The sequence below is a fragment of the Phalacrocorax carbo genome, chromosome 6 (assembly GCF_963921805.1).
Source record: "Phalacrocorax carbo chromosome 6, bPhaCar2.1, whole genome shotgun sequence".
Lineage (NCBI taxonomy): Eukaryota > Metazoa > Chordata > Aves > Suliformes > Phalacrocoracidae > Phalacrocorax > Phalacrocorax carbo.
The window spans coordinates 47,187,166-47,259,254 of record NC_087518.1 but is presented as its reverse complement, the minus strand read 5'-3'; the positions used below and the strand labels follow the sequence as shown (position 1 = coordinate 47,259,254).

General features: G+C 39.5%; 1 long non-coding RNA gene across 1 annotated transcript; it reads right to left on the bottom strand.

Moving 5' to 3' along the window:
• Nucleotides 1–37,602: 37,602 nt before the first annotated feature.
• On the bottom strand, nt 37,603–64,915 carry LOC135314096 (uncharacterized). The gene is made up of 3 exons (XR_010373573.1): nt 64,677–64,915; nt 63,695–63,787; nt 37,603–37,739 (listed from the first exon to the last, which is right to left on the bottom strand). It is a non-coding gene; the product is annotated as an uncharacterized LOC135314096 (long non-coding RNA).
• Nucleotides 64,916–72,089: the final 7,174 nt, after the last annotated feature.

Below are 72,089 nucleotides of genomic sequence, written 5' to 3'. Positions count from 1 at the left end.
TTAGAACCAATTCATTCTTCACAGTGTCCTGCACCTTGGCCCTTTACTTAAGCTAGAGCAAAGGAGAGCAGATTTTTTTTTGCAGCAGGCTTATGCCCACTGGTACACTGCCCTTGCTGATGCATCAGCCTTTACATAGATGCATGTTGTTATCTAAGGATTCAGTTCAGCATCCAAATACACTAAGTGGCAAAACTCTTGCTATATGAGGTGCTAGTCATTCAGATCCTGGTCTCTTCACACAGTGGTTACAAAACAAGCACAGACGAGAACATCCTACTGCTTTGTCCTCCAAATCACCCAGCTTCCAACCATTTCTTCTGGTGTCCAAGGCTAGTATTGACACATCAGAAATGTTAAGATATATTTGTCCTTCAGTATAAAGACTATGCGATTTCCTGACAGACTTCAGTACTGAACTGTCAACAAAAATATCAGTACAATAAAGCTGCAAAGTTAACAACCCATTCTGTGATTTCTGGAGATGTCAGTAGTTATTATAAATGACTTTCCAGTTAATTACCTGTTTTGAAAATTAAGGAGATTGGGGGTTCACAGCTGCTCCAATAAGTAGCTTCAGTGCCCGCTTCATCCCATTGAGTATGATAAATAATATATTCTCTACCACCCAGACTGCCAGACAGTGGCTGTGTCAAACTCCTCAGAGAGCACACTTTGTCTGCCATGTGTTATAGGCAACATTTATGACAAAAGTAGAAATTAGATGGTGGTTAATCTTGCTTCTCTGTGTCCCATGTGGGGCTCAAGCACAGTTGTAGTGTGGCTTGCTGGATGACAGTCAGAAAAAATGATCTCAGCAAATTGTGTGTACATGAGGATACAGCACAATGAATGGGCTTAGGAAATTATTTTTGGTGAATTGGGCAATGAGGTAGTCTCTTAAAGAGAAAGAAGGTGACGGAAGAGCAAATTTTATTTCCCCTTGAAAAAAAAGCAAGCTTTACATCGCAGTTAGATCACAGTAAAGAAGAATGAAATCATACTGCTCTGGGGTTTTTAATTTGCTTCTTACTGCTGCTTAGACTATTTAGCTTGCAGATCATAATAAACTCTGTTATAATGACAGCACCAAAAGATGGATCCAGCTTATAAAAATACTACTAAAGTGAAGCAGTAAGTTCATTGTAGTAAGCATTGTAGTTCCTGTGAAATGTAAAAGGAATGTTTCTCATTTCACTTACATAGGTATAAACAAGCTAAATTTGATAGTCACAGAAGACTGACAAACTAAGGCAAGTGAGATCAGAACTGGACTTGCAGGTAGGCTGTCATCACACCGTAACAGCGCAGGACACAAATCAAAGTTTTGCCTGAAGAGAAACTCTGAGGTAGTCCCAGTAAGTCTTATCTGCTTCTAAATGAGATTTGATTCAGCTCACAAAGTAACTTAAAGTCAACCCCCAGCTGTGATTTTCCTCTGAACACTTTTTTAAATATATCATTATAGCATGAAGATCATAAGAGGTAGCATGAGTTAAGAGAATCATAATTTTCTAAAAAACTTGCTGGCTAGAGTTACAGATTCCTTATATCAAAGCAGGAGAGGTAATACTGGTATCGCTTCATTCCTCAACATCTCCTGTCTAATATACCTCATGCCAAAAAGCAGTACCATTCATGACTAGTGATGTCATTTATCGTTTAGACTCCTGCTTCCAACAAAGCCCAGTGTTTATATCAAGGAATTGGGAACTGTGGCTACACTTCATACTGGAACTGTCCCAACTTCTTTGTTTCTGCCCATGGTTGTTGCATTTTACTCAAGCAAATAAACACATTGATAGATCTGAACACCATGAGGAGCATTCTATGCATAACATATTCTGTATAAGTCTGAATTAGGTGTACAATAATGCATGAGCTGAGAGGTGCTAGATCCTCTGGGGAGTTTCTGAAAAATCCTGGGAATTCTTTCAGGAGCAGGAGAATTTTCACTTTACTTTGATGAATCTTTTATTTCCTCCCCAATTTTTAAAAATGCGAGACCTTTAACTCCTAAAAGTTTATAACAGCTGGCGTTCTTTTGCTTTCACGCTTCACATCGTTTCATTCTTAAGAGCCTTGCCAATCTTGGTTTGACCCTTCAACTCCATACTTCCCTCTGTCTATTGATGCGGTGAATGCCTTACCACCACGTAAGAATAGTCATATAAGAGATCACTTGCAATATAATAAACTTTAAAACTTAACATTTCTTTCTGGTTCTGTACAGAATACAGTTATTCCCCAAACATACAACTTCATATTGGCTAGGCTGGAATAAACAAACCAGCCTCCTGCATTCTCCTCTGAAGATTTTCAAAGGCTCTCCAACACTCGAATCAAGAATCACATTGATTTTCAGTAAATCCTTTCTCCTAATTCCTCTAAAGCATTTCAGCAAACCTCCTGCCACAAGCCTCAGAGAACATATGTAGTGCAGTATTAGGGACATGAAATTGGAGGTGATGTTAAAAAACTAATATTTGCTATACCAACAGCATGCTGACATAAATACCCGACATAAATTTCTCTGTAGAAAGTTACAGGGTTACAGGGCTATAGCTTTACTAAAATGCCCTGCTCGTTATCATGAAATCTATTGATACATTTTCAGTAGGTAGAGCTATCTTTGCCTTCACTGGAAAGATCCAGAAATCATAAAATTCTTTCTTTAATTTCACAATACAAGGCCTTTAGCTAGGATGACAATTTTGGTCTGTAAGACCGTAAATATTTGTCTATTCAAAGGCAGCATTTATCTTACAAAGGCACACATACCAGTTTTGCCTCTGACAAGTTCCTTGTTTATTTATTACTCTAATAACAAATAGACTGTCATCCCTGCTGGGCCTCAAAGATGAACTAAATCTGCTGACACAACTGATTGGGAGCGGTTGCAAATTATTTTATTAAAAACTGTGCAATAGCAGATTCATGGTGGGGAGAACATTTAAATCATAATTCTGTTAGTGGCCTATATATTCCATAGTAACAACATTCAAAGAAACTAGAAACGCTTTTGTAACCCTCATGTTTATACTGCAGCATTTGATTTTCATTTTGTCCACACAGCAGAGAAGCAGTGAAGGGGAGACAGATTTCTTTTGTGTTGAGTGCTCTGTGTACACACACCCCAAGAGCAAAGCACAGCATCTTAATTAGATGGGTCCAGAGGCTCCAGCAGTCAAGGGAGAGTGACAGTCACTGGACATGCTTGATAGCTCTCTCTAAAGCACTGCAGAGGCTTTCTGGGAAAAGCAAGACAGATCCATACATCTCCAATTTTGGAGAGCTGAGCCAACCAGAATGCAATAGGAAAGGACTAGAAGCAGGTGAGTAAAAGATCCTCTGCACAGTGGGAGACAACAGTCCTAAGACACATTATACCTTACCAGCTCACCAGCAGTGCTGGCCTTAAGGCTCTTCAGCCTCTTGGACAGAGTCGACACTGGGGAGGAATCATGCGCCTGACAGTGTTACCTGGCTCCAGAGACACGGGTCTGAGGTAGGGCAACCCAGCAGAGACCCACCCCACTACTTACTGAGTACCAAGGACCTGGCGATTACATACCAGCAACCATAAGAAGAAAATTGCCAAAGAATTACTACATACTCGTTCTGCTTAGCAGTATCATTCACAGACACTTCAAATGCTGGACGCAGATGTTTACATATATGAACAGTCAGGTCTTAAGAAACAGTATGTGGCACACATTGCCTCGACTCCCCCCAAGGCTTAATGCCTTCTGGGCTGTTACAAAGGTCTCACCCAGAATAAGCTTCTGGAGCAACAGAGATTTAGGAGTGGTGCAAGAGAAAGGGAACACATTAGGAACACATAAAATTAACTCAGCCCTTTCGTAAAGCACTTCCTTGTCCTGCAGCTGTCACTGCAGTTCGCAAAGCTGTGTGCTAGAATGAAACTCCTTTTTTTCCACTTTAGTGCCATAGAAACTACACAATGTTCAATCTCCTGGTCCATACAAAGAGGCGTATGCTTAGCTGGGCAGCACACCTCTTCTAATGGGCTTAGCTCACAGGCCCTCCACACCAACCCCCACCAGATCTATCTTACTGCCTTCTGTAGTTGTCAGCTTGGCTACAGTCAGTACTGTTAAAGCCCAAAAAAGCCAGACTAGCAAAGATGTACTATTTACCCCGTTTAAGTCAAGCTGGGCTATGTGGTAAAGAGAAACTTTTTAGACTGGCATACCTTCAATAAGAAGAGCACATGTAAAGACAGTGAGATTTTTTTACACCTGGATGGGCAATCCAGAAGCTGGACTGGAGGAACAAAATGCCATACAAAGGCTGCTCTGCTGCTTAGCTCCAGCTGGGCTAGGGCAGAGAGAGACTTGGAGCGCCACGCAGAGCCAAGGGTGGCTGCCTGATACAAAACTGGCAACATTACCAGCAAATATCTGTGCAGAACAAGAGTGAAGCAAGGAGAGGATTGTGCATCAAAAGGGTACCTCTGACCACGTAGGTTTCCTGGAATAAACCATTCACAGTCAAGGAGGTGTGTAAAGGCACAAATAATCATTAACTTCAGTGAAAATGCTTTGATAGTTATGCCATTTATGTACTTGCAGAGAACTCAGCTGGAAATCTCTGCATCACTTAGTCTTTCTTAAATTTATAGTGATACCAGTGGTACCCAAACCCCGTGGTCGCCTATGCACAGAGGGCAGTTATGTGACACTGACCTACTGGTCACCTTCGCTGTTCCTGTATTTATTGGCTCCTATGCTGGACAGATTCTTATCCTGCACTCTTTACTGTAAAAGCTGTTATAGTCACTTGGTCATGTGGTTTGAGGCATTTCCAAGGAAACCTCTCAGCAATTATTTCTAGAGATGGAAAGCAGTCTTTTAGCATGTCTTAGTATCTCTTCCACATACTTTATATTATAACAATTTATTCTGCAATGTGATTACATGTTGGCATAGGCTCTGATTAGGGCTTTAAACAGGAACTAACAGCAGTTATGTTGAATATGTTTTTCATCTGATGATGCACAATACCATTGATTGGATGTAGATTATATTCAGCATTAACTCCAGCTATATAAAAATATCACAAAGGAAAGTCTATCTCACAAAGCAGAATACTCTTTAATTGCATGGATGATCAGTACATGTTGTGACTTCTGCTTTTTTAAAAAATCCTGTACACAAGGAAAGTCATGCCTGTAAGAGAAACATTAATCCAAGTCATTACCAAGCATTGTTTACTTTTCCTCATAAACTCTGCAATTTCTTGATTTTCACCCAGGCTGTATCATAAAGCCATAGTGATAGGGGAAAAAAAGAGCTGCATATGTTATTGTCCAAAGACAAAAGTTTAAAGTTCTCCATGTCAGGATTCAGGAAACGTATTAACTGTTTCTTGCTGACTGCAGATGCATTGCAAAGCTCTGATACTTTTTTTTTCCATAATACCTCTTGAACCTCATGTCTTCACTGCACCTTATACTTTTGCTATCCTACAGTCTCAGAGCTTCTTTAACAGATCTGTACCCCTTGGAGGTGAGAAATGTCACTAAGTGTCCAATTTATTTGGCCATGATCATGGAACTTGCAGCAGAACAGAACTGAATGAGGACAGGTCTCTAAGTTACTTACTTAATCCCCGGGAACATAACTGCTGTTGGCTTTTAGAGCTGAGAAAGGAAGCTGGGAAGATAGATATTTCAAACTCTCAGTCCAGATTTGATAGGATGTACATAACAAAAAAAAGTGAAGAAACTAACAGTGGTATCATTACAAATTTGAGAAAAACTAAGAGGTGCAGAGAATTCCAGCTGAGTTCTCTACATAGCCAAAAAGGAAGAAAGAAGAAAATGCTGAAACAGTAAGTATTAAAAAGTAGGGTGAAAATCAGTCTTTCCTCAGCATCATCAAAGACAATGAGGATTTGCAGCTGTGGAATGAGGTTAAGGAGCACATCAACAAAATACAGGTTGAGGACCACATCTTCGGTAGATGGAAAATAGTGATTATCAGTTGTCTTAGAGAATACTCCATCAGATCAGATCCTCTGAGTCATGTTACCATCTGCAGGTAGAATTAGTTTCAGACAGTGGTAGGAATGAAAACTAAAATAATTTTAAACACATTTAAACAGGCACCATCCCACCTAAAATAAACATGTCCGTGAATAACTACAATGGTAAACAATATGGTCATCATTCACATAGCAATCATTTCACTGTGTATTTCACACAGTTAAATAAAATACACAATACCCGTGTATTTTATCAACAAGGCTCACTGCCCTCTGTGGAGAAGATGCCTACTACTTTGCTAATTGTAGCTTCCTTTGCTAAAAACCATTACTCCATCTCACACTTAATTTTTCAGGGTCTGCTTGAAATAGCAGAAATATCTGCTTCACCTCCACTTATTTTGATCCCCTTTTTCATCCTGTTCATGTAATTTTAGTTATCAATTACATAAACATTCCCCTAAGAACCTGCATACCAACAAAAAGCAACTCAAGTGGACTAGCAAGAAGACAGGCATGATGCAGCATGTCTGTTGTATTTATCATTTCAGAACAAAACGGAGTCTTACAGGTAACTGAGATGATGATTGGTTCTTTAGCTTTGTTTTTGGCTGGATGCTAAGATCATTAGCTTCATTTTACATAAAACCAAACTGCCAGAGTATTTTGACAATAATATAGATGTTACACTGATGAAGTACTATAACAAAATGCATACATTAAAAGCATAGGTTAGCTTAAAATAGATAATCCTTAACTGAAATGTCTTCCTTTGGTTTGGATTTACGTGGCTGCAAGCAAGGAAGGGTTTGGCATCATACCCCTGTGTTTTACCGAATGTTACTGCTTATAGATTTACTTCATCTCAGGCTGTAAAATTTCAGAACAAGACAGGTAATAAAAAAAATGAAAAAAATAAGTTTATGTCTTATGAGCAAGTTTCTCTTCATCCTAATCTCCCATAAAAAAAATACTGGTGGTTTCATTTTTGCACTTACGAGTAAAAGTCCTCTCCTGAAAATCACACACAGTGGAAAGACAGCAAAATCAAACAAATAAATGGGCAGGGAAAAGGAAGGAGGAGAAGAGACAGTTACGGTATTGGAAAAGAATTCTACTTGTATACAGGAGGTTACAAGTAAGCCAGGTTTTAAGTGAATCCATTTAGGTCACGATATCTGCAGTGAAAATTACCAAACAAATATGCAGCAACAGAGCAAGAGAAGGAGGGAGTCCAAGCCTTCCCAAAACTATGCCTAATGTGTTAGAATAACTAATGGTTAGTGAACAGTTAGCTGAAAGGAAGACAGCACCTTTTCAGACAGAGAAAGTTTAATGCTGAAGCATCAGAGATAAAGGTTTCAATTTTCATTGGTGGCATTGTGTCCATTCATAGTAACGTGGTCAATGGACCAGAAGGGAATTATTTCACTGAATTTTAACACAAGGCAAAGAAACACCTTTGAAATTTTTATATGCAACTCATTCAAGGTAATAAAAAAGCAAAAATGCAGTAGAAGAACAGAAGACCTTGATGCACCTATCAAGAATAGCTCAAGTGGGTTATTATGAATAGGGTTCTGCAAGGATTTTAACCATCAGAAATGCAGTAAGCATGGATAGGCAATAGCAGAAAAGTACAGACACTACCAGGATGCTATTAGTAAGAGTAAGAGGAAAGAGACTGATATAATACGCTCCACAAAAGAAAAAGTACCACCAAAATAACATGAGAATGTGCACTTACTCCGTTGATACAAGCCCTTGTTTAGATGCTGAAAGCTGCCAATTCCCTGACAGCAGAATGCGCTCCTAATCACAGAGCAGGCTACACTGGTGGTTTTTCAAGCGACAACTGACAGTGTTCATCTGCAGAAGTAAGCATGTCAAAAGTCAGTGAATTCTTTGCATACTTTAGTTCTTTGGATATTTGTATGTTTTATTTTTCCTATTTGAACTGTAAGGAGTTCCAAACTACACAGAAGACCACCTTTAAGAATGATCCTCAATATTACACTGACACACAATTTTTTATAAAATGATTTCTTTATATTGACAATATTCAGAGCGGAAAAGATCACCAAAGACCACATGATCTCTCTATTTTTTACAGTCACATCACTTAAAGGAAATAATTTTTTTCCTTATAAAAACTTATCTAATAACTCTGGCTACAATATATCATCTTATTATTTATATATCATACCTAATACCATAGTGCTTTGGGCCCTGTGCATTATGGCCCTAATCAGCCTCTGTGACAAGCAGACTTCTGTTTGGACTTGGATTTATTGCTGTAGTTTGTTCGTTACCTAGAGATTAAATTGCCCTCTTGTTTAAATAAGGGGCCTCAAATAGATGCTCTATATTGTAGCAGAGAGCTAACTGTTGGATCCATTGTTCTTTAACACCTTCTTTTCATTTATCAGCCACAGACTTTCTGAATCTAATCATGTCAATTTTCTACTTGTTCTTTCCTGATCCTCAGTAGAGGTTTCTTCAACTGACTGCATGATCGAAACTTTATTGAAGACTCTAGATAATTTATATGCAAAATTTTAATAGCTATCACACATCCTGAGGTTCATCTGTTGAAACACGTATACCACAAAGGAGAATCAGTCCATGGACTATGAAGTTAGATGCCCGTGGCTAAAATACGTACTGTATAGTGCATACAGTCTGGAAAATAATCTGTATGACAGGATACAAGAATTCAGACATAATGAATACCATTTCACAAATGTACAGATTACACTGAGTTAGACAGACATACCAAACTCAGAAGAATTTTAGAAAGCTGCAAGAGAAGACAGTCTGATGTGTGAGTTAATTATCTGACCTCTGCTTCGAATATGTCATATCCCAGTCATTTCATTTTTATTAAAAGACTGTATAATCATGAACATAATCACAAATACAATGTTTAAGAAAAATCTGATTTGAACCTTTGTACTTGGGTCACATGTAATTCAGTTTTACTCTCTGTTTAATGTTATTCATATACAAAACTGTTATACAAAAAAATAAAACACGGAGGAAAAAACTCTGTTCCAAAGGGACAGTAACTTTTCAACCAAAGCATTTAAACCAGAATGGGTAGGGTCAGTAATCATCATACAATGCCACATCACCTAACTGGACATAGAAGTGTTGAGATTTTATAGGACTAGATTATAACATGCATGATGAAATTATATCACTCTAGTGGCAACGCTGGGGGCAGTAAGACTTTTTAAAAACATTTAATTGCTTGTACTGAGATATCTTTGAAAGCATATACATGGCCGATGCCAGTAGGTGCATAAAAATCCTTGGAAGTAGTACTAACTGATTTTGTTGCTGACTTTTGCCTTACTTTGTCCATGAGCTAAACAACTTTGCCATATGTGTACTCATATGATCATTCATGCTCATTTGTGATCAGTTAAAGTATCTTCACCATTTTAATGCCATAAATGTCAGACTACCTTGTACAAGACAGCAGGCATTGCTAGCAATATATTACACTGGATGAATAGGACCAACATTAATAATGAGCTTTAGTGCTAATCATTCTCCTCTCCTTACTTGCATGACCACTTCTCTAAATATTTTGCTTAGAGACATTGTTTATATAAAGTTTGTTTGTGCCTGTCTTTCAAAGGTTTGCACCGCATTCTGAAAGTAGTTATTCTCTTTACTCAGCATTTTATATTTATAACCACACTTCACAAAGCTTTTGTTAAAGATTGCCTGCACCTATTACAAGTCTATAGGAGCACGATGTTTATGAACTTGAAATAACAGAGACACACCAGGGTGGTTTCCATTTAGACAGCATATGGTAGCTACCTGGATATACTGCAGTGCTATGGATCATTTGCTACAATTAATAGAGCTAGCCAAAATAAAGAAAGTGCAACTGGCAAAACCATGCCTTTTAAGGTTTTGCTCCAAATTGTATTGAAATGAAGATTTGAGACATTCAAAAAAATTGCATTTTGAAAGGACTGAAAGATTACATTTCCCAGATTAACTGGGAAACATCCCTAGGAACCAGCAATGTGAAAGGGACAAGAATGGTCCTTGGTCCTGTCCAGTGTCATTCTGTTAAGTGCTATCATAGTCTTCTGCTTTGGGACAGGCTGTCTGGGCTTCTAGAGAGCCCTGAGCCATCTCTGTCTTTGCTTGGCCCCAATGTAAAATTCAAGGTGAAGTGATCTATATGAAAAAGCTGCCCCGCAACTGCAGACTGCGAGCACCTCAGAAGGACTCCAGGCCCCAAGCTGCAGGTCATACCTCTGGTAGGTTGCCTTCCTACATAGTTTTCATACTCTCTGCTGTGGGGCTAGGCTGGGAGTTAAGCAGAGGTCCCCATGACTTTCACATACCTGGCAATGCAGCAGGGCACCTGTAAGCCCTGCAAGACTGCACTAGAGCTCCAAGCCCTTGAAACACTGATATCTCTAACCTTGCAACAGCCCCACAGTGGGGGGACGGCTTAGATCAACCACAATGTGGACTGCTCAGGTCAACCCCAAAGCTGTAACCATAATATTTCCAGAGTACCTGGCTCTAGGACAAGTCAAGAATTCAAGTACAGATTTGTAGGCTTTGAATGCCTGCTCTGCACAAAGGAATCCATAAACCTTAAGAGACCTGGTCTGAGCTGCCGCTGCCATGGCTTTCACAGCTTCAGAGCAGCAAGCCTGGAGCTACAGATCCTGAAAGCACCTTTGGACCTGGGCAGCCCACTCTTCCTACATCAAATACAAAGCACTTTCATTAGGCATGGCTGCTGGGACACTTCACCTGAGAGTTGCACCAAGAATGGTGGGGAATTTCTCCCCCTCACTTTTTGGACCTCATGAAAGAAAGCTAGCTTGTTCAAGCAGCAAACATGAATCCCCAGTCCTCTGTGGGTAAACATTTTGAAAATAGGGAACTAAATGCCTACTTTAAGACTTTAATGCTTCAAACATCATGATGAAAAATAGAAGCAATGTTACCTCCTGCAGAGGAGAGACAGAAATAAATCAGGGGAGTAATTTACTTCAAAGGTCTCTATGTTTACCTCTCCCTGTCTCCTAACTGGGACACCAATCTTACTGACTGAAACCAAGAATGTAGTCAAGGGAAAAATCTCCACAGATTGCTTGAAATAGTCCAAATGAATGTAGAGTCTGACGGGTTTAGAATTGGTTCTGACAGTTTTGTATTACATGACAGTTTTAGGTGTTAATTTTCATTTTTTGTTTGCATTTCTTGCCACAGTTAGGACGAAATTCTCCCTAAGACAGAGCCTTATTGGCAGCTTGCCCCTGATCTGTTGGAAACCAACAACAATTGGTGCTGGACACGGTATTTCCCTCTTTCATGAAAAGGCACAACTTAGAGCACAGCACTTGCCACAGACCCAGGTGGCACACTTCGTGCCAAAATGTCTTGATAATCTCTGCCAGGGAAGAGAGCAATCATGATATAGTGTGTGGATCCGTGAGCTGCCTCTGGGTAGCAGGCTGCACTTGTTTGGTCACTTCCCCTTCTGGAGTCCTGTAGTCAAACTGCTATGTCTTGCATTACCCAAAAAGCAACAGGCTATTTTAACTTGTTATATTTATTTCAGATTAAGAAAGCAATAAATCAAGAGAGTGTCAAAGGTTTCGTAAGTAAGCACTCAGTTGCCATGTAAGAGGAAAAGCCAGAAAGCTCTGAATACAATAAAGAGGACTTACAGAGGAGGCTGCCCGTTGCTTGTTAAGCACAGCAAATGGTAAGAGTTTGCTTTTATCAAAATACATGATTTTTGAACAATGAAGTCCGACAGAACCATCCTAAAACATCCAGAAGTGTTCTGCCTGCATTCCCTGCCTAAGTTCACTCTACACAATTGTTGTCTCACTCTGCAAGACAGAATGTTCAAAGATTGAAAATCGCATTGCATTTCAGAAAAATGAGACTTAAGAATGACATCATCAAACACACCACAAAACGAGCCAGAATTACTAAAGGGTTCCCTGGAGCAACCACAAGTCCTGCTGAGAACGTTCCTGCTGGGGCTCCCTAATTAATGTACCCATTTTCCACCTGTCACACAGCAGAATTAAACTCACTGCATCTCTGCTTTAATTCTCCACTCAATCAATAATTCGGATAACAGATCCAAAGTCCTGTAGATTCTGTGTATTGATCTTCTCCCACCCTCAATTTGCCAGTTGTCTCCACTAACTTTGAGCAGTGCGTCACTGAAAGTCCATTTCATTTAAAATGTAATCACTTTGCCGATGCTGAACTGCTTGCCACTTTCATTAGTCGTCAGAAAACTTACCCAAAATATGGAGCTGTGTGTAAACGCATTGAGTATTACTTAGAAACAGAAGTCAATGTTCGGTCTGTGACTTCTTCTCTGGCAATAAAAATTGGTCTATGCAGATACATGGACAGAAATTTCATATTTAAACCACTAGTCCTTTCCAAGTTCACCAGAATTAGGCTAAAACTTCAATTATATTTCTCTTTTTTTTTTCTCAATTGCAACTTAAAATAATTTTTGCTGATTAGAAAAAAAAGTTTTACTTATTTATAACATTTTAATAGAAAAGGTTTGTAACCAAAAGGCAAATAAAAAAAGAAAAATTCTACCCTTATTCTGCTGAGACCGTCTCTATCTTTTCTAACCCTGTAAAGAGACATCTCCAAGTCTCATGAGGTTTCACAGTAATTAATGCAAACCATTTAAATCTGATTCTGAAAGCTGAATGGACTAAACAATGGAAGGTAAATTACTTTTTGCTGTTTTACATCTTTTCAATTCCTCAGCAAGGGTCAGAGCTGACACAGGGAAGATTAAATAGCATACAACACAAAACGACCCTTATCACTGCCTTTCTGGGAAATTTGTTTTCTATGTATGTAAAAGGTATATAATGCTCTTGACTAAGAAGATACATGGGCATCATTACTATGTTTATACCAAGTGAATAGAAATAGATCAGGAGATGCTCAGTTATTGGCAGAGAGATAGCAGAAGAAAGTTATTAAAATACAGAGAAAGTCCTGTTGGTAGTATCCAATGCAAGACAGATCCCTGCATTGTTTTTCTGAAGATAAAATTAACTGAAAAAAGTCAGAAGAGAAAAGTAAGTTTCTGATAGCAGTAAACTCAGTCATGAGTTAGGATACCAAACCAGCTGTATTCGGTTCCTAAAGCTCAAAGTCTGACTCCAGCAGTGCCATAGGGATGCATTTTCCAGAAAAAACAGCACCCAACACGGTGCCCTTTCTGTACGTCTGTGGTAGGGAAAAGGCTAATAGGGGAAGGCTGAAAAATCTACTATTGGGTCAACTGCTTTCATAGAATCATAGAATCGTTAAGGTGGAAAAGAACCTTAAGATCATCGAGTCCAACCACTAACCTTTCACTGCCAAGTCCACCACTGAACCATATCCTCAAGCACCACGTCTACCTTTCTTTTAAATACGTCCTGGGATGGACACTCAGTCACTTCCCTGGGCAGCCTGTTCCAATGCCTGACAACCCTTTCAGTGAAGAATTTGTTTCTAATGTCCAACCTAAACTTCCCCTGGCACAGCTTGAGGCCATTTCCTCTCATCCTATCACTTGTTACTAGGGAGAAGAGACCGACCCCTGCCTTGCTACAACCTCCTTTCAGGTAGCTGTAGAGAGCAATAAGGTCTCCCCTCAGCCTCCTCTTCTTCATACTAAACAACCCCAGCTCCCTCAGCCGCTCCTCATAAGACTTGTGCTCTAGACCTTTTTCAATCCCCCAGAAAAGGCAAAGAGATTTTTCAGCTGTGTACTAGCTTTGATGTATTACTAGATAATAGCTTTTGCCTTGGTCTACCAAGTTAGTACACCACCAGCAGCCCACTGTTAGAAGAAACATGGGAATAACTTCCAGTGCTTCAATAAAAAAGGGAGTGGAAGAGTGGAAGAAAGTCTTCTTAGCCTGGTCAAAGCTCATCCAGTCAGCCTGACTGCCAACTGCACCCAAGACTTCATTAATAATTAAAGGAAAAAAAAAACCAAAACACAGTGGATAGCCATACAGGAATCATATCAACCACTGATTTGGTTTCTGTTTTGGAATGCTTAGATAAGTTAAGAGTTTTCAGATTCAGGTCTGATATCCTTGGCTGCTTAAAAATGTATTAGATGCGACCTCAGAGCCATTAATGGTTAGCTTTGGAAAGTAATGATAGACTTGCAATAGAAGAAAGGACTAGATTTTTATTATATTTTCTATTCTTTGAAAAGTAGTTGGAAAATTATTAATTAGCTTCATTTCCTGGAAAAAATTTTGGAATTAAATAATCAAACATATTATAAGTGCCTGCAAGATAATAAGGAAATGGGTTACACCCAACAAAACATTTTGTCAGGAAGTAGTCTTGCCAAGAAAACATCATTTATTTGTTAATGAGGTAATAGGCTTTGTGGATAAGGGAGGAACAGTTAACATTATACCTTGAATCCAATAACATTTGCCATATTATCTTATATGATAGTCTAAGAAAGGGCTAGGAAAACACAGCATGAATGGAACTGCTGCAGATTAGGTACACAACTGTTTGGATGATCACACTCAAAGAGAAATTATCAGTGTATTTTTTCTATACATAGGAAAATTCACTGCATGGTTTCTGCAAAGGATTTGTCCTGAATGTTGCTCTGCTCAATACCTTCTCTAATGGCACGATCACGGGACATGTAGTTATCACCCTCAGATGACAAGAAACTTGGAAGGACTGCCAGTTTATTGAAAAACAGAAAGAGATTTCAAACTGATTGTGACAAACTGGAGAAATGTTCAGAAAAATGGGATGAATAATGTGAGATACTATACCAAGGAATAACCACCTGTAGATGTATACAGCATAAAATCACTGCTTAGTTAAGAGAAATTAAGCCCTATTTCAAAAAGTAGTTAGATGCTAAAATTACTGCTGAATTAGCAGTATCATGCTACTCCCAAAAAAGGCAGTCATAGCACAGAAAAGTACAAAGTCAAGCCTGTAAAGACCATCCCAGAATCATTCCACTCTCTCAGCTGGCATACTGTTACCATCTGCTTCAGAAAGATGCAGACAAACAGGAATCCATAGCAGAGACCACTGGGTCACAATGTCAAAGAGCAAAGTCAAAAATGTGACCAGTTAAAAAAGATAGAAGGAATTCTAATTGTTTGATGCTAAAGAAGAGATACCTGAGACGGGGTGGAAGCACTTAAAAGACATTCCCGTTTAAAAAATATAAATCATGCAGACAGGAAAGAAACAATTCTTGCCCCACATCCTTGAGAACAGAACAAGACATACTCAGCTAATGCAGCAAGAAATAGTCAAATTAGATTTAAAAAAAAAAAAAACACACTAGCAAAAAGAACAAGAGAAAGGGCAATGCAGCATTGGAGTACGGTTCTTAGAGCAGGCTGTGGGTTTCCCTCAATAGAGGTCTTTAAGAACAGGCTTGACAAAAACTTGCCAGCAAAGACAGGATGGGGCTGAGGGGTGGGACAAAGCCGACCTCAGCCCCCCCCGCTGTTCTGCTGGGGAAGCACGTTTGCTCCTAGCTGCACAGTCACATCTGAGCCAGATGTTCTGCAGTCAAGAGAAATGGACACGCATACAAGATTTGTATTGCTCATACAATATTTAAGATAACACTGCCCAGCAATGGAAAGAGGGCTATGCAGAATTTTCTTAAATATATTAATTGTCTCTCCCTGCCTTGCATAGACCTTTGCAAACTTCTGCCTTCCTGATTTTGGAAAACGTGTTTTTACATTGGAATTTCTGAGTTAGCGAGTAATTCCCTCTCAGCTATGGATGAGAAAATTACAAAAATGGATGGGATTACTGCTTGTACATACATGGCCATGCACAAACTGCAGGACCTGGGAGCCCTCCCCAGTCCCTCAGTCCAACTTAATGTTTCATTCACCTCCCAACTCAAAGCAAACCAGATGGCAAACGCTGTTTCCTCACCTTACGCGTGTTGTAGTCTCCATAGGGAAGGAATACAGGCATACAAGCCAGGGAGAAACTGGGTCGCCATCCTAGCGATAGGCTAAACATGTGGATAGCCAATATATAACAAATAACGCCTGACTTTTCAAACTCGGATCACCCTCCAGGATCAGGGTATCATGTTTTTTGCAGAAGCCTCTGGAACGGTTTTTTTGATGTACCGTTTTGTTGCAGTAACTTTCTTAATGGATTGCTCAGATGGTCTCCACACCTAAGGCCTGAGTGATTAGCTTCTTTGTATCTAAATCATTCAGCAGTTTGATTCCACGCAGGGAAAGAAGGTGGAAGGGAAGAAGAGGTGACAGCTCACTGAATAACTGTGCTGTTCTAGTCATTTTCTGTGGGTCAGTGCTAAATGAGGTGGTCTTGAGAAGTACTTATTCCACTGAGCTGAAACATACCCACTTTTGGTTTGTGGTCTAAGAGACAGGAAAAAAAAAAAACCAAAACCCACAAAAAACCCACCACCACCACCCACCACCCTGACAGTATTTATTAGTGATGAGACCAGTAGCACTGCTGGGGAGAAGTCCTACAGAAGTCATGTCTGTTCTGCAGCTGGACTGAAGAAAAGAGCGTTTCACTTGCAAAAATTGTCAGTCATTTACTATTCAAACAGAAAAAATCTCATAGTATATTAACTATATTTGTAAAGCCTGACAAGTCTCAGTTGCATTGATTTATACCAACAAATCCGCTGTTTAAGTCATTTATTCAAATGCTGTGAGAACATGCCATTCTTAGAAGAAATGCACAGGATGTGACAAATACTTAAAATTCCTCAGTTCCTGTCAAACAACTGACATCTTTTGGACCCACTGAAAATGCTACAGCAGAATTCATGCAGCCTGCTTTGTGATACCTGTTCCATAAGGCATTTTGGATAGGTGAACTGGGGAATCCATGGAAGGTGTCGAATCAACAGTCCTTGACAAGGCAGTGATGTTACCTCAGATGCAGCATGCTCCAGACTGCACTAGCATAGACTTCCCTCACGATCCTGCCTGTATATACTAAATACCTATTTGTGCAGGAGCAGCTCGCTTTTAAAAGCTTCTATATTAAGACCATGAAGATTTTTTGTGCTGATTAGGAGATTTTTGTCATGTAACCATTTATTATTGAATATAAGGAAGAAAAAAATTTCACAGTACAAGGATTTTAGAGTGTAGTCTATCCTGCAATAATGCAAGACTCCCAATAAGACATTCTAGTTGCAGACTATATCAAAACAAACCTTGAAAACAATACCTTCAAGCAGCGGTAGCAATAAGCCCTTTCTATTTCAATAAAAGCTTTCCATCTCAAGATCTCAAAGAGCTTTTTAAATATTAATCAAGCCTCTAAGCAGCCCCAGAGATGCTAAAATACTGCACTCCATGATCAATTAAACCATACACAGTTTATCCAGTTTATAGATAAGGCATGGCACAAGTGCAGAAATACCCAAATTTGCTCTGCATAGAGCCAGATATGGCTCTCCTAAGTGGATGGAATCCACTTCAGCGCCTGAAACATTCTCTCCAGGGTGTCCCACGATAACTGTACTATCTAGGTTTGTCCATTTGTCCTAGGAATCCAAACCCCTATTAGCAGAGAAGTACAGGGAAATAAATGATTTGGCCAAGGTCACACAAGAGACCTGTAGCAGAGAACAGGATATTGCTCAGTATTCCTGTTTCTTCTCAATAGCCCAAATAGTCCTTTTTTTTTTTTTAAACAATTCTTTTTCAGCATAGTCCAGAGGGTATTGAATCAGTCTGAATGATGTGTTATCCTGGCAGCATGGGGATTATATTTTTTTTAATAGTTTTGACATATGCAATGAGTAAAACATTCTGTACTTGTAGCATTATTTATCCTCTAGCCTTAACTGCAGTGTTCAAAAACTAACACTGACTGCACCTTTCAGAGTACATGCAAGGGTAGCACGTTATTTGTCAGAACTCACAAAGGCATTGCTGATAGTGCAAGCTTTGTTCGTGAGACAGAACTCTCTTCCCCCTTTTATGCTGCAAATTTCTGGGCAATGTCAATACCAGTTTAAGAGGTCTCCCACTCTCTAGGCTCTTTCTGTCATGTGTTGACATCTTCTAGGAATCAGCAGATTTTATACCTCTGTTCAATTCATTTGACCTGCCTCTAAATATGTTCCCGGCGTCTGAAAAGCCATTCCCCACACAAACATATGATGAAGTCCAGATCAATAACACAGGATAAAAACAAACAAGCTAACTAAGGCAAGTCTAAAGTCTTAAGAGCTATCCACAGATGCTGCTATCTGGACTGTTCAATATGATGTTCTGAATTGCACACAGCAGGATTTCATTTGCTACAAATAGCTTTGCACCAGCAGCATCTTCAATAATTTTATCATGCAGTGTTCCCTAGATAGAGCAATATTTCATTTAATAAACAGCAAATTAAAATAGCAAATGTAGTGAAAGATAAAGCATGAATAGATTTGCTTCAGAGTTTTAAAGAGAATATTGATTTTTTTTTTCTCTTATTTTTAGTATTTCTGTAGTTGCTCATAAGGTCACCTTCATGACAATTCCAACAGGGGTTTATCTTGTAGTGCTCACTCTGACATACAGCCTGATGATTTATTATTGCTTAGTTCTTGATACTGTTCACTGCACAATCCAATCTAAGAGAGACACATATTTCTCAATTCAGGGACTTCTTTTATTTTATGAAAAATCAGCTTGGTGCTTTGTGGTAAAAACTAGACTTGGCATTTGATCTTAATTTCTTTAAGTATTTCTTTCTAGTCTGTGTTCCTCTGCTGCATCTTTGATGTATTCCAGGATCATTTTTATTTTCCTTTCCTTTGCTTCTCTTCTCTGATCCTATTTTAGTGTGGCTACACCCAAAAGAAAAATCTGCCACAGTGGCAGTTTCTTCCAGCCACTCTTATCTAGATTTCTGTCTCATACTAGTAGGTGACATGGTGATAGATTTCATAGGTTTTCTCTCCTCATTTGGGAGAAGGAATATAATTATGCAAAGGAGGGTTAGATGGACAGTAGAAATATATCACTATTAACCCACCAGAACACATGCAGATTCACTGTGGTTATGTGCTTAGAGGGGAAAAAACCTTCATATGCTAGACGAGGGGTTTTTCTCCCCTTGTATTAATATCAATTCAAGGGTAAGTCAACAATTCTCATAATGTCATTCCTGTGTCTATGGTCTTATGATATGGTGCTATTTAAACCCTGCTCAACTGCAAAGCTGTCTACAGTATTCCCATAGACTGTCTAAGCCATTTGGTATCATTAACCCTCGTGGACCAGGCTGCCCGCTATTCAGCTACATTCCTTTAAGTCTGCCAGTCATTAGCTGGTACGTTAAGTAGCTAATGGTGCTCTCACAATATCTGCTGCATCATGCAGGTGCAACAGAATAAACATTTTTTTCCACTGGTGCTTTGTCCTAAATCATTAAGGACCTCAATCCTGCAAAGATTTATGTATGTGAATAAGTTTATTCACATGAGCAATCCTGTTTCAACCCTCTTAAACACATGCTAGTAGGGTCAGAGTCTTGATGATCAACCTCACTATCAGGTATTTGGCTAAAAGCCTTTTTAAGTACGTGCAAAACAGCACCAGAAAACACCAAAAGCACTTTCTGCTCTGTATTTCTTCTTACTGAGAAATATTTACAAAAGTATTTTTTCAAGAACAAAGATTAATAGTCACACCTGCTATCCGATGACCTCATTACTTCCCCACTAATTGATCAGTATATTAAAAAAAAAATATATCAAGGCAGTATGAATATTCCCTAACTAATTGGCTGCTGGTAAGGGAGATTAACTGAGGATATGTAAATTATTAAAGCCATAAACTGCTTCTGGAGCCTCCTCACTCTCCTGGGTCAGGTTGGGGGGGATCAGCTGGCTGTCCCCGGTGGGGGTGAGGTAGAGCAAGGTTAAGTAAGCAACCCTCATCTCTGTGTCTGCATCTATTAGACACCTTTGCTGACTCTCTGGCGCCAAGAAGTCAGGCGCCACCCTCTACACTCAGAGAAGCACAGGAGGTTGCAAATGGTAAATTTAATATCTCAGCAGGAGGTGCCATTTACAGTCCCAAAGGATAAGTCTCCCCCTCTTCTCTTCCTTGCTCATCTAAACAAATTGAGGCTGATGCAATTTTGAATCCTGTTGTCCTATTTCATTTTTAAATATGTAGTTTCCTCTTTATTTTAGCATCTATGTAGGGTAAAATTAAAGGATTTTTGTACATATGACTGATGGTTAAACTGCAATGAGGATTTGTACTTTATGAAACCATTAAACCATTGATGAATACAAGTTAAAAAAAAAAGGCAAAAAACTGGGACTTATTAGCAACACGCAACTTAAAAGAAAGGTAGATTAAGGTGCCTCACAACCAAGCCTTACACAGTGTAGTCCTTAGTTTAAAAGAAAAGCAAAATTTACCTCAAAAAAGACTATCAAATATTTGTATAATGCTTGCTTGTTTTGCTATACATATTGTGACTTACCCTGGTTTCTTTCATTTGTATAACAATGTGTTCAAAAGGTTAAAATCATATCATGTATTTCTTTTTTTGAAATGACATATTATTAGGCTCTGTTTGGAAGAATAAAATAATAGTCTAGCCAAAACTGCTGCCTTATCAATTCAAGCCATTCCATCTATATGTTGCTAGAACAATGCAAGAAGGCATCTTTTGTAGGATCAGAAATGAAAAAAAAATATATTTACAGTCTATATTGGAAAGAAATTGCAAATCAATATTTTTTACAGAGGCTGTTTAAGATTAATGAAAATTGGAAAAGTGCAAGGCAGGGGTAAATATGCAACTTCTAACATCAGACACAGAACAAAAATGATTACATCTGAGGAGAAGAGTGACATGTTTTCATAAGTTTTTGAGGATCCAGGGACCATATCCGTTCTTCAGTCCAGTTTCCTACATAATGTTGGCCAGAGGATTTCACTCAGCAACTTCTGAATCATGACTAGTCATGTGAGGCTGGACTATATAATCACTTTTAGAAGGATACCAATGCTAGCTTTAACTGATTAGAGAATCTGTTTTCGTTCCAGGCAAACCCTTGCAGTCATCCAGTTGCTCTCACTGTTAAAATACGTGGGGCAGCAGAGGTAGAAGAGCCCTGACAGCTGTTAGTGAAAGGGTAGATAGCAGAAATGGGAAAGGGGAGAGGTGGAAAAAAATAGTCCAAAAATGAATCTAGAATTAGTAGACCAGAGGAGTGGGCCAGCACATTAGCAGGAAGCACCAAGTATTTCTCTTGTCGGCATAAATATCTGAGACATTTCAGTCATAAATTACATGGTCCATGACAGGCCACAGGGTCCTAACTGCTGTTCCGTATTGTATTACAGCACATCCATTAGCACTGAGTTAGATTTATCAGCAAAACTGTTAAGCCTACAAGATGCAACAGTCTGACCGCTGCTACTGTGGAAGAGAAAATGGGATCCGTTGCGGTTGCAGCATAGTACCTTACAAAAAGCAGACTCAGGGCCGTGCACTTCAGATGCAGGCTTTCAAACAGTAAATAATTAAATACAACATCGATTCAAATAAGGAAGAAGGGAGGATCTAAGGACACAAGAAATGTTTAGCTCGCATATCTTGCACACAAACTTCTCAGCGGAGGCAAGGGGAACAGTAAAGGCACGCAGCTCAGTGCTGCATAGCATACATACGTTGGGCGCAGGCTACAGCACAGTCTCCTAGCTAGCTCTACAGCCTTACTACCCTCACCTCCCTCCATCTATACTTTAGCCATGTCAAGCCCTGTCTCTATTCATGAAAGGCAAATTTAACCCTTTTTTTCCCCTTTTTGTCCACAGTTAAAATGCAAGGTTCATCTCTGCATCCCTATCAGTGTAAGAAAAGAAGGCCTGAATTTTACTGCCTTTGACACATTACAAAAACATGGAAAATTCATTCAAAATTTATGGCAAAATCAAACACTCTGCTTTACTTTCTATTTTGTCACATAATCCTAATAAAACAGTTATTTAACCATATCTGTTAAAGTTATTTGTCAATGCTGAGTCCCTCCTGTATCACTACTGACACACAAGTATGTAGGCTGGTGAAGCCAGTCTCCACGGGGTTTTTTCTCTTTTGGGAGAGTTTTGAGCATGCTGCTTCTGCAGGAATCTGTAGCTGCTACTCAGACTGGGCTCTACATTATTTAAGCTTTCCAGTAAAAAAATAAAAAGAACTCTTAATGCATTAGTGTTATTCTTATCTAGATAAGGCTTGTGGGACTAAGTGAAAAGATAAAGAAAATAACAGAGATGTGGCAGTGCTAACGTTAATATTTGATTACAAATATTCCATGCAAGGTGTCAAGACAAATTCAGCTCTTGTTATCAACACACACCCAGCTCTTTGAGGCTGAAGTGGTGTATTCAGCAATACAGTTTAGAAGGCAAGTAATCTGAAAATAGTTTGCGTTCATAAAATGAAGACACAGTCTAAAAAAAAAACAACCAAACAAACAAAACAACTCCCTAACCCTTCTAATGTAATGCTCAGAATTAATTAGCAAGGACAAGAACTACTGGAATCAAATTTGTACCTGTTCTTCCATTATTATATGATGCTTAATTTAGAACAACACTGTGTGCAACATCAAACCACTTGACTTCGCCTTCCCGAAGTCTTAAATTAAATAATGAAAGTGTCTGAAGTCCTCATACTTAACACATTTTCAATTCTCTTTTTGACCACACTTGCCACAGGCATAATCTTCTGAAATGTAAGTGGTGACAGCGTTGTTCTCTGCTACATCACGTCAGTTTGCTCCCCTTTTCATATAGTTTTATGTATTAGTTTGTTAATTGTAATTGTTTCTATATAGGACTTGTCTATAACAGCACAGACGAAAACAGAATCTAAAAAAACAACCTGCCTCAGGTTGTAAGTCACCATGATGGTGTCAATATTGTCATTGTCGACAATGACATGCAAGGAGAAGATGGAGAAAGAAAGGCATACAATTAAGTTTAAGCTGATGGCATGATACCCAGAAGCAATTGTCAGAGAGAGAAACAAGAAGACGTAATTGGATGCAGACCAGTCAGAAGCAGAGAAATAGAGCTGTGTCTCAGTTGTGTAAAGATAGCAGGTGAAATTATATGACTGGACAAGATCATCCAGAGAAAAAGCAGACAAAATAAAAAAGTAGCAAAATAATTCAAAAAGGAAAATGGGAAGAAGAGGGAACTAAGGAAAAAAGGAGTTGTTAAGTAGGGTCAGGAAAAAAAAAACAGTTCCAAGGGAAGCTGCTGTGTTGGGAACACTTAAGAACTAAGCAGAAAGATCAGGAAGGCTGGATATGGAAGTCTGGCCAAGAAGCGGTTGTCTGAGACCTTGGTAAAAGTCCACAAGAACTCAACCCTGAGCCAGGATGTAACTGCAGAAGAGAAATTCAGAACAAGAATTCCTGGCTCTGGCGTGGCCTTCTCAAAAGAAACCTCGGTGGGAATTACTTTACCGGGTATATCGGAGGATTCACCTGTTCTCTCTGTCTGAACTCCCTGGTTACCTGACTGAAATAATTTTTCCCTGCATGGTAGTTCTGTATAAATTAAGAAGGGAGGTGGTCAGTAATGGAGCCATATAAGATCTGTGAAAGCATTTCAAGAAGCGAGAATGATCAAGGACATATTTCTTGATGATGCGTACAGAAGTCAGCAGCAATCAGAGATCGGGAAGGGGGGAAGGAAAGACACACCCAAGGCAGGGGGCAGAAGGGCTAGTGAGAATTGTCAGGAGCATCTAGCATGGGCAAGGAGCATTGGTGGTTTAAACAAGCCGTGTTACTACGCATCCATTAGGATTATCTATGTAGCCCCCTTCTATCATCCTGCTTTTTTATATGTATTTCCTGTGCTATTTAAGATATTGTACATCGAAATTACTGTTACTGTCATTTCAGGTGTCTCCTCTTATTTCAAGATGTCTGCATGCATCTTCTTTAACTGCTTTATCAACAGTGTTTCACAGCAGAGTCTTAAGGCGAAAGAGAGGGATCAGAAGTGGGAATCAAAAGCCACCGTAACCAATAAATCTTACTTAATTAGACAGTATCCAATTATTTGACGACCCACGAGGTTGCCTGTAATAATCTGGTCAGTGAAACAAAGTGCATATTAGATTATTTTTTCCATGACAAAACAACTCTTTCATAATGTTTAAACAGCATTATGGCACAACAGTAATAAATGAATACAAGACTTTCAAATACAGCTGTACAGGAATCCAAAATGTAAACCACAGAATGGTTCATGATGTATTTGCTTCAGCTTGCCTCAAAGTGGGACAAGCCTTTCTTAAAAAAGAAAAGAGAAAAGAAAAAAACCACACACAACAAAAAACTGACCTTGGTTTTGCTGAGGGAAATCATTGACAAGATTTCATAGTGAAAAAATAGACTGGTGAAATAAAAATTCTTTTTATATTAAGACATGTCAAGTTACATCAGGCATAGTTTTGGACTATGCAACTGTATTTTGTCTCAGGCATTTGTTAAGCTTAACAGGCTGAAATAGACAACAGTAAAGCTGTTAAGATTTATTTATTATTTTCTTCAAAATGTGAGTGTTTGTTTTTTGTGAGCAAGGGGATGATTTTCCCATCCTGAGAGACAGTGAAAAAGACAGTATTTTTCAGTGCAAGCTAGGAGATGGAAATTAATGAAAGATATTTGTAAATCATTCATCAGCTTTGGCAGTGCCAGGCATTTTACATTTCAATACTTCCACGGTTATAAGAACACCATAAGGTAAGTTTATAGAAACCAGACTATTTCCTCATCAAATGTATCACAGATTTACTGAGAGAAGGATATTCATTTCTTCCATCTCCTGATTAGCAAAGAACCCACCATTGTAGCAGTTCTCCTCTGAAATGTTTCTGGCATGCTGACAGACTTTTTTTTCCCCAGTGCTATTGCATCCTAATGAGCAAGACTCCAGCCTGCTGTAAGAGCTTACCAGGGAAGGTTTTGTGCACATGTATGTGACTCTTCTGAGAATAAATTGTGAACACTGTGTTTTCCATGTACAAGTACTTCATTTTTGAGGCACTGCATCTCCTCAGAGGAGACATTCAGCTTCTTCCTAAGGCAGCAGGCTACTGGATGTCACATTATGTTTCAATCTTAAATGACAGCGTATTTTTCAAGTGTCCCTGCATTTACCTTAAAGTTTCCTCTCTCTTGACAAAGTTGCTCCTAAACAAGCATGAAGATGCCATCTAAGGGATGATATCTTCTTTCAAAAGGCCTTACCTGGTCTTTGCCATCTCTGATCTTTTTCCTTTTTCTTTTTTTCTTTCTTTTTCTTTGGGGGGGGGTGTGGGTGGGCATTAAGCTGGCCCCTGATATGTGCTCTCATTCACATCTTGATTGAGTAGACTCCTTCTCCCTGCTTGCTTTTCGTCATGCTTCTCTGCTTATTTAATAAAGAAACAGTGCCCTAACCCTACAGATCTTATTTATGTTTAAACATAGAAAACTCAAAAGAAAATGGCTAGTGGACAAACGGAATAGAAGGCACTTCTCATCATGCCCTTAAACAAGATGGATTTAGGACTCTGGCAAAGAGACCAAGAACATTACTTCAAAGCAGAAAGCCTCAAATAACAAAATCCTATTCAGTTTGTGGTAGCTTCACCTCATTGACTGGTAGATCTTTACTATCACATCACGCACCAGAAGATGAGAGGCAACAACGAGATCCTTAGACACAGGTCTGGCTGATGATTACAGCTGTGTCCAGGTGTAAACCAGAAGATGTATAACAGCACAGCATTTGTTTCTAAAACAAAACACCTCTTATGATTCAACTGTCACATAGGTTATGCACTTGGAGCCTAAGCAGAAGCCCACTTTAAAGTCTCTCTCCAACTCAGCTATTTATTTTTAATTTCACTGCCACTGTTGGTTTTTTCCTGGGCCATTGGAGGTGACACTTACCCAAGGACTGTTTCTGAAGTGCTGATGTAATGATAAATATGAAATATAGTAATTGTGCTGCAGACATCGAGCCATGCTTGTTGAAAGACCAAAAAAGGGAAAGACCTCTTCAACATCATTTCCCAAATCTTCCCATTTGGGAAACAGACTCATGAAAAACATAGCTACAGATGACACCTTCAGGGCCTACAGTTAATGCCTTCTTCAAACTTAGACAAACCTGCAAACTCTCTAGCATTAGGGCCCTGAGCTTGGCCAAGCAAAGTGTTTTGGAGAGTAGTTTTCATAGATTTGCCACATTATGTTTTTGTTATTTTTCCTCCAGCCACATTAAACAAATGAAGTATCTCTTACCTATCAATTAACCATTCCTATTGCCAATAGTTCCTGTAACAGAAGTCATGCAGTGAGGTGTAGGCATCATTTCCATATAGTAGCCTTAAAAGTTATCTTTTAAGAGTGCTAAGAATACATCCTATGGATATTGGTACCTGCAAAAAGATTAAAGCGTGATATGGAAAAGGAATGTGAAAGACTATTTCATAAAACCTCATGCTGCTTGCCAATATCAACATTTATAAAGTGTAAATTAATTTTTTTAAAAATATGTCTATTTTGGTAGAATTACAACAAAAATGTGAAGAAGCAGAAATAATTCTCATTCAGCTATAAGCACTGTGGTAGAAGTCTGAGGACTCACTTATCTTAGTTACAGCATATTCCATAAACACGATTGTGCCCTAATGATACCACTGTCCTTTAGCAAAGCCCTGGGGCCACACAAAGTATTCAATGCCATGGACAGCAGCTAATGTTTTGCACACTGCCTGAGGCCTAAATAGGCCTTTCATGTACAGGCCAGATGTTCATTCTTTCTTAGGCCAGCTTAAGGCTAGAACAAACCTTTTCAACCAGGGTTTATCAGAGTTTCTAAATTACATACTGGGAAGAAATTTAATTGGTTTAATTAAGAAAGTTTATTTCATGGTAATTCAGTTTTGTTATGCTGCAAGACTTAATGTGTCCTCTGGTAGGAGTGATTTATTATAAATATTCACAGCAACCCTCTTCCCACCCAAGCAAAAAAAATTATTAAAGTATAAAGTTGCAGATTAAACAAATACCTTCAAAAGTCTGGAACATGACTGATCAGATACCCTCACAGTAGCATCCATGTTTATTTAAGCCAGGATAATTTTCTTCTCTTGGTATGGTTCACTCAGTGCTCACAGATTCTCTCTATTTTCAACAGGAATGTCAAAGGTGACATCTTGACTGCTCTCTCCCCATGAAGTTTTCATGATTACTGTTCTTGACCAATTGCTGTGGGTCTCTGAGTTTTTGGGTTGTATCATAAGTATCATAAGAAACAAAAGTATCATAAGAAACAAACCATTTTATTCAGTATTATTCACAACAAATATCTCAAAGCTGATTTAATGTGTTCTGGTGCGGGCCCTACCCGATAGAGATGCCTTAACAACGCACATTACTGCACCACACATCCAGGGTTAGAAAAGCACTGTAAACTAGGGGCCATTCTACCTGCTAAGGTCATGATTTAATCCTTCACAGTTAATAGACACCATGACTTAGCTAAAAATCCAAGCTCACAGGTATCAGTCACTACCATAATAGGCCTGCAGGTCAGGCAAGACAATAGGAGGAAAACTGATGTCGATTCAGCCAGGTTCTTCTGAGACACAGGCATCCTTCACACTGTTCTTTTTTTGCCCTCATTACTAATCATTACCAAAGTGAGGAAACTGTGAGGAGAGTTCATATGTTGAATGTATAGCTCTCCAGTTGCAGCACAGATCTATATGGATCAATAGTGGGTTCATTCTTTCAGCAACAAATTTAGCGCAGGCAAATGGTGCCCACTGACAGCACTGATGTCCTTGGCTCGTAAGAGGTACTGCATCAGGAGACCAGAAAAATTGCTGCTTATCTTGTCTTATTGCTGTATCCCCAAGCCTACCCAAACTGTAGGGATGAGGCTATGGTTTGGCCCTGCAAATCAGAATTAGAGGGAAGCCTGCAAGAACGTAAACCAGCTATCATAGGACAAATCCCTCAACCTGTGTTATCACCTTTGTCAGATTTTTTGTTAGACTAATCCACAAACACCACACTCAGACCCTGGCTCCATTTTGATAGCCGCTGTTCAAACACAGGTAGAAACAGCATTTCCCAAAAGAACAGGTAATCTAAAAAAACATAAGAAAAAGTAAGGAGAAGGAAGCATGACAGAATGTTATATACTAAAGTGACAGGGTAAATATTGTTAATTAGAACAACCCAAAGTGTTCAGTTGTTCTTATTATGTTTAACTCTATTTACTAGTGTCTTTTCATTAAAAACAACCGAGTAGTACTCAAGGCTTTCCAAAAATGTTATGTGCCCATCACAGCATGACTCTGAAAGTCATTTATTCTGTGGTTCTCAGTTTGGCCCTGAGATACAGGGATATTTTTTTTATACATATTACACAGATTTGCATGATTTCCTCAAGGCTTATAAAAACTGTGGCTCTCAGATATGACAAAACACACAGGTATCTTTTAAAATACGTCTACATTTCTGGGACGCTAAGCAATGAACAAATATTAGGATTATTTACAAGGATCCACAGTAATAAATGAAGCCAGGAGTTACACTGAACAAAAACAGAAAACACTTTGTGCTCCAAGTCTGTTTTGGCTTGTATGATTTGCAGCAGCCCAAGCACAACTCTTAATTCTGTATCTGAGGTGGGGACTGATATAGCATCAGACAACACAAAAAAGACCCTTTCATACCATTTTAATTTATTTTAATCCTCTTTCTCATTATTTAAAAAAAAAAAAAAAAAATTTAAAAGGATGATCTGTAGGATTACAGCACCAGTGTCTACAAAAGGGTTATTTTTAGCATCCATCAGCTAAACCACCTTTATGGGAAAGGCCCTGGGCTGCCGTCACTCATATGTATGGCCAAAAGAGACTCAAAATGAAACTCAAGAACAACTGTATCTTAAAGGATGAGTGCATTTCTTTTCTTCTCTGTTAATACTATACTGTGTAGAACAGTTTGTCACCCGGTCCCTAGAAAAGCTGCAGTGCTTTCAGGAATTCATGCCAAGGACAAGAAAAAATAAAAAAAGCACGTACACGACTACTCTTTAGCAGGCAGGTCAACTTTTTCTCAGCTGGTTAAATTAGGAAAGTGATGAGTCCTCCCTAGGTTACTAAAATCCATAAATCTGACATCTTGACAACACCTTTCTGTTAAATCACAGCAAGAAAAACAAATCCATTTACAAAAAGACCGGATTGATACAAATGGTATTTTATTTCCAGTTCCAATGGCTATATGGGTATTTTAGGCAACAAGAAGGTGGAATTAATATCCTTTAATACTGCAAGGGACACATTTCAGAATAAGCAGTATTATCCATCTATTCCTCTTATATCAAAACAAAAACGATTAAAAAAACAACAAAACTGGGTCTTATTGTAAGAGACTGAAGGAATCAGGAATATGCAGCTGACACCTCTGCTAGGGGAAGAAACAGTCTACCTTCTTAGCTCGCCTACCAGCGTTTTGAGGTTAGGTAAGTGCAGTGAAGGTTAGAAAAGTGTAGTTTCCTTCCACCAACAAAATGCACCATTGTCATAGCGTTGCAGACAATAGATGGCTGTGTGACTACTTACTATCTATCTGATCTCCAGTTCATGATGACAGCTCTTTCTCTCAAGTTTACTATATTCACGTTGCTGTAATGGCTTATGACAATGCAGTAATCCATGACTACCTGCATAGATGCACATTTATTCCTTCTGTTGACAGAAACTGAATTCATTTTTGAGAATCCACAATATAGCTCCCTGCAACTTGATCTAGTGGACAACTGTCAGACTACAGTGAATTGAGTAGTTTTGAGAATCAACCATAGGAAGGAGACATTGTGTGACAAAAGCATCCCAAATTCAAACATCCTTTTTCCAAAGAAAGAAAAGAAAGAAAAAAGAAAAAAAAAAAGAAAAAAGTCTTGACCCAGAGAGCATTGTCTGACGTACAGGTGCCAAAAAATATGTTGTCCGCCTGAGTTCCTAGAGTCAAATTCTGTATTTGAGTGTAACTTTTTAATCATTTGTTTACATTTGTAAGACTGAAAGAAATGGAACTGTAAGGAGAACCTCATTGTTAGAAATCTCATATTTTTGGATTACATGCGAAATCCACTGAAAGGAATGTAATAATGGAAGTTGTGGGGATGGAAAAAAGGAGGGAAATTGGAATACAAAGCTATGGAACCATTATATGAATTTAAAAGATAGTATAATGGACAGAGGCAGAGCTAGCAGGGCTGACAGCAGGAGTAAGAGGTTTAAACTTTAGTATCATGTGTAGAGAGGAAAAGCCCATCAGGAGCAAAATATTCCAGATGATGGAGGACATAATTTCTGCTATGAATTTTTTAATACATCAGAGAGTGATGAGCTACATGCCAAAACAGCCAGAAAGAAAAACTCACAGAAGTCTAGCCAAAGACACCAGTACATGTCACCAAGACAAAGAGCTGGGCTGCAAAAATCTTACCTTTCATTTTAGACAAATTTAGCTGTTCTTCAAAAATATCCACTAGGACACCTATAGCTTAATTTACTTAATTCACCTCTCCCGCCATCAGTTAAGTCACTGTATTAAAAATTTACTGTTAATACTTTCTATTCTTCGAGAGTGTCTAACTTCCTTATGAATCGCTGCAAGCGTGCTACACATTACCTCTACTTCACCTGCATATTTATCTGGGAACAAAAAGGTTAATTAAAAGAAGTAATTTTAACATTTTCCTACACTTCTACTATTGCTTTCAATGGAATTTGGTTTAATATATAGTTTTGGCTATGCATTCTGTCACTCTGAGTACAGGCACACCATTCAACCAAAAATTATCTCCGCTTCTCATTACTAATATTCATTCACTGCCTGCATCCCATGCTGGAACTACCCCTTAAAGCAACGTCAGTTCTCTGTGAAATTAGAAACTGAAGACTGTTTCATTAGCCACTTTTTTATTTGATGCCAACAGTGCATGGCTTTCAGACTTAAGTTCATAACCTGTTCATAAGCAGTATTTTTTCAGTTCACTTGCTACCATGGAAAAGAACCAAACCAATTAAGAATGCTAAAATTGCCATTTCATTTTCACTAAGGAAAGAGAGAGATTCTGCTAAACTGACAATAAAGCAAAAATATCTCACTACAGGAATTATCCAATTTGACTAGATAGGTCATTTCATTAACTAAAAAGTAGCAACATCTCTAGTCAGTCTTTCTCACCTATAAATTACCATTTTTATCTCTTCAAATCTTTAATTCATTGTTGCTTTTCTTCCCATTTGCTACCAATTACTGCCTTTGAAACACAACCATCAACCACATCAAAAGCAGTTTTAAATATGGGAGGGGAGTTCATTTTGTAATGAACTGCACTTAGACCATTTTCCCCATTTTTCCCCCACTGCTATATTATACCACAAATTTGCTTAAACTAGGGTGACAATATGTCACTCATGGCATAACTAGGTGTCATGGGAAACTGTCTGTAGGTCAAGTAAAACTTGTCCAGTGGACTCCTCTCCAAGCACAAAGAACAACAACATGAGAAGCTTTTCACCATGTGGAGAGCAATGTGAACACAATCCCAAAGGAGCTTGACATATGAAATGGTGCGAAGGGGCAGGGGGGAAGAGACACATGAAAAAGGAAAGCACAATGCCTGGAAAGAAACATTAAGAATGAATATACATATCTGTATATATATGTATGCATATTTTGGCAAATGAATATGCGTACATACTTGTATACAAGCTGCTTCCAGGAAGTCTGGATTTATAGGACTGATAACTCCTGCAGACACTGTCCTTGATAGCACTGGGACCCTGGTACCAATAACCAGACATAGGTCACTGCTGTCATCTCTTCAGATCTGTTTCTATCTTGTTAGTTGTCTCAGAGGAAATTAAGATCGGTTACATCAAAGCTGAGAGAAGGGGCTTACCAGTTGAGGTCCCTGTCTATGAAATTCCATGTTCTCAACAAAGCCCCTTCTTTGACTGTCTTCAAAGCTCAGACTGACACCTTTCTATTGAAAGGTTTCGTATTTGACTATTTTGTCTGTCCTCCCTTTTCTACTTCTCTTTTTGGCAATTTTTCCCTCATTCTCCTTGTTAAGAAAAGCTGCTCTCACTGAAGCATTGAGTCCTCCTTTTCTGAGGTTTTACTTTTATATCTGTGCGGTGTCCCAGATATAGACAACCAGCACCCTAGACAATCACTGAATAGATAAGGAGCTTCAAACTTTCACTGAGAAGGTTTCTCACTGAAGGTTCCAGCAAAACACAGACATGACAAGACACCCCAGTTACCCTTTAACAACAGTTAGAAAATAAACCAGAAACAAGTCAGAGTCATACAATTACAACATTACTACATCCAGCCTCATACCATCATCAGAGATATTAACCATTGCTCTCAAATTACTGTCAAGGGTTCACTTCTGTTTATGCTCACTGTAGAAAGCAAGTCTGGCAAGTCCATCCACTGGTACTCCGCCCTCTGATTCTGAACAACTTGCTCTAGCAAAACATCCACCAGAGGCCTCAGCTTCCACTTCTTTGGTACAAGCAGCACAATTAAGCCATGAAGAAAAAAGCAGATTTCTCTAGAAAGGTGAGAAAAGTCTTTATTTCCACCCAGAAACTACTCAGGCAGAGGATCACTACAATTTACCTCTTCATTGCAGCAAATTGGTTCCTGCATATGAGTGAATATAATTTTCAACTTTTCAAAGTACTATAGAAAGAACATGTCACTTACTTGATTTATGCAAGAATTGAGCCAGACAACGGGACTTATTTCCGAAACAACCTCACAGACACCTGGGCCAAAGAGCACGGCATTGAGTGGGTGTATCACACTCCCTATCATGCACCAGACTCTGGGAAAATCGAACGATACAATGGACTATTAAAAACAACACTGAGAGCAATGGGGGGGGGAACATTTAAACACTGGGATACACATTTAGCAAAAGCCACCTGGTTAGTCAACACAAGGGGATCTGCCAATCAAGCTGGCCCTGCCCAGTCGGAACCCTTATGTACCATGGAAGGGAATAGAATCTCTGTAGTGCACGTAAAAAATATGCTGGGGAAAACAGTCTGGGTTACTGCTGCCTCAGGCAGAGGCAAACCCATTTGTGGGATTGCTTTTGCTCAAGGACCTGTACGCACTTGGTGGGTGATGCAGGAAGATGGAGGAGTCCGGTGCGTACCCTGAGGGGATTTGATTTTGGGTGAAAACAGTCAATGAACTGAATGGTACGCTGTTAATTGCTATGTAATGTTGTATGGCATCACTATTATGGTTGCTATATGCCATATCAATAGTATCATGGTAGGAATCTCCCAGTTTCATGAAAAAAATGAACTTTCATTGAACCTAGCAAAGTACAACAGTGATAGAACAAGGACTGACTTCAGCATGCAACAATCCAACACCACACACAACACCTCTCTTTAAAAGGCCAAGACTAGACCTATGCACTGATGATCTACATTCAAATCAAAGGAGATTTGGGCATGCAAATTTCCCTGAGTTAACTAATTTGTGCATATGCTTTTTATTTCATGCAATGAAATCACTACCTGTCCCGGAATAGTTAGGTACTCATAAATAGTGCACTCATTGTACAGCTCCTAGCACGTTACTGAAGTGTCCTGAATATTCCAGTCCCATTCCTAGGTCCTATTCTTCTACTTCTTCCAGAAGTGTCAGCCTGCTGATCAGTTTAATCACTAATACAATAGATCACACATGGGGCACAGTCCATCATGTAGGAATGAGTTTAAAAAAAATTTTATTTCACCTATCGGGGTCATTTCCTAAGGCTAGAAAGCTGCTCAAGCACTCTCTTGGCAGATCAAAGGTCTATTTACCCTTCAGCAAGGAGTCATTTTTCTCTGTTCTCTAATCTCTTCAATATTATATGATATAACTGATACTATGCAACAGGTTTTGTAGCTCTTGCCATTGGCTCCGTTTTCTTGCAGATACAACGAAATCCAGGAAAGCTTTTTTTTCCTGCTTTAGTCTCATAGTCATTTGAATAGAAGACCATATGTATTTCATATGAAATCAAAGGTTTCTGTAATGTTGTCTTATATATGCAAACATTAACGTCCTTCCTTAACAGTACTAGTATGCTATCTTCAAGTAGGCTACCGTGCCTTGCTAGCAATGTACCTTTTAATCTGTCAAATTTCCCCATTTGCTTTATTCTTTTAACAGAAGGGGCCTTTTTCCCTAGCTTGAAGTACTTTCTACCAATATCCAAGCAATAATTAAAATTAAAATCTCACAATTAGTAATACAACCTGGCATTTTTTTCAGCTTTTTTTCTCCATGTATTCAAACATGTCATGACACTGGGTGACCTTTATTAACTGTAGTTTATAACAGATAGAAAAAAATTACCTCTACAAAACTGAAGTCCTTTGTCACATGCCACACAGCCTGCCAAAGGCATAATGAGGAACAAAACACCGAATTCCAGTCTCCAAGATCAATGCTTAATCCATGGCTAGATTGTAAATGGCCATTTGCCTACCCAAACCATTACAAAAAGCTACATTTATCAGTTTGTTGGAGGAAGCATTAGGAGATTTGAGTTCTTTTCTGGCCTTTGGGGCTAACTTACAATGATCTTCAACAAAAAAAATCACTATATGCCTCGGTTTCTCAGTCTGTAAACTGTGGATATCTACATCCACTCCTATGCATTCACATTTTCACCACAGGACTGAAACTGGTGTTTTCCCTTGGGTTTTTGTATAGTACATCATGTTAGTTTTACATTTCTTTTGAATACAGTGTGAAACTTTTAATTCACATGGGATGTAACAGGATGAGAGATACTGAGCTGAATTATCTTTTAAATATCATTCAATATTACAAACAGGAGCACGGGTGCTGAAAATTATTACATTTAAACAATGTCAATGAAAAATAAGGAGCCAGAGTTTGTCTTCTTGCTTGGATGCAGTACATGACTCAGTGCAATGATACCTGACATTACAGGTCAAATTGAAAACAAATTTGCTGATGGAGCCATAATTTGCAGAAGATTTAAAACAAATTTTAGAACTTCAATTGCGTAAACATTTTAAATCACACTGAAGAAGAAGAAAATTTTTAAGTCGTTAATAAATAACAGCTGACATCCTTCAAATCTAGTAGAAATGTATCTTCTCTACTTCTGTACTTTAACAGAACTTTCAAAATCTACTTCCTCCTCTGAATAAATTAATTTTATTTCATGGTCATGGCAGTTATCAGACATATCATTATATCATTCCCACCTTTACTTCCCTTCGTAGCAGTGAAACAGATTAAATCAGAGAGAATGCTACCTAGATAAAACCTTTTCACATAGGGAACAGGTAAAACACCAACTTTTCCTGCTGTTACCAGACTTGCACTAAAGAACTTATAATGCATGCCACTTAAGTGGCATATTCCTTCCCTGCTTTTAAGTGGAACAGTTCATTCCAAGTGTGAAAGGACTGCGCACGCAGTTCCACTTGTTCTGTTGCCAGTTCTGTCACTGCCTGTGCAAGTTATGTGACTTTGTCCTTAATATTGAGTCTTCCTTGCCCTTGTTTGCAGATCCATGCTAGCAATGTACAGCAAGCCTATATAGATTACACCTGATTTCCATAATATGGATATAATATAAATTGTCATTCATGTCTAGGATATTTTTATACAATTTTTTTTAAGTACAAAAGAAATTCAGTGTATTACTTAAAAAGAGAAAACTGATATTTTAATGTTCTGTTCAGTGATAAAGCTGATATAAATATGGCATGGGAAAGCTTAAGTTTGGGGCTTTTGGTCCTGCTCTGAAGCCAATTAAATCAATTTTTTTTGTTGTTAATTAATGTCTTCTGTGTGATATCAGAAGGCTCAGTGTCACACTGTAATTTGGTTTCTGTTTGCTTCCTTTATTTTAGAGTATTTTATACACACTATTCAGAGATAACTGGTTTAATTTCCCACTTGTTGTCAAATTCTGTTTGGTACATTCATAAAAAGCAGTGTCACTCTGGAGGAGGGGAACCCACACACAAAACCCACAGAGTTCTTACCCTGTGGTTTTTTGTTTGCTAAGGTCTTGGAATCTTTGCTTAGGACTCTGAACTGATCCCTTGTCATCAGTCCTAAAACTAGAAACATTTTTCTATAAACAGATTGAAATGTTATGTCTTTGTTTTATAGATATCTAGTCCTTTGATTTAATAGTACTACAGTCAAGAAGAAATATTTTGGGTAGAATATTTTAGTCTGTATTGCTATATTTTTTTGACTCATCATACTGTTTATGAAAATTTAGTCTGCTCTGTGATTTAGCACCCAGACCAACACCTTCTATACTTCTCATTTGTTGAAAAGTACTATGATTTTGCATTTTACAGTAGAATCACTGTCTCTCTCAAAAGCTCTCTCGAACTTTCTGAATTTTCTTAAGCATCACGGAAAGAATGAAAACTAAGCTCTGACATCCATCTTACTGAAAAGCCTAGCCTAAGTTGCTTTTCAGTAGAACCATAGAGATTTTCTGCCAGCCAAGCAGCAAAAGTGTATTATTCTGAGTGTATTTGTATCCATTTCCAAAAAGCAGCTTGCAAATATATCCAAGTGCAATAAATTTCTTGTGCTCCAATGTATTTATGGAAGGGGGTAATCAGCACTCACTTTTAAACAAGCTCTTTTTAATTTCATGTCTTCCCCAATTTCATTCCAGCCTGTGCCAAAGAGGGAGCTACCCTAAACAGCATCATTTTGTCACACCACAGCTGCCAGCAACTCAGTGGTATAAAAACTTGCTGTTGGGGCAGGGGGCAGGGGAGGAATAGTACACATACACGCTTTTTTTTAGTCTGTATTTTAAAATACCACAGGGAATGCATTAAAATTACAGAAATTAAAAAAAAAAAGACTAGCTACAGTAGCTCCTTCTCCCATCACACTCCTTTTCTCTCAATGCCCTACAATCATAAAATAACGCTTTGCCTTCCTCACATGGGCAGAACAGAGTTCACTAGAAACAGCTGGAGATCAACAGGAACTGAAGCCAGTCACCCACTTGAAATCCTCTCCCTCTACTTTTCATGTTTTGACCAACTTTGTAGCAGAAGAACCCTGCCCTCCGCAGGTGGAGAGCTCTTGAGGCACAGCAAAATGCAATAGCTCGGCTACACACAATAACCACCTAACATACAGAAGAGAGCTCTGTATCGGTGGTTCTTCCTATGAATTCAGAAAAGGGGTGTATAAAAAGGCAACTGCAAAAGTCTCTGGGGGTGGGGTGGTGGGGGAGTGGGGGAAGAGTTGCGGCTTCTTCAGGAAATTATGAGCTGTGATACAGAAATGCCCTGGAACAAGTGCTCTTTCCTTCTCCACCCACATACCCAAGGTCTGCATGAATCCAGTTCACTAACCTGTACAGCTGACAAGGGTTTTCATCCTTAGCTTCAGGTCTCAAATTCATTGCGAACGACAGGAATATTGCCACAGAGTTCAGTGTATGTTGGCTCAGGCCCATCGTGCACAGGGAATGACTTTCTGAAGGAGATGGCTGGGCCTGTAAAGGGAAATGTGCATCCAATGTAGATTACTATGAAGTAATAGGACTAGGAGCAATTGAGCAAAACGAGAAATCCATATTAAATGGAAAAATTATGCAGCATGCAGCCAAAGGAATGGACTTAAGGATAATTCCGAAAAGCCATAATCCTAGCTTAGGGCTGCAATTAAAGAAGAAAAAAAAATAAAAATAAGAGTGGTGGGAGACAGGACACAGAAATGCATCCAGAGTTTAGAAGAATACAAATCATTTAAGGTTGTTGTTCCTTTACAAGGTACCAGCTGGACCCTCACTAGAACAGTCACCATTTATCACTGGTTCAGAGAGGAACATCTCACTGCAACTGCCCTAGAAGAACTGCAACAGCACCTAGCCAGGCAAATGCAAAGGTAGGGAGCCTGAACATATGTGCCATATTCTCAGATATCACTAGCACAAGCACAGCCTGCTACATGCTGTTTATACAGCAGATAAGTTTTACTTTTTCCTCGCAATTCTTCCAGCCTCTAAAGTCATCAGGATTCCATCCAAGATAGAGAAAATAGGGCTAGGACCTCTCAGGCTCTTTCTATGCCTGACTGAGATAAAAATAAAAGGAACAACTGTGTTGAGCTAAGTGGCTCTTCCATTCTAACAATCTTCATGCCCTTGAAATTTAGTTTGAAATGGAGCAGCCTGCTATTTCCACATCAAAAATCAATACAATCAACAGGTTAAAACATTCTCAGTTACTATGAAAAAGTATCTGGGGAAATAATACTTGATATGTTAACAAACATCTGAAAACTTAAAGACCATCAGAAAACAGAAAAACTCTTCATTTGCTCAAGGCAATGACATGGCACTATAAATAAGCACCACACAGAAACTTGGGGAGATAAGAGTGTCTATTCCCAGCAATGGCAGCTATCTGCTCTGTGACTTTGGGCAAGTCATTTAAATGTCCCCTGCCAGAATGAATTAAAAATGCTTCCTTAGCTAAAATGGCTCAAGATCTGTATGCAGAAATTGTATTTCTCTTATGTACAGTAATTATAACCTAGTTAAGAATCAGATGTATACACAAAATATAATAAAACACCACCATGTAGCACAGGGCTGTAGCAGAAAAGAAGATCTTCCACGGACTCTATCTCTGACTTGCACTAACTCCTCCAAATGATATTCCAGAAAATATTGTAGACCTATGGTAAAAGTCTAATTTTTATTCACATGAAAGAAAACGGAAGCAGCTTTAGTATGAATGTAATTAGATTAATCAGAATATAACTTTTCCCAATCAATTTAAGAAAAAAAGAGTTGATTTTACTAGTCTCATGCTAAAATGCTGACAATAGCCTGCCTTTAACTTCTTTCTTAATGACTATACTCCCAAACCATCCAGCTTCCTTAGAGGTGACACACAGCTCAATGCATTTCTTCAACTGAGTATCAACTCCTGATGACAGGATGGAGGGACACATTGTTTCCCTCCCCCTGCCTTGAGATAAGAAAAAGAGAATAATTTTTAGACTGTTTTTAAACATTTGTTCGTTTGACCCCTCTTTTTATGAAATGTCTGGCATGAAGACATGAGAATAAGACTTTTTAAACAGCCTGCTAAGCCAACTAAGGTTGCAAGCTCTAGGAATCCCATATACACCTCCAAGAGGGTGAGTGGATGTGTGCATGTGTGTGTAAATAAAATGGCCTAGTTTAAAATTTCTTTAATAACCAATATGTGGCAAGTTGAACAAAATGGGTGTGAGCTCCCCCTGCTGACTCTCAGGCTAAAATAAATGAATCAGCTTCAGATGCTTTTGCAAACACCTTTGATATTGGCTCAAGGTCAAAGGAGTGGACCAGCGTAAGGATGTTAATTTAAGCATCATTAGCAACACAGACCAAAAACTAGCAATAAGGACATTACATGATTTATTTTCATCCCACTGCGTTACTTTTACAGTGACTACCAATTCAGATTTCAGTGATACTACTCTTGATTTACAGGTTAATAGAATAATAACATTTTATACAATCTTCACGCTTCTAAAAAAATTACACCAAATAAAAGATTAAAAATCGGACCATTACAAAAATATGTGACGTTGTTTTTTACTTTAGACATGAATATATGAAACAATGTATAGTCAGCTACAGGCAGACACCTATCACCTTTTTCATCAGCTGTAATATGCATTTGGATTTCTGTACTGCCTAAGCTTAAAAAAAAATCCACCAACCACCACATCCCTCATGTTTTTTAAAGACTATACCAGACTCCCACGAATGTGAAAGCTGTGTCATGCAGTGGCCCAATAATTGAAGATTATACCTTTAAAATAGACCCTATTTTATATTTTATTGTTATCAAGACCAAATTTTTCCATGTTTCTTCATGCCACTCTCACCAATAACTAGGAGGAGGCTGTCCATCCTCATCTGTTGGCTGTATTTTATACAGTTCCTTATTTTTTGGGCAAATGTTTTTACATCACAGAGAAGTTTGGATGTGACAGTCAGTTAATTTACTGCTGCATTTCCGGAGCCATTTCAAAAGGAACTGCTGACATCTACTGGTTCGAATTATAAAATACTCCATTTACGGTTTTTCTTCTCAGATAAAATCTAATGGCTCTGCTTTCTTTCTCAAATGATAGCAGAAGAGGCAATTCTGCTGAAATTAGCAGAAATAAACCCATTCTCTCCCATTTAGCAGTTCATCTCCTCTCTATGCTTTCTTGCAGACAAAGAAGTCTAGAATTTTTTTCTGCTAGGCACCAACAATTTTTTGAACATGAAAAACACAGGGACCATTTGGCTATCTGTCCTGGTTTCAGATGGGGTAGATTTAAATTTCTTCGTAGTAGCCAGTATGGGGCTATGTTTTGGGTTTTTGCTAGAAACAGTGGTGATAATTCAGGGATGTTTTGGCTGTTGCTAAGTAGCACTTACACTGGTCAAGGACTTTTTCAGCTCCCCGTGCTCTGCCGGGTGCACAAGAAGCTGGGAGGGGACACAGCCAGGACAGCTGACCCAAACTGGCCAAAGGGATATTCCATACCATATGACGTCATGCTCAGTATATAAAGCGGGAGAAGAAAGAAGAAGGGGGGGACGTTTGGAGTGATGGCGATTGTCTTCCCAAGTAACCGTTACATGTGATGGAGCCCAGCTGTCCTGGAGACGGCTGAGCGCCTGCCTGCCCATGGGAAGTAGTGAATGAAGTCCTTGTTTTGCTTTGCTTCCGCGCGCAGCTTTTGCTTTACCTGTTAAACTGTCTTTATCTCAGCCCATGAGTTGCTTCACTTTTACTCTTCCAATTCTCTCCCCCATCCCACCAGAGGGGAGTGAGCGAGCAGACGTGTGGTACTTGGTTGCTGACTGGGGCTAAACCACGGCACTATCACATGAGGCCACTCCACACAGCACAAAAAAAACCCCACACATCTTGTGCTGAAGATTCTCAAACGATTTTGCAAATCTGATGTGGTGCAAGATTAACATCCTTATCCTTCTCAGAAGAGACCCAGCTCCCACTCAGCACTGTATTTCTGAACCTTGAGGCTGTTGCTCAGAAGCTTCAGTACCAAGTTGGACACTCAGGCCCTCCATGCAATGCATGTGATGCCAAGGACTCAGGGAAGGTGTGAAGGAGAATAGTGGGGCTGAAGTGCTTCAGTAACTGATTTCAGTAACAGACTGAGGGGCTATAAACAGACCCGCTTCCCCGCCCCCTTGCTTAGGATCATTCACTAAGCACCCATTCTTTCATAATTCAATACGTAAGTCGGGTCAGCTGTTTCAGTTGACCATGTCTTAGCACCACTTACCCCCACTCTGTATTTATACATACCTCCTTGTTACTGCCCTTTCAGTTAGCACTCTGCCCTTACTTTCTCCAACACAGGGAATGGCAGCGGCCAGGTGTGCTCTGAGCATGCTTATGGAGTTGCACGCATTCACAAGACAGGTGTTTCCATGTTGCATTCCAGAGGCCTAGTTTAGGAGCTCTGGGGATTTGGCTTGAACAGGAACAGCAGGTAGCTTGGTAGTGGTGGGATGGCATTACTATACAAACAGCTTTGCAGATGCCAGCCCAGGAAACTGTAGGTACCCATAAGGCCAGGAAGCAAATCTGACTGTTTTGAAAATGTTTCTTAAAAGGAATACTGTGGCAATTAGAGACGCAGACAGGTACATGAGGGTGTTTGGAGACACAGGTCAAGGACAGTCTATTTAGCATGCCGTAAAACTAAATATAAGACACAACTTCCTACACCAAGTCCTAAGGTTTTCTCTCAAAACAAGCCTTCTTTTTTTACACTCCTAAGGGCAGAAAACCCAATTTTTACTTCTTCTTCAGACATCCAGAATTGTACTGTTGTCAGCTGCATCACTACTGACAAATCAGTACCTTTCACACTCATTGCCAATACCGGGCCAAAGCATCAGACAAACAGGAGGGCAATTAAAATATCACTCGGCTCCAAGAAACATTATTGAAAGCACACAGGCTTCAGCTGATCACATTTAACTAGGCTAACATCAAAATACTGCAGCAGACCTAGCTAACAAAAACTATCAGGCAGATAAATTGGACTTCTCTTTCTGTGGTACTTCTTCCTCTTCACAAATCAAAGCACACATCTACTCTGCATAATGAAATTATTGTTTTAATATTACAAGATCCTTACTTTTGTGTAGTCTTTCAAAAATACATTCAAGACACAGAAAAATAGTTTTCACTGCTGTTTTCAACACTTTCAACAAACTTTTGAGATGGTACATTAACATAGGAAAACAGGAAAGCACCTGACAACAGTAGGTTGTGGATGGGGTGACTGGAAAACACAAACAGAATAACCAAACCCCACACTCAGAGAAAACTGTGAAAATAGATGCTGGATAGGAGGAAGAAAGCTTTGGCAGACCAGGTGCTGATCACAGCAGAAGTACAGGATGGTGTCTTCCCAAGTCAGTTCTGCAGTACCTGTACCAACAGCAGGAATGTAAAATTGTGTGACTAGCAGTCCCAACTGCTAGACTTTTTCAGAAGAAATCCTTCAAGAGAGGACCTGTAAGATAAAAGCAGTCACTACAGAAAGTTACTGCAAATAAGAGAAGCACAAGAATCCATCCTTTTTCCCGGCATCCGCAAGCAGATAACAGTGAAGAAATGTTAGGGTCAGCACTGGCCCTCTGGAGAGCTAGACTCTATTCAAGAGGGGAGTGTAAAAGTGTCTCCAAATATTTTGTTGCAGAATTGAATGAGGAAGTTGGCCAGGTAAAGAGGACAGAAAACTTACAGAAAATGAGAGTGTAATTTTGTGTCAAGGAGAACTGAAGGAAAAAACAGTAAGAGAAGAGATAGGCAGATAGATAGGCAATGAATGCACTTTAATGACTACACGGAGACCCATTTCAAACAGTGCTTTATAACCTTCCTACTGCTCATCAGGTCTCAGCCAGCCAGTAGAGGATGTGCTTGATGTGCTGCAGTGAATAAGAAAGGTTCAAACATTAATACACACTGAGGTGTGCCCTGCCCTAAGGGCATGCAGTTTGAATTGGACAAACCTAGAAAGTGAGAGTAGATAAAGAAAAACAACAGAGGACAGACAAAAGTTGAGTGGTATATACTAAGCAAGTCATACACCTTTTGTGGGGTTTTGTTTTTTAACACTAGTATCTGTGGTAGAGCAAGAATAAAGAGCTAGACAACATTGAACTAATAGAAACAAAAAAGAACACCTTAGATGCCCAACTTCACATTATGACAGCGCTTTTGATCAGAAAAGTGAGTTAGCCACAAAGCAGGAAAGGGACAGGAAGTGCCATTTAAGATGGTAAAATGACATTTTATTTCCTGACAGTGGTTCAATAGCATCATGGTTGTTTACCTATGGATTCAGCTAATGCAGAGACATACAGCCATGCTAAATCAGATGTTCAGTCATTTGTGCCTAGTTTGAATAGAAAAAAGGCCCAAGATGAAGTAGACACATACTTCTCCAAAGTCAAGAACAATTCAGAATTTATGAGTAAAAAGGAGTATACAGATAAAAGACCAGCTCTACAAAGTAAGATCCAGACTTGCATTGTCCAAGACTTTGATTCAAGCCCATTCAAAATTCCAGGATATTTGCTGGTCATTTTTGTGATGACGATAAAAGAATATGGCTTAAGATCAGCCCTCAATTAAAGAGATTGTCCTCTATTCAGAAGCCCATTAAGCCCAGCCACTTTTGCCAAAAACTTGATATCCAAACAGCAAAACTGCTAGAAATTTTGGAAAGGGATGAAGTGGAAGGCCTTAAAAGTTTTTTTTATTATTTTGGAGAACTGTACTTGGATTTCATTAAAACAGAAGCATATCCCCTTAGATTCAATGCACAAAACCTTGAGAGATTGTGGTGCATGCATGGCCAGCCTTTATAGATAATGTAAAGCAGGTGCTGTTATTAATTGGCCATTTCAGTCTTTTATTCAGTTACTTTTGTAGACAAACGTTCTTATACCATTTGGCTGCATCCACAGCAAGGATAGAAGATGGTAACCATTTCATCAGAGTAATAAAAAAAGAACTGGCAGTCTGGAAAGAAACTGGAGAAAATGTTAATGGTGGAGCCATAGCACTGATGCCAAATATTTCCAGTAAAGGAGTATAATTATTTTCAGGTACTTATTCTATGACAGAAAAGAAATGGCTGAAAGCTTTCCGTTTTGGATCTTTGCTCCTAAAGCAGCAGTGGTGAGATGTACCGACCACGCACAGCAATGAGCCAGTCTTGGAGCTTCTGCTTCTGGCATCTGCAGTTGGACTGACTTTAGAGATCAGGAGATTATAAAGCTGCTGAGCTTTTCAATTTGAATCACCTGATACTTAACACATCCTTTAAGGCCAAACATATGGCTAGGAAATTCTGAGCAACTCAAAACTTTTCTCTCTTAAACCTTTGGCTGACTTGTTACAAGTGTCTCAGGATGACTATAACAGGACATTGAGGGAGAATCCACTGAATACAAACTACCTAAGAGAGGATACATAGCATTTCTCCCCACTTTCAAACAACAAGCCTAGCACTTCTGTTTTGAAATTTGCCTGACACTTCCCTGATTCACCAAGGTGTCAAACTTCTGTAAGTATTTAGCAAACTAGGTGTCTGTTGGTCACGTCTCTAAAGGAGACAAGTTAACTTAGTGCCAAGTAGACATTCACCACCCACCCCAAGAGGTGGTATATTCTCATAGCAGGAAGAATAGCAAGTTCTTGGGAATCCTGCATTCGGGGGGCGAGGGGGGTGTCTGCATTCTTTTGCCTCAGTGAGGAAGTACTACATTTTTGGAAGACAGGAGCAAACAGCAAAGTGAAACTGCAAGTCACTACAGCAAACCTAACAAACCTTACTCAGATGGCCTCAGGCTTAGAAATGGAATAATGCAGATCTCACCCCAAAAGCACTCCCTGGAAATTCTCTGCTAGTGGCAAGGCTGAGATTATCCTATTTTCAGCTTCATCAGACTTTCTGAAGTACTGAGCAAACCACTTGAAGGCTATACCCCCGCTTCCCACCTGTATAATGGGCACACTTGCCCTCTGCACACAGTACTTCAAGGCCTGATTCACACATTCACAGACAGTTAAATATACTAGTACCCCATCCTTTCAGAATACTGCTCTGTCTTAAAACTTTTGAGTTTCCATCTCTTTTCAGGCCATCTGCAAAAGTATGCATGGATGTAAAATTTACTCCTAAATACTGTCAATATGGTTATGTTCAGAAATTCATCTGGAGTCCTTTACTTGCTCTCCTTCCTCTACAACTTCCTGAAATAAGTATAGACTATGCCTCAGGAAAACAAAGCTATTTGAAAAGAGAACAGCTGCCATGATGCTGAGTCAATACAGACAGACAGAATAAAATAAAATAAAAAAATACACTGCATCTGTGGCAATGTGTTTTTCCCCTCCATCACAATATCCCCAATGCATAACGCCTTGGCAACAGTTTAGTAAACAACAGTTCAAGCATGTGTTTCAAAGAAATGCATCCATACCCTGAAATCATTAAAACAATACACTAATTCCTGCAAAGGGGCATCCACGCAGCTGGTATTACAGTAACTCCATTTTGGAACTATTACCTCTGCCTCACTCAGGTTCCCCTTAGTGATCTGCTTCTAAGCACTTACAAAGATGAACTGTGAAAAGATGCAATAGTTGTTTATTGCTGTTAGCAGCAATGATAAGGGCAAAACACTCCAAAAGCTTCACCATTCTTTTGTAGGCATTAGTAGAGAGGTATTGCTCATCTTTTCCAGTGACAAGAATAGGTTTATGGAGAATATTCATCTATGTTTTCATAAGAGAAGTTTCTCTCCATTGCAGCTACTTTGACAGCAAGGTGCAGGATTGGATTATCTACACTTGGAATTTATGCTGGTAAATCACAATCAGCTGGAAGAACACAAACCGGCACTTAACTCTTGGTCTGCACAGAGACCATCACACTTGTAACAAATGTAACTTAGGGAAGACACTAGAAATGCTTGTTCAGTGTTAGAATATTAACTGTGACATCCCACATTCACTCTGTTAACTGCATTAGAACATGCACTCACCTAGAGGATATAAAGTTACAGTGAATACAGCCCCGGGAGCATCCAGAAATACTGAATAAAGCAAAACAAAAAAATGCTGGCATTCTAGCCAGGAAATTTAGGCATTTGGATCTTCCCTTCAAACTTTTGCTTCATTTGAGGATGTAGAGTGTTCTGTTTATCTAAAAAACACCTTGGGGGGGAACAACACCAAAAACCACTGCTTTTAAAAGTGGGAAAACCATGCCGTGTGTTCAGAAGCAAAGTTTAAAAATGGCAGCTTTGTGAATGTTCTGAACCATAAACTGGTTTTGTGAATATTATGAAAAGCAAAATGTACATTAGCAAATTGCAGCATTCATACTCTGTGAAAGAGAATTTGTACAGCTGTAGACCGGTACATTTGATCTGCAAAACTTCAGTAGAAGAGTTTTTCATAGGAACAAGCCAAATTCTTTAAAAAAATCTTTCTTTGCTTGGGGACCTTTTAGAAAATAATAAGCTAATTTTTATTGTTCTCTCCTTATTCTGGAAAGCATTCTTATGGATGTAAAGGACTTTTCACTGGGGCATAAAGCAGAACTCCAGACACAGTTGAATTAGCACCTAATAACACTAACTCTTGTACAAAATTTCTTATGACTTTGTACACTGTCTTTTATTCTCTACGCTACTGAAAAGAGGGCAGGGCACTGTTTCAGTCTGTTCCTCATAACTCTTGGAGACCGAGTCATTTTTTTAAGGTTTCCACTGTATTACTCTGTTCTGCACCTCCTGGCAGAAGGAAGGCTAGATGGGACACTCCTGTCTCTGATTTTATGTCTGACTGCATGAGTGAGTTTTACACAAAAATTAAACTGAGGGGAGAAAAAAAAAAAAACAGGAAAATTTATTTTATGGACACAGATTAGGGATCTTGTCACTACCAATCACCACTTTATGGGGCAGGATATAATTAAGATGTCAAAAAGTAATAAATTAGCACCAAAATAGAGCTATCTTTATTATTAAAGCTTTCCTGTCCATAAAGAACTTTTCCTATTGTACAAAAATCTTCCCTAATATAAAAGAACAAACTACCTTAGACTTGAATTATCATTTCTATCAACTTCTTTGCACTTTTTTAGCAACATAAAGGAATCTATAGTAGGTACAAGTAACCTACATTTAGCTTTATCTGTTGACATCATACAAGTAGTAAGAAGAGGCATTGTGGTAAAGATCATACCTGGTATGTTCACAATAGTTTTGTCTAGGGATGAACTTTATTAACAGTATGAAACTGTATAATAGGTATTATAATGAGAGGAAAGCACAGCAAAGATGTATAAATATGTCTTTGTATGCATGTAGATCAAGCACCTCTGAATTTTTATTATATGTGTCAGCTACTACCTCCTAGGAGGTATTCAGTGGTGAACAGTATGGGATCTGCATTCCCAGCTCTGACCATAAAAACAGAAATCTTCATACCAATGGAGTAACAGCTAATTTTCCTGAGCCTCTCTGACAGAAAACTCCAAGATACTTAGGTAACTGCACCTTTTAAGTCCTTTTTTAAAGACTTGCTATAACTAAAACTATGGATTACAGCCCCGAAGCGTTGCCTTCATTTTAGAAAATCACCAATTATCTGCATACCTATCCCTAACAGGATTGTATTAAAATATTTGCTTAAAATCTTTTATCATTGACTATCTATAACTGGAAAATGTCCTTGCTCCTTACTGCTTTATCTATTAGTGAAATATTTTCTTTGCATGCTAACCAAGTATCTCTAAAATGGGCTTGTTATAAAGACACAACACTTCTACCCTATGTTCTTGTGCTGCAAGTATGCAAGCACAAGTAACTTCACCTATAAAAATAGTGCCAAAAGTCAAACAAGGCTATTTGCATCTAATGTTTGTAGGACTGAAGAGCTGATCTAAAATATTGACTGAAAATACTATGCATTTCTTCTGTTTTGAAATATAATAAATAAATAATTGATGACAAATCATTCAGCTATTTTATATACAGCTTTTTCAAAAACAAAAATCATATTTCAGTAGTATATCCATTATTAACATTTCTGTAACTGTATGAAAATTCTGGCTAGCAACATATTTCCAAAAAGTGAAGGAGCAAAAAACCCTCACTGAAAGTACCTGAAACTCTTAATTAAACTTGACCTTGAAAGCTGTAAGAAAAATACACTGCCGAGAAACCACTTCGATGTCATACAAGTAGATTTGGTATTTTATATACCTATTCAGATAACCAGATCAGCGTTCTTTACGCACGTTCTTCATAGTAAATGCAAACTATTCCTATTGCTATCGAGAGCCCACTTAAGCCCTCAGAAAGCCTGTGTCTCTTTATTTCAAGGGGGAGGAGACATTTTAGCCATTTTCTTTGCATTAGCTAAATGCCATCTTGTAGATATCATAACTTAAAAGAAAAGAGTGCGACCTGAAAAGGTATGCTAATAATAAAAGTACCACCTGTCACCACCAAAGGCATTTAATAAAAGCCCAAAACATTCAGACACATCTATAAGGATCAGTTGGAGCTCTGCCTACCAGGTCTTGGCCTATTCTAAGGTTAGGCCCAATTTAGTGTCAGTTCAAACTCATTTAAAATCCCATCTCTGAATTGAGTTTGCTGCCCTTGTTGCTGGGGTAGCTAAACAGGGAGAAAGATAAGATCAGAGCAGCACTTCAGGTGTCTTAACTCGCTTTTGAATGAATGTCTATATTCTTATGCATACAAACTGTATCAACTCCTATAGCTTTTTTTATAGTGAGAAGGTGCACAAGACCAGGATAGGTTTCTATTTTTAGCTAGGATTCTGTCCCACTTACAGTGAAGCTAAATGCAAAACTTCAATCACAGAAGTGTTGGGTCACTCCAAAAACCTCATTCTGTTGTTATACATTCTCACACACTAAGAAAAATAATCTACTGCTACTTTTTTTTGTTTGTTTCTTCCTTTCCTTACTGTTTTGCATTCTCAAGAGCACAAATTCTTGCTAGCAGATGCCTAGGCAAGGCAAAAGCAAAGCTTTAAGTCATTCTCTCTCTTTAAAATTAAAGTAGCAGAGCAAGAGGCATCATTAGCATAAGTGGAAGAGTCAACAACTTAAAGTGGCTTAAAAACCTTGTAAGTTTATCAAAAAATATCTCACAGGGAAATGAAAAAGGCACATAAAATACAGAAAGCCATAACAATGTCTGCCAAAATCTAGATGCAAATATATTTAGGATTGGTTCCACTTTATGTTTGTTTTAGTTCCGCTATAATGCTTAGATTTGCCTGAAGCTGACTCACACTGCTTCTGAAAGGAAACGAAGTTTAACATCTCAATTGAAGAGTGCAATCTGCCCAGAGACTGGATCTCCATGGCTTTTACTGACCAAGGAAAATTATCTGATTTATAAAATGCTTGACATCTCTAAGAGCTTCTCCACAGGCCCAAATGCCTTGCCTAGGCTGCTGAATTAGCTGTAGTAGATAATTCTGCAAAAATGTTTAGCAAGCTTATTAGGCCCCTGCATATTAATACGGGGGGGGAAGCCCTATTGCCATGGTTATTGAATCCTTCATGTGAAATATTTTTCAGTAAAAAGACGACAGCATAATACTTTATTGCTATTTACTTCTGTCACCAGCCTTAGTTTAATTCAAAGTTTATTAAAGTAAATGGGAGTCAGAAATTTAATAAACTCTTAAAATGCAACTATTTTATACAGTTTCTTGAAAGGGTGCTTCAGGACAAGGTGCATCTTCTCAAGAGAAGGTATGGGCAGGCCGCATTAGCTCTCTGTAAAACTCGGCTCACTCTAATGATTTCTAACTGGGAGGGGAAAAAAAAAGTACAAAAATTAGAAAGAAGAATATATGAAAAGAGAGCAAAAAAAATAATCTGGTTTAAGGTTTAAAATAAAACCTAGCCAGATCAAGTACTCTCCTACAATTTAGTTACAGTGATCTCGGCAAGACTCAGAGCCAGGCTCAGCTGTGTATGTCACATCCCATCAGAAACGCTCCTGGTCTCTGTCACTTCTTTTCAAGTTCACAGAAACCAGCACCCTCCTCAGTGTTCAGTTTTTAGCTGTGGGCACCCAAACCCATGCACACATTAAAGCAGTCAGAGGTTATGTCTTAAACTGCTGTATTGTCAGGCCAGGTGGGAACGCCTGTTCTATAGAAAGGTTTCAAAAGTAACATGAGGCTCTTTCACAGGCCCTGTCTTCCAACCACAAATCTTTGCTTGTTCTTATTTTTGTCAGAAAAAAAGTGTGGGACTACTCCAACTTATGTGATAACATCTGAAGATCCAGATGGGTGTATCTGTTTGTCTGCCACCACCACTCCAAGGTTCCTTCTCCTGCTGAGGATCCCATTAACATGTAAATCTTCCCCATCCTTGCCTGACATCTGAATTTTTCAAAATAATTTAACATCCCTTTTTCTTACCTGCAGGGCAACTCTCTCCCTTCTAAATGTTAATTAGGCATTTAGTGGCTTAGCCTAAAGTGTTAAATTCAGAATCATTTATCAGTTTCCCTTGCCTCCCTTCACCCCCATTCACCTTTCAATCATCATTTTAGAGAAGATCGAACTGTCTTTGGTTCTCCTCCATTGAGAGTTCTGATCAATAACCAAGGATATTAAGCAATATAAAGTATCCCATAGGCAGGTGACCAGAAGGTTTTGTTGGTGCTTTTTGGAGATGGACTGCACAATTTCACTTCTGGGTTCACCATTCATAATCTTCATGAGAAATCTTGGAATCTGCTCTACAGTCGTAAAACAGCAGCAGTCATGAAGCTCCACATCCAAGTAAGTACCACCTCCTGCAGACCAGGTTATCAGATATTCTTTGCATATCCCTGGTGATACCTTGGTTCTACTGCTTAGCAAACACCCACCAACTTTGACAGGGTCAGGATGTTATCCTGCATGGTCTGCACATTGCCTATAACATGGCAATGACCCACACTGCTTCAGAGTTTGAATAGTTCCATTTAATATATTAATGTATATTTACTATGTTTATACTTTGAACTAAGAGACGCTAGGAGCAATTCTAATATCATAAAATCTGACAGCTTGAATTTGAGTAGTGACAAGCCTACAGATAGCTCTGCTGAAAAGCTTTGAGTAAGGCTTCCTTCAGCTTCAGAAGTTTTACTGCACCACAAGAAGATTCGGACAGCGCAACACTAGCTAACCAAAGTCAGTGGCATCCAGCTGCTCCTGCCTGGCAGGGGCTCAACCGTAGAAAACAGTATAAATTGAACAGGAAAACTAATGTTTTTTCTGTCAGCTGCACCTGCCTATCAAATCATGCTGCCCATTAGAGGTTATTTTCCAAAATCTTTTAACCTAATAAACTTAACAGACAGAATGATATTTATGCTGCTATGAAATACTGCAGCCTGTCAGTGCTGGAATACTTAACTATCAAATCTACCAGCTAGCTCTCATCTCTAGAGGATTTTAACTCACGACAAAAGTGAATTGGAAAGGCAGATGTTTTTACAGTGGTTTTCAGAGAGAAACAGATCCCACATCAGAGCACAGGATTTTAAAATAGCATCCCCTCTCTCCCAGTTACATAAGAATTAAGTGTCTCCATTAAGTGTTTACAAACCACATGATCCAACAGGCACAGAGCAATAGGTTTAAATAAACAAAACCAAAGGTTTCTGCAATTTAGTATCAGTGTACACACACACATAAAACAGGTTTGTTTTAGTCTATTACACAAAAGAAGTGCCTCAGATGCTGTTATGGGCACTCATCTCTGACATGGGACATTTAATCCCCCATCAGAATCAATTAACTCATGGTTGAGACTACAACCACAGGGAATACTAATTAATAACTATTAATTAGTCAATTAAAGGTTGGGACAGCCTGTCAGCCTCTGTCTCAGGTGAGTGTTATACAATACAAGGCTCACTGGAACAGCCAGTTTGAAACTAAGCACATTTTCCTTTTGAGGAAAGTAATTAATCTGCTGCTTGTAATTCTGCTCAGTTTCTTCGTTAAAAGCAGCATTCATCCTCCTTTGCCGCAGACTCTGCCCAGCAGATAACCTTCCTCGCTGTGCTCACCTGCATCACAACACCTCAAGATGCACAACTCCGGTCATGGTCCATTACGTTGTCATTAGATCCTGCAACAAGGGGAACTACTGCTTAACCAGCTACCGCGGCTAAACGCTGGGCTGTAATGCTGTAGTGCTACTTGAAGCCCAGCCTACCTGCTGAGAGGGGAGTATCGCTGTGCGACGAGACACAGGTTGATGTGTTTGCTAGCGTGGAAGTGGAATCTGCTTCCCCTCCAAGAACCAGCTGACGGCTCAGGAATTCCAGCTGCAAAGCAGGAGGTTGAAAATCTGCAAGTCCCAAGTGAGGCCACCTGCACTTGGAGATTCTTCTAAAAGTAGAAGTCACCTTCTAGAAAGCTGGAAGGAGAATTTCTGCACGACCTTGCTCAGTGAGCTGCTGCATACCTGTGGAGCAAGAAGAATGGTGCTCTGGACAAGGATATTAAAATAGCTTGTCAGCATCTCAATATAAAGGAAAGTGGTGATATAAGGACAGAAGCCCAAAGATAGCTAAGGTTTACAAATAACCCAGGGGGATGGGAGCAGAACAGAAATAACCCACAACCAAGGAACATACTCTCCACATTTTTTCCCATACAAGATCTCATTAAAACAGCCTTGAAAATAGTCTGTATGAAATCCAGTCAGAAAATGAATGAATGAATGAATGAAAGCAACTATCATTTTCTGCAGGAGCAGTATATGTGTGTATACAATGTAAAGAAGTTAAAGAATATAAACTAATGAGTTCTAGAGTTCTACTAATTCTTTAAGAGGACATAATCAGAATAAATTCACTGGAGAAAGACATGCCAAGAGAAGGCAAAGAGGGTGAAACCCCTGACCCTGGACCAATCCATGTAAATACAGATTGTACCACTGCACAGTTACATACTAACAGCACAGAAAGAAAAGCAGATACCAAAACCACTCCAACTATAGTGGCACTTACAAATTCTTCCTCCTTTACGCAGGGATTTGTGCCATTCCTGCCAAGGAAAACTAGCAAGGAAAAGGCAACCTCTACTATATTTCTTTCTGTGTAAAGGAGACAAACCTACTTAAAGGTATGTTTTACTGCCCATTGTTAACAATACAGAAAGAGAGGATGCACCAAGTCGCATATGCTATACCATTCTCTAGGGCCTTTCCATATACTTCCTCCATGATCCTGATCAACTCTAATGTCTAAGTGAAGAGTACATGTTCCCTGTCCTTTCTTGTTCAGGTCTGGGACCTTCTGTCAAAATTCTATCAGAGGTTTCTTCCCAGAAGCATGTAATCTCTAGCTGCACACCTCAATAGCTTCAAAATGTTCACTCTCCATTTAGCCTAACCAAAAATCACGCCCCCCAAAAGTTAATAACTTTGAGAATTTCAGACATATATGAGTGTGGAATCCACCAGATTGGGATGTCTGCTGTTATCACAGAGAAATGGGTCATGGTTATTTGGATACAAAATAGCTATGACTTCTCAAAATTTCTGGAAGCAATAAAAGAAAACTCTTTATTTAAAGCACAGAGGCAAAAGAACAAAGGGAAGAGGAAATTAAAGTAAATCTTGCACCACTGAGCTGGCACAGACCACTAGATCAATGCCAGCACATAGCTCTGCTGTACAGGAGCTCTGCATTCTGATCACTAGCACTCTGCATGCAAATGCAGTGCTAAAGGAAGAACAAAAGAACAAAGAGAGAAAGCAAATACAAATGCATATGCACAATCATTCAATTTGTGTTTATTCATAAAAGGAATTTCATTCCTTGCCTCCTCCTCTGAAAGGTTGTTTCCAATGTAGTGGTTCTTTCTGCATTTGCAGTATAGCAAATTTCAATGATCCACAATTAGACATTCGCACACATGCGGCAGGGATGCTGTCGCCACCTTTACTTACAAACAATAAAAAAGAATTGTATTAGCTCACAGACATCACATTTTTCTCTAAACGTGTATTCAAAGAAAACAATTCTAATAGTAAGCTTTTCTTTTGCCAGCATCCCAGTATGCACAGGTGCCTAGGCTGGAATGGAGGGGAAGTAGTACACGTTTTTGGGGAATTTCTGCAGTACTGAAGGATTCCTACCTCCATTATCAGTAATAGCTGGGCTTTCTGGTATTCCCTAATGTCTGCAAGTCTTTCTCAATCACTTCATCAAAAGCCACAGAGCTTGATTTCTGAACAGCTTTTTTGATTTCTGTCAGCTTTTAATAGTCTCTCCATAATGGCAATATTTTTTAAAATTAACAAGATTAGGGAGCAGATTTTTAAAGGCTTTTCAGCACCAAAAAGAGTAGATAAGCATGCAGTGGCATTTTCAAAAGCATCAGAGAAGCCAGTTCCCATTACGCTCAGATATTGGTTTATATTTCATAAAGGTACATAGATGTTACTCTTGTACTGACAGACAGGAATGAACCAGACCCTAGTCAAGAAGCCAGCAGCGCTACAGTTCATTCACTCCAAAACAATGACCTTCAGGCCAGATCACACTTTTCCATGAGGCTGAAAGTAATGTAGATTACTAGGTGAAGCACAGCCAGGCCTATGCAATAGCTGTGCTCTACTCCAGCTCAGCCCCCAACTGGGAGAACAGTTTTGGGACTCTAAGCCACAACCTCCCATCTTAAAGTTTTTTTCTTCTGTGTCCAGAAATACCTTTGCAACAAAACTCTTCCTTGCTGCATGGACACAGCACATGCTAGTAGCACAGCGTCAGCCCCTTGCACAGAGGCAATTCATTCAGATCCTTTGGACACAGTGGCAATAACACAAGGACCTACATGCACGCTCTGGATAACACATGGGAAATCCTTTTCCATAGGGCTAGAAATGAAATTAACCAAAAGCAAATATTTACTGAGGAGTCTTAAACAAAACTTAGGGATTAAAGTCAACCAAAATAATAAGACACATTTTGTTGCCTTTAATCATCGAACTACTGTCCAGATTATCCTTGACATGTGAAAAGATTGAGTGTTCAGTTTATTAATTTACTTCTTTAATAACTGACTGTGCAATGCCCCATTTGTTATATATTTCTTCCTCACACTGTTCCAAAGGCAAATACAAGTTTTAATATTGTTTATGTTACTATCATTTGAAAATTAATAGCTTTTCATATATCTTTTGACTTCCTAGTGGCTACAAGGAAAAAAAAATCTTAAATATATTCAAGGCTAAGTGTCATTTAAACTGCCTCTGATATACATGTATTACAGTAAATTACCATAAACATGCTATGCAGTGATGGAGACAAATGCCCAAAGAGAAAACCCATGTAAACAAGATAAGTAAAACTGTCTTATACATATTTAAGGGATCCATAAATGAGAGCTAGTCATAAACTTGATAAAGGTAATAGAAGATATATGTTAAACTTCATTGCTATAAAATTCAGGTTAAAAAGGTGATATAAATATTTTAGTCTTTTATCTAAGACTATCATTAAAGATTTAGTCCCTCTTCAACTGCTCTGGGGGGTTTGGTAGGGTTTTTTTTTTCCTTTTTCAACCCCTCCTCCCTCCCCGCCCTCTTTTTTTTTCACTTTTGCACTTTGTTAGTTGTTTTGAGTTATTTCTTTCTTCCCATGTTTCTTAGGGAGCTTATTAAATGTTAATGCTTTATATACAGATACATATGCCATGCACCCACAGAGTTACTAAAAGGTAGCTGCCAGTTGGCTTGCAAACACAGGGGTCAATTTTCTATTAATTAGAAATCCATGTTAGTGGTATTATAATTGAGACCCATGGGCCACTTCTGCAATGGCCCAGACAGCCAGAGCTGTCTTTTGCCTGTTGCTCAAGGTCCTGGGCAACATGCTGTGGCTGACCCTGCTCTGTGCAGGGGCCCTGGGCTGGGCGATCTGCAGAGGTGCTGAACACCCGCAGGTGCTCTGCAATCCCTGTTCCAGAATTCCTTTCCCACCAGCGAGCACTGACACTGGGTGACCTCCCAGCACTGCTCCACTCCCAACCCTCCTGAGCATCATTTGACTCTCCAGGTTCCGCTGTTTGTTTAAATGTTTTCCAACCATTTGGTCACTTCTTCTGCAGCCCTGCCATTCTCCCAGTCCCAGCAACACTAATTAAAAAAACAGCCTATAGAAGGACAGCGGGATCTCTTCTTATACCACAGATTTTGCAATTATAGACATGCAAGGCGACATGCCCTCCTCCCCCACTGTCCTCTACCTCTGCAAGCTTACTAGCTTCAGAAACAGCTCCTTCTAACTGAGCACAAAGACAACATGACGAGCAATAGTTCCATTGCCAAAAGACTGCTTTTATCATGTCTTTGTGTTATTTGGTATTTTTCCTAAATTCTGAGGTACTCAAATACAATATTTGCATGGGAATCGCACTACATTCAATTTCTAGTTCCCAGGGTTGCAAAGGAGAGTTAGAAAATGTGGCAGAAAGATAGAAAGGATGCCTTAAGGGTCCATAAAAGTGTCAAAAAACTATTTTTCAAAAAACAAACGAACAAAAAAAAAACAAACCACTACCTCAAAATTGTGGCATAGTTTCTAACTTTTTATAAGTTAGGTGTACCAGCCGGCACTGGATACAAACATAGATCCTTCTCATGGGCTTGAATGCTCAACATCCTGATTCAGAAACACAGCTGCCACTGGTTTACACCAACATCTGCCCCAGCACAATTTAATGACAGGTACTTATATAAATAAATATATCTCCCTGAGGTGTGCAACTTTGATGTGTAACACGGAAATACCTGTTAATGCTCATTACATGTACACTTAATTTAAACATCACGTAGCTGTGATCTTGGGTTTAGTTTCCTGTAGCCACCTTTAAATCCAAAAAAAAAAAAAAAAAGGAAAGTGAGGTTGATTTATTGCATCTAAAAGTTTGGGATAGATCCTTATAGTCTACTAGTTATCATACAAAAAAATATTCCCCTGGAACACTGCAAGAGCATGTTGGTGTTTAGGGTCTTGTTCTTTTGCATCATCTCTCAGTGATTTCCTCATCAAGTCAGCTCAATTTTCATGTGTTTCCCCTCTCACCCCCAACAGCCACTCCTGATAATTGCCTAACTCTGAAAGCCAGGCACAGTCTTTTCTGGCTTATATATTAGTAGCAGTAGACTCTGTGAAATCAGATGTTAGTTAGTAAGGCATCAGGACAGTCTGGACTATCACTACAGCCCTGGCAGAGGTAATAACACTGATTTAGCCAGCTAAGTAATAGAATGTAACTCTGAATATATCCAGGTAGCAGAAATCTATAGAGTAGAAAACACTGCCATTCATGAACAATTGCTTTTAAGTCAGTAACCATGGGAAAAGACACTAACATTCAAAAATATTCTGAAATATTTTGTGACTAGAGTCAAATTTCTAGTGTTTTAGATCCTACACTTCAGGGGAAGAGAGGAACTTGTTCATTTTTTTTCCTGTTTTGAGTTTTCCTTATTTAATTTGAGCAAAGACGGGCCAGAACGAAGACCCTTGATCCAAATAATCCCACACTTTGTGCTCTTCAAAAATCAAAATCTCTTCATTGTGCCTGTGATCCATCTCTCCCCTCAGTAACCATCTTGTAGTTTCCTGCATTCCCTCTCTGAGCCTGCTTGCCAGTCTGTTTATTTTCTCTTCATCAACTTTTTTAGGAAGAGGCCATTTTCCATCAAGTCTCTTCACTCTTCCATTGATTCTTATTCTGTATTTTTCCCTTTTGCCCTCACACAGCACTACACACATTTTCCTCTCCATTAAGTTAACTCACAATTCATCAAGATTGTGCACTCCAGAGCCAAACAGATATGGAGCTGTTTTAGAAGAAAAGGCAGGGATTGCTCCAGCTTGCTAATGAACGGTATCAGTCTTGCTCCCTTTTAAATGAAACATGTTGTAAGCTTCTCTTAGTTACACTAATGAAAATATTTTGCCAAGTTAATCCCTAGCATGAGTCCCAGACCAAGAAGCAGGGGAAGAGGAGGGTACTACATTGAGAATAATGGACCTATATTTTTAGTTAATGGACATTACATATTAAAATAATTAAGAACCTTTTAGGGCTAGGAATAAGATGATAATGTACACTTCCATACTTGAAACAGAGTGCCAGGTCCCTCACCCTAAGTGGTATATATAATGGCTCTGCAGGCACTGCAATGTTTTCATGAGGTCAGCATAGAAAACAACTCTTATCTGACCACCTCTGTGAAAGTCTTGGGGAGGGGTTAGGGATTTTGTTCCATTATTGAAAGGGTTTTATACATTCAAAGCCAGGAGACATAGTTAACTCAAACATCCGTCTTCAAAATTTCTTTTGCATTCCCCCAAAGTAACCACTACTGACACTTATCACAAAATACTCACCTAACTGGATGGTTTTCTAATCTCATGTGGCAACTCAAGAAGTGCAGGTTTCACTAAGAACCGTACGTGCTCCCTATACACATGAAGGAAAAGGGCCTTTGTAAAATGCTTCAGGAGATTAGGGCTTTATTTCCAGTGATAGAAAAGGAGCTGTGAGCACACAGCTGAGGTCTGCATTTTTTAAGTTACTTCACTTTCCTGCTAACATCACTTCAGGGATGTAAAATCCGTTCCTCCTCTCCCTTCTCAGATCAAATTTTACTTTCCCAGTTTCTTCTTTATCTCCTCCCCCCACCAGCACTTAGTGAGCACGGATAGAGTCTAATGCCAGCTGTGCAGCCCATGACTTACTCTGCAGTCTCTATATATTCTTTACCTTACATTTCTCAAGACAGAAACTGCAGAAGAGCTTTACCCCCTTTCCAACTGTAAGGTTACTCAGCATGGGCCTGCCAAAGCCAGCGTGCATCCTTTGCTTCTCCAAATTCTGTACAAGGCTACACCAGGGCCCTGCCAAAAAGCTCAAGAGCAAAGGGAGCAGGCAGAACTGAATTAGCTCCCCACACACCTCACTTATTTTTAATCTATCCAGTGCTCAGTTCCCAAGTTACAGATGCATTATTGTAAGCAAGAAAGATGCAACCACCTCAGCTTTATCTGGTGTCTTCCCCCATCTCCAGCTAACCTTCCATACCATTACAGTAGTTCCAATTACTGCTTTAATGCCTTATTCTCCCTTATTCCCATGACAGATCTCATTTGCCTTCATCCTGAAATAATATGACATATTATCACCAGTTATCACAAATTCCAATTTTTCTGTCTCTCCTGGGGAGTATATTTTATACCTGCCTCCTTTTCTGCAGCTAAACAGGACAGATCTTTAAGAAAAACTGAAAATGGAGAAAAGAGGGTCTACTTGAGTCTTTATACTCTAATTTGACACAAAAAAAAAAGAAAAGAAAGCAGCTAGCACGATGAGGAAAAAAGCCAGGTAATCATCAGCAAACAGGATCTTAGCATCCACAAGTTCACAACTGTCAAAAAGATCAACTCATCTTGATGGGACAATGTAAATAACATTTCTTACTTTGATAAGCACAAAACATGAGCTGCTACAATGATATAAGTTGTTGGGGTTGGGCGTTTGGGTTTGTTGTTTGGGGTTTTTTTGTTTGGTTGGTTTTTTGTTGTTTTGGGGGGGGGTTTAAATGATAAGTGAACACCTTGGCTGTTTTCTTTCTTCTGATAGTTTTGAAAGGAGAGACTGTACAATGGCAGGGAATAATTGACTTGTAAAGACAGAGGCACAGATGGATAACAACTCTCTGTCATTTGTTCCTGAAACTTCCTAAATGAAATTCACATCAAAATGTGAAAATCTGTAAAGCATCATTAATTTCAAGGGATCAGAGTAAGATTTTAAGCAGGAACTATGAAATAGTTTCTGTGTGTACTCTTCTGATGTCTTTCTTATTTCATCTAATTAACAATAAAACAGATGTCCCGTGACAAAATCAGCTTTTTCATCCAATAACACTCTGACAATCTAAAAATGCCAATCCCTTCGTATATGTAAGTTAAATGTCACTGGAGACAGTTGATGAAATTTAGAGGCAAAAGCAAAGGGAATATTAACATTGGCTAACTAGCTACAGGGGTGCAAAAACACTATTGTCTGCCCTTCAAAGGTAGAGATCTTCAGTGCAGTGAAGGGTCTAGAGCACAAGTCTGATCAGCAGCAGCTGTTGGAACTGGGGTTGTTTAGCATGGAGAAAGGGGGCTGAGGGGAGACCTTATCACTCTCTACAGCTACCTGAAAGGAGGCTGTAGTGAGGTGGGTGTTGGTCTCTTCTCCCAAGTGACAAGCAATAGGACAAGAGCAAATGGCCTCAGATGGTGCCAGGGGAGGTTTAGATTGGATATGAGGAAAAATTTCTTCCCTGAAAGGGTTGTCAAGCACCGGAACAGGTTGCCTAGGGAATTGGTTGAGTCTCCATCCCTGAAGGTATTTAAAAGACATGTAGACACAGTGCTTAGGGACAAGGTTTAGTGGTGGACTTGGCAGTGTCAGGTTAATGCTTGGACTTGAGAGTCTTAAAGGTCTTTTCCAACCTAAACGATTCTATGATTCTATTTTTGGACTAACCCCATTCACAGTTCTTAAAATTTAATCTTACAACACTCAAGAAAGTTAAATTGATAAGATACAAATCTTAATATATAAAAATTAAAGTACTCAAAGCTTTTGTAAAGGCTCATATTCTGATGTGAAAGAGGTCTGTATCTGCTGTCACTCATTTGTAAGAGCCAGGAATAAAGGAAGATTAAACTTCAACTCAGAAAAATAAACCAGTAATATAATAGTAAGAAGGACCTGATTTCCCTTACCTGACTACATGAACATGGGCAAACTCACAGCATTGGTATGCAATTGCATATGTGGCTCAAATGTTCCAGCACCGTGAATGTTCACTCTTAATGACTCACTGGCAGTCCATACCTACTGGTAATTTACCACCTACCCATCTCTGGGTGGTATAAAGGTAGTTCACATGCAGGTTGGCATCGAAGGCAGGCTGTTCTCAGGGCAGGGAATTCTCCACTTGTTTACACTGTTATTAGAAATTGCACATGGAGGAAGGTGGTCAAGACTGCCTATTTTAGAAATATTCACAACCTTCAGTTTAAGAATGCCTCCTTCCTCATGTGTCCCCTCAAAGAAAATTAAATTATTTCTGACATTCAGAAGATACCCTTTAGTACAGTACAATTATTCTGAAGATACTACATCTCTTTATGAAATGTGATATACAGTACTCAGAGCGACTCTGGAAAAGTTAATCATAGCTGCAATCATGTGTCTTTCCCAATTCATGCAGTTGTGTGATTGACAGAAACTCCCAAAGCAGAATTCAATTAAGTATAATTTTGATTCTCATAAGACAAGTCTGCCTTTGTTGTAACACCAAAATAAGTTCTGAAACACAGATAAAACAGGTATTAAATAATGTAATCTGCAGCTGCTCAGCTAGAATAAATGCCACCAAAAATAATGCTGCCACTGTTACCTTCTACAGACTTCAGAGTCAGTTTTCTCCAGAACTGAAACATAAGTATCTCAAGGTATAGCGTACTATGGGGCAGATTTTCAAGGCTTTTAGGTACCTTGAAGTGCAAAGATTCCCAGGGATTTTCAGAAACACCAAGACTCCTACTCCCACTGAATCAACAGATATTGCAAACTAATCCTCAGAGTATCAGAACTATAAGCGTATATTGTGATGGTGTCGCCTTCAGTAGATTATAATGTCTGTGACACATCTTATTCTATTTAAAGTGCTTTGATAATGCACTTCTTTATATAGTGCAAGGGTACAGGTATGATGGTGCAGCAATGGACTGGTCTGTGGGAATTATCACCGTGATTTGTCATCCAAAAAGCCTGAGAATTTTTGTATAGGTGTAAATGTACTTCTTTTAATCAGTTAAATACTGTCTGAGATTTGATCAATTCACCCACTCTAATCTCTGTTGCCATACCAAAATCCATTTAAGCGGTACCCAGTTCTTCCACACAATCCATAATCTGCCAATGCTTTCACTCCCCACTCTCAGCGCACTGAGGAATAAGATAAAAAAAGCCCCCGAGTTTGTCCCTTGTGAAGTGGCCTCTGCAAGACTGGGGTCAGCGACCAATACCATCTTGCCATTCAGTGCCCACACAACACCAGGCACGGGACTGTTTCCCATAACCTGCCTGTTGTACCTACCTTCTTTAAGGGTTGGTGCCAAAGACCCTGGCAGCCACTGTAATCACAGTAATATCATTTTAGAAGTACGGACAGTTTTGCTCCTTTCAAACTGTTTCATTCTGCTCTTTTTATGGAGGCTATCGTAAACAGAAAGGCTAAAAATCCCCACAGTATTGTTACAGACTGGCTCACTACAGGAATGGACTAGCCACTACACAAAACATTTCTAGTAAAGGGACAACTTTTCTAAATTCAGTTTGGGTTCTGCATCATGAATGCCCCCACACCATATTTAGATGATTGCGTCCCTCTCTAACATGCTATTTAGTGTTAAAACCCAGCCAAGAATGGTACACTTTCTACTGGACTGTACACTTCTGGTGTGTATATCGGGGCAAAACACTATCAGAGAAACTTGATGGCAAGTAAAGCTGTGCATTAAGCAAGAGAACAGGAAAAAAATGGGTCTTAAAATAAGACAGCATCTGACAGCTGAAGGTTCCACGACACAGATCTGCTGCTTCATTGAAGACTACGGACAATAGGTTGTGGCTTTAAACACAGTCTCTGCTGCTCTCTAGTGGCCTAACACTCATTCGGCTGAGCACAAGGCGTTGCTGCAAAGTGGAAATAGTTATTTCAGCAGCATCTCAGCCTCAGTTAGGAAGTTATATTATTAAATATTAACAACTTAGAAATGCATAGGCTACTCTTATTCTATTTCCATGGCCCTTTGAGTTAGGAGGTATTATATCTTTTTTCCTACTTCATACTATTTATCATAAATTAGGGCATTGCTAAAAAATTTTTATAGGTCACCAAACTCTTGAAGGAGATTGTCAGTGGACGCTTCCAGTATACATAACATCATGGGCTAACGAAGCTTTTTGGACATTACTGCAATAGAAGTGAATCCACCCCAGCCCCACCATAAGAAGGGGGTGGGGGAAGGGGGAACACACAGGGAAGCCAAGGGGTTACATGTGTTTACTGCAAAGATTATTTTGGTCTTGAAATTTTTACTTCCATCAAATCTTTTTTTAATTCCTGGAATGGTCCAAATTAACCATTGGCTTTGCTAATTAGTACAACACGGCAGGATGCGAATATCACATCTGTCTTACAGTACTACAAAAAGCAAATCTTAAGCCCACTTACGCTGTAGTCACACAGGCAAAATCCAGACCTGGAAGGTGGTTTTCAATGTCCTGAAGTACAGGCTCATTCTTCTCCACCCTTTGACTTGCATTCCTGGGTTAGGATCAGAGGGGAAGAGGCAGAGAGATTATATGCAAGAAAGTTGTACAAGGTCACCGCAATATCTATGTTATCATTGTACACATAGACCCGCCTTGATTGCAGTACACCTTAGGCCTGATTTGCTTTCACTGGGTAACATAACACTTTATTCCTTATACTAAACAACCATGAAATGAGAAATATTACACAGGACATGACCAAGGCTTTCCTTAGACAAAAAAAAAAGCGCTAGAAAGTGATTCATACAATAAATTCAACTTTCTGTTCACTCACCCACCAATATTCCTCAAATTATCACCATGATAAATTAAAAATATTTCACAAAATCCCATGGAAGGACAACCAGAGTGCCAAGGAAACACATTACCACAGAAGCAGCACGAGAAGCTCAAGCACATTCATGAATGGGCAAAAAGCCTCTACTAGTTACCACAGATAAATTTGGGACTAGAAAAGGTTTCTATTTATAGCCCAATTTCCAAAGAAAATGTGCTTTATGCAATATTACTGTGTGCAAATGTTGCGTGTCTGTCATCTGTACTAATTTCACTACCCTGCCTAAATAGCCAGCTTTAGTCTAAGTCTTATAAATTATGGAAATGCATAGGAACTCAGTTCATATAGCAAGTCTAATTGGAGGGAGAGTCCCTCCTAGTGCTCACTCTGACTGCAGAGCTTCCAACTAACATCAAGATCTACACATAAGGCTAGAGGCTTTATTGCTAACTCCTCATTTTCTTTGTGTTACAATAGCCAAGTACAGCCAATACAGTTTCCAGCAAGGATCTGCAGTTCACTGCATGCTTCAGTCTACAATCCATATTGGTGCAAAATAAATAAATAAAAATTATTTTTAAAAAAAAGTAAGAATCAAACTTACCAGTTTGTTTAGGGACCCCATTATGCTGCAAATACACAGAGTAAGACACATGCTTTACCTCAAACCAAGTGGAGAAAGAAAGCAAAGCAAAAAAGTGTCAAAAAAGACAGCAAGAGAACAAAATGGGATATGATAAGAAGGGGGTGGAAGAGGACCAGGTATTGTCAGTAGCTGCCCAGAAGTAGTCAGGAATCCCACCTCAGCCTGGGTCTGTTAGGCTAGACATTGCTCAGACCTGCAGAAACAGTCCCTTCCCCAAAGAAGTGTGGATTTAGCAACACAGAAAGCGGAAGACAGGAGAGAGAACATGTCACTTGCTGTTGAATATAGAGCTGAGACTGGGTCTGAGGTCATCAGATGACTGCGAGTCAGTTCAACATTTGTGGTATATTTGTTTTTACCTAAATTAAATAAGGACTTTTGAAACTGCAGAAATAGGCCTTTTTATATATTTAAATTGCCTTTCGTACTGTGTTAATAAAAGTATTGCATGACATTCTCAGCTGCTGCTCCCTTAGTAGCTGGAATTTTCTCCCTCTGTCAATTTCAAGTGCTGACATTTTACTTTTTTTAATCTTTGGGCTCAAGGCAACTCTTTTTCACCCTGATTTCCTTACACGTATTTGGGGCTTGCTCCTGCATTCCTTAAAGGCAGTGAAAATACTGAATGAGCAAGGAATGCAAAACCAATCCACAGAGTAATTTACATTTTCTATTTTACTTGCTTTGAAAGTCCCTGAAGACATATCACTGTTTATTACTACAAGAAAACATTTCTAATTCACTCAAGTCAGTTAATGACTGAGAAATCTCCTGAATATTACCCAACTGGCAAAACATAAATTATTACCATATTATTTTCTAAAAAGCAAAGTGAATATAAATTTTTTTCTTGTTAAGTACACCTCTATTTGATTATTTGTTACAGTGCTTTACTTCTGAATAGCAAAGCTTCTGTAGCATGCCTGAAACCTCAACAATTTACAAGGCTGCAAGAGATCTATAAGTTTTCAACCTTAAAAACACAGGGAGAAGTCATCACCTTGAGGTGCATACCAGTTGTGGAAATTACCACAACTGAGGTTATTGAAATCCCACTAAGAGTCTTCCCTTTTTGCTTGTATTTCTAACAGCTCAGTCAACAGCAGCTGTTCACAAAGACCCTGACTTCAGGCACATGTCTATGAGGTTTACCCCTGCCATGTCAGTTTTATTTACCTGTTACACATGGTCATAGTATCAAGTTAGGATAGGAGCTGGCTTAGGGACTGTTTGTTGTTTTTTCCTAGCCTAACACCTACTCAGCACAATGGACCCTTATTGCTGCAGGTGCATCTGGCTGTGCCACTAACACAAATAAAGAGTCCTTTAATTTCAATGCAGTTACTCCTCGTTTACATTGGCAGGGAGATGAATCACACGTAGGACACAGGACTGTGCTGGCTCCACAGAAATCGTGGTAAGAAACAGGAATCCCTGAAGCACCAGACCAGTTTTGACCACGCAGTGGCAGCAGAAGCAAGACACTGTTCAAGCAAGTCCTGTAACAAACATGACAGGAGCAAAATTCCACTAGCTCCTCTTTGAGGAAGGAGGGAAACGGCCCTGTGAGAGCACACTAGATAAGATGCATAACTGACAGGTGTAGGGAATTTCCCAAAGTTTAAGCCCTCAATTCACCAGTTCCAGCTTGAGACACAAGACTTGGGGTAACTCATTTTCCTGTAATGACCCAATGTATGTTTTGAGCCTGACTGAAAGTTGTGCCAAAGAACAAGCTCCACCACTGACTGCCTCCTAAGAGCTCCAGAGAAAGGGTGAAGAAAATAAAATTAGGTTCCTTACCTCACAAACTACTGTAAATACAGGAGGAGGCAAATCCCATCAGCATTGTGCTAGAAGCCTTCAAGAAACGTTCTGGAGCAAATTTTTCCAATACAGTTAATTGCACAGGGCTCTTGCAGTTTAATGGGAGTTTTGCTCAGTCAAAAGAAGTAAAGTAATTAATAAATTAATAAATAAACAGTAAAAACAAGCACAAGAAGAAGGTGTGATTCACTTCCCACTTGTGTAAGTAATTCAGAAATAACTGTCTCAGTGTACAAAAGTTTCTACTTATGCCACCCACAGCCAGTGGGACAACAAACTAGCTTGGAATTGCAAAGGTGCAAGGTCAGCCCTGTCTTGTTCCTGGCTGCCATCAGAAGAAAGATAGGACAGGACCTCCTCCCTACCATCAGATAGATAGCCCTTCACAGCAGAATGGTAACCCCGTGACAGTCTGGGGTCCTGTGTGCAACCCAAGGCAGTGGCACATCTCAGCCATTGTACAACAGCAAAAGTTAACCTAGCTTAGAGCCTGCAGCCATCCTATCCAGGCTGCATGGTCCATACTACACAGCATCCACTTGTCAAAACATCCAGCGCAAGACTCTCACAGTATTCAAATGGAGCAAACAAGAGGCAGCAAGGGAAAACAAACACCAGAAGGAATGGAGGAGCAGGGTGGGGAAAAATGAAAAAAGCTCTGTAGCCTGCAGACACCACAAAGCCTCTCTGAGGAAATGGGCTGAATGGCAGGGGTGGGAGGGAGGGGCAAGATAAGAGACAGGGAATTTTCCCTCTTGTTCCAGAGCTCTGCAGGAACCGTGTTCCAAAGCCAGCACTGCCCATCTCTGCACACCCCTGCTGAGCTGTTCTAACTCCCACCAGGACAGACTTTGGGGCTAACAGCTTGGAAGGATCCGAAGGGCTGGCCTAGGAAGCTGCCGCAGAGCAGGCAACATTGCCTATGAGCCAGCAGGGAACAGCACGTCAGCTTCCACAGCAGTTAGGAAGGAAAAATGTGTTTTCTGGACCTTCACTGCACAAGGGAGCAAAATACTGTAAATTAATTAGCTGCCCTCCTCTAAACCAAGCACATTGCTGCAGCCAGGTGTGAAGCAGGAAATGGTGAAACACTGTTTAAGGGCAAAGTGAATCATCCACAGCATTAAACAAGCTTGTCAGAGGGTGAATGCGTGCAAACTTAGAGGAGGAGAGCAGCATGTATGCACCATGCACATTTTTCAGTTAGCTGTGACCATTTAACCGAACAGGGAATCATCTGCCTTAACCATCACTACTAAATTTATTATTCATTAAGCACATAAATTATTTAAATTTGAAACTATGGATCCTGGAAGCCAGTGTGAGCCACTGGCTTCTTTCAGTTTCTGGTAGTTGCCAAGAGCCTGTGTTCTGGTACTGCCAACCTGGACTCCTAAACAAGTCAGATCCAGTCTTGGACTGCTTTAAACATAATATTTTAAGAGCTATGTAACTCCCTTCATTTTATCAGGCCTTTATGGTTGATGACTTCTTTTTTTTTTTTCTTCCTTAACCAGATGACTAAAAGTTTGCTTAAAGGCAAAACCTGAGGTTCTCATGGAATACCAGGACTCGAAGAGTCAGATCTTACAAAAATCCTTTCAGTAGTACAAGATATTCAATAAGTCACTAACCTTGGCCAATAGTCATAGTTCATGTTTGCTGGACACAGTAATCATTCTTGTTTCTCTCTTTCAAACTCTAATTAGCTACTGTATCTGAGGAAAGGTTGGGCTGAGAAGGACATGATAGTTCACCTGAGCCCCAGGCAACTCCCCTTGAGCCCACAGGAGCTCTTTGGTAGAACCGGAAGTTTAACCAGGCTTCTGAGTTGCAATAAGGTGCCCAAAACACAGCACTATTTTCTTCCGCATTTGCTTGCCAGAGGGCCGCCTCTGAACCTCTGCACTTCCACTACCGGCATTTGAACAAGATCTCAGCAGGCACCGCAGGCATTTTTAGAGTTTTAGGCATGATTGTTAAAACAAAGAGGATTAGGAGAAACTACCACTTTACAAACCCAGTCTCCTGCATTCTCCTAATCATCTGTTTTAGTCACTCTCAGGAAAGAGGCTGCTTCCTTTCAAGCGTCCTGCACCACTACTTGGTAACTAAGTCTCAGGAAAAAAACACACTGAAGAAAGAGCGCATAGTGAGATTTTTTTTCCCCTGAAGGGATTTTAATGGCAATTAGGTAGAAGACACTTTGAAAACCATATCACATGCAGTCACAGGAATCTGGTACCTAAACCTTCAGCCCTTCTCTCCAGGTTAAAAAGCAGAGCAAAGGACAGAGTTACTGAACAGATTCTGTTAAAGACAAATGTGTTAATTAAAGTACAAGCTAGGGTAGGGGAGAAAAGAGTATTGCTATAGAAGGACAAAAAATAAATCCTTTTTTTGTTCATATTATGATCTGTTCATTAAAAGCTTTCTGTCCAAAACATGGCATGCAGTCTTGTGGCTAGAATATTTGTTACGACAATGATATCTAAAAAATGCTAAACACTGGATAACAACTGTAATATTAAAAAAAAGAAGAAGAAGAAAGGTCTGAACTATAATGCTTAGATCCAAACTCCTCAAAAATTCTAGGGCATTGGTTCCCTTTGACCTTGCATCTATAGAACTATGGAATACCTAAAGGAATTTTAAAGAGGACTTATAAGAAAGATGGGGACAGAGTGTTTAATAGGGCCTGTTGCAATAGGACAAGGCATAATGGTTCTAAACTAAAAGAAGGTAGACTCAGACTAGATCTAAGGAAGAAATTTTTTACAATGAGGGTGGCGAAACACTGGCACAGGTTGCCCAGAGAGGTGGCCGATGCCCCGTCCCTGGAAACGTTCAAGGTCAGGTTGGACAGGGCTCTGAGCAACTTTATCTAGTTGAAGATGTCCCTGCTCACTGCAAGGATGGTTGGACAGATGACCTTTAAAGGTCCCTTCCAACCCAAACCAGTCTATGATTCTATGAATTTTTTCCTTTAATTTGTGCCTTCTTTTTTAGATAATATTTTCTGAGAATGCATTTCCTATTTTTGCAATTCTTTCATAAAGAGAGAAAGAAAAGTATTTGTAGAAACAATACAGAAAATTACTTTTTAAAACAATAAAAGTGTAATGGAAAGATGGAGAGACAAACATGTGATTTGAAATTACTTTCAGCTTTGACTTAGTTCAGGATAGATAACTTATAACATCAATATGAAACAAATTTCAAACAAAGTGAGTTCTAACATGTCATTACTGTATTTTTGGTGACTGCTTGGAGCTGTCCAAGACACATAGAAGAAGCGGTCCTGAATTGTACCGACCGCAAAATCTTCAAAGCTATGGGAAATGGGTCAGTATGAAAGTCACTGAGACCATTCACATGCATAAAATAACATGGATAGGAGTTCACACACTCAGGTCTAGCATACTGTCTTTGGTATTTAAGGTTAAAATTGGATCTCAGCTACAGAGCCATGTGGTCTGCTACCTCATTTCATATCTTATCTTTGCAGTGTGATTTTACAGAGCTAGTTCACATGCTGATTTTGGTCTTGATGTCACATTCTAATCTCTCATAGGTATCATTATCTTTTTAATCTACACAAAACAAACTTCATCACAAAACATCCATTTCTCATTGATCTCCTGAGAATAAGTTTGCTGTAATCAGCACCCCTGCTAAATTATCCTCAACCCTAAATCAGCACATGGTCAGCATGCGTGACACGATGCAGAGTGAACTGCTGTGTTAGAAAATTTAATTGGTAAAGAAACTACAAATGGTAAATGAATTCACAAGGGTAAGATAGATATATATGCATACACTGACATATATATGTATGTATACATACACACACACAGAGACTATTGTCACTGAATTCAGCCAGGACTATTCACACATGATTGCAAGGATCTATGAATTTACCATATGGGTACAGAGTGTCTCAAAATTATATTGCATAAAGAAATGGGCAATATCCCATACTGGTTTCAGCAGTTTTCACAAAAGAACATGAAAATGAAAAGAAAAATTAATGATGTAATTTAACACTGTAAGAGTCAGTGCTTGTTACCAGGCTTGTCTTATCTCAGATTCAATAGGTGTGCCTGAGAGTGTTTAAAAATATTAAGTATGCCAATAGCATCCCAAAACCTCAGGTAAAAAGATCCTCACACCTTGTTTTCACCAGCTCTTCTGTGTCTGGCCCGGGCAACACCTGCTGTCGCGGCTGCCATCCAACACCCCCAGTGCACTTCTACACACTGTGAAGAAATCATGCACATGTTTAACCAAAATCATTTGACAGAAGCTAGAAGTGAAACAACATACATGAACATAAGTCAGGCACTCATGAGGGGAAGGAGTAGGTTCTTCAGGCTGCAAAGGCTCATTTCCAAGGTGGAAATTTCCTTCTGGGACAAGAGGCCCTGAGGGAGCAGGAGGCCCGGGGCCTCTTCAATGCCATCTTGTTTCACTCAGGACATGGGGAGAGACCAAATGAAACTGCTACCTCAACCATGGCACCACAGTCAGTCCTGCAGGAGACTGAGCAGGGGCTGTGGGTATAGATCAGCCTTGGGACCAGGGGATGAGTTGCTGGATCAGGAAGGAGGCACGGGAGACCTATGGCTGCCCCTCATCCAAAGTGGACACAGGTCAGATGCAGCTAAGCTGGCTGTTACTGCAAGAAGACAACCAAGGCAGGGAGGAGATATGGGCACCATTCACCATGAAAAACTCCCTCAGAGACAGATGGAGACAGGCTTGTCATCCACATGTTTGAACAGACCTGCCATGGGGGCTGCCGGCTGCACCTGGCCCCATGGCCACCCTCACTGCCCCTCAGCACACTGAGGAGAGGCAGGAGCCCTCCCAGTGCCCCATAGTGGTGCCCGACACAGCTGCCTGCTGAGGCCATTGCTACAGCCCTTCTCACAGGTTGGCTCTGCCTCCTGTTCTCGTGGGGAATGCCATAGGATTTTTAAAGGCTGGTGGGGTTCAAGGCTTGGCCTCCATCTTGTCCAAAAAACACAGCACCTCCCCAGAGCCACACTGACTGCACATACAGCACCACCCCACATATCCACCTCCCAGCGTGCAGGTGCTGGGCCAAGCTGGGGCTGCAGAGGAGCTGTCGTGTCCCGGCCAGCACACCCCACAACCCCCACATCTGCCGCACAGTGGATGACCTGCCGCCATTTTCCCTTTTCCCTCCAGCCCTTTCTCTTTTTCAGAAGCTGGCACTCCAGCTTAAGCAAGCTGCTGCCCCTGCACCTCAGCTTCACAATTCTCCTGCCTCATATTTGTGCTTCACATTCTTTTTTTGTTCCAGCAAGATGATTAAACCACCCCACAAAACTCAACAGTGAGAAATTCAGAACGTAGGAATGATGGCATTCTGACAAACAAAAGAAGCCAGTTAAGTATTTTAAGCATAGAGAAGCAACTGAGTCAAATTTACCATCAGTATTTCATGTAAATGAAAAAAAAATAGTGTCTAGACCTGATATTATTAGCTGTGCAGAAGAACACATTCTTCTTCTGAAA